The sequence below is a fragment of the Coptis chinensis genome, chromosome 2 (assembly GCF_015680905.1).
Source record: "Coptis chinensis isolate HL-2020 chromosome 2, ASM1568090v1, whole genome shotgun sequence".
NCBI lineage: Eukaryota > Viridiplantae > Streptophyta > Magnoliopsida > Ranunculales > Ranunculaceae > Coptis > Coptis chinensis.
In genome coordinates this window covers 26,832,570-26,904,658 of record NC_141457.1, presented here as the reverse complement: position 1 = coordinate 26,904,658, position 72,089 = coordinate 26,832,570, and the positions used below count along the sequence as shown (strand labels likewise).

Genomic DNA, 72,089 nt, shown 5'->3' with positions numbered 1-72,089 from the left:
TGTTTTTATCAAACCAACCTATTTCACACGATATTTCTCAAAATATTTCGGCATATCGTGGAATTTAGTATTAATACGTCCGGGTTGTGAATTTGCCTTGAGTGCCCAAAGTGAAAAGCCCAAAAAAAACAAAAAAAAAAACAGTTAAAAAAACAAATTTTACCCAATTATCATAAATTGCTATGAAATACGTGGGTCTATATGAATGCCCACCATTGAGCCCATATGGGGCACCTCCTCATATGTGTTCCATTCTTGTAATCTTTGCATTTTGGAAAGGAGGTTACCAAGTTACATATAAATGTAGCATTCTCCCATTCATGCACACTTCTATATATCAATAAGATTTCTCTCTCTCATTCTCCCTATTATTCATCTACTTTAGTTAGTGTAGTGTTCTCTTTAAGGCTATTTAATTCTAACAAAAACATTTTTTTTGGACCAATAAATGTTTTTTGGAAGAAAAACTATAGACAGTTAGACACCAAACGCATTTGTTTTTTCAAAAATTGATTTTTCACTAATAAACATTTATTGTCAATAAATAAATAGGATCCTAGAGCTCAATTTAGGATTTAGGAAATAACCCCTAAGTATAACTTTGCCATAAAGAAAAATGTCAACCAAGAATGACCAACAAGACGTACGTTCTCACATGACAATGTCTTCCTTAAAACATACTACTTAAGAAGTTAAATATTGACCTTTATTTTGATAATATATATACCATAAATTGTGCAGCTTAAAGTCAGGTATGTAGTCCCACCCACTCCCACGTGGCAATTACAAAACTTTACAACAAATTCACAATAAAATGTGCATGCCTGACTTGTACGTCCGGCAAAAAACACATGCATGGATTGTCATCATGCAAAAAAGATGTGGCTACTAGCAGACTATACATGTTGGGGTTAACCAATATTATCCCCCACTAGATGAGCCAATTAGGGTTTCCCCCCTAAATATACACAAAAAAAAAAGTCAAATTGGGTTGACCTAATTTTTTTGAGTGTATTTGGGGTGTGTAATTTCATCATCTAGTGGGGAGGGGGAGAATCCTGACTCATCTATTGGGGGGGTAATACTAGTTCACCCTACATGTTGCACTACACGTCTACATGTTTTAAAGGTAAAAGGTACCGAAGGGTGGTGGTGGCTTGATCATGCGGCCTTGTAGTGAGAGTTGTGGTATTGGCAACGACATCATTGTGCGGGTGTTCATAAATATGGAGTTGGTGTGGATATTGTGGGGCTCGGAAAATGAAATTGTTTTTTTGTATGGGGTTGGTACCTCTTCAAAGTTTGATCGGCAGGTCTCTTCTGCCACTTCCTGATACCAGTTTGCTGGGTGTATGTGAATACCGTACCGTGACCCTCACTATGTTTTGCTTACTTACGTTCTATAAAGTTGGTGAGTCGGTCTGTAGTAACCTTGAGTTGTGTTTGTCCAACCTTCTCGAAATAAATTACTATATCATGTAAGGGTATTTAATGATTTATGACTGGTTGATTGTGCAAGAAATAAAACATCAACCTACAAATTTTTTTAAAAAAAATCTCGTCTTTGAAACATATGTATCAAGGAGAGGGTTGATTGTCTGACGTTATTCCACGCAAGGGCCAGGGTAGGGGCACCCCAACTTTCCCAGAAGCAATTAAGGGGAAAAGGAAGAAGATCAGAACGTTCATTTTGACTTTTTTGGGGTTTGAGTTTGTTTAATAATAAAATAAATGTTAGTGTACTTCTTGTGTTCGTGGCAAATAACACTATTCACACATTTGCCACTATTTACAGCTGTTTGATATGAGTTTTTACCTGTGGGCGAATATTTTTGAGTTTTGTCACAACTAGTTATTTGCTATGATTTTGATTGCAAAATTTACTCAGGAGGCATCTATGTAAATTTTGCCACAACAAATTACACACAAATTTGTCACAAATTATTTGCTACCATGTAATCAAACAACAACAAATATAATCTAGATTCGCCACAAACTATTTGAAATTGCCATTTTGATTACCATGACAAATTTGTCACTAACAAATGGTGACAAAATTTGTCTTTGCCACAACTCCTATCAAACACAATCCTAGTTCTATAAGTTCTTAGTGTTGCTTGAATGGGCTTACACGCAAACAACTTTATTTAAAGTTTAAACATGGCATTTACACAGGGTCGGCTCTGGGCCAATGTTGCAAAGGGCCCCCAATATAAACCAAAACAAAATGCCCCATTAAGCTCGAAAAATCCCACTATAGTGTTAAAAGCCCCACACAAAAAGCCCATTATTTAAAAAAAAAACAAAAGAAATAAAGGCCTCATTTTGCTTACCTTGCATTGGGCCATTCAAACGTAGGGCTGGCCCTGCATTTACAGTACCTGATCAACCCTCTTTAACTTAGTAAAATTTAAATATAATAGGAAAATTTGGATAATCGGAAATTCAAAATTGCTTCCGATTCCGATCTAATTATTTTTCGACAAATTCAAAAATTGGAACTTTAATTCCTATATCTCCCAGAGTCCACACATAACAAAAGGATCATCATTCTACTAACAACAACTGTACAACAATAACAAAAGACACTCATGTTCTAGTGATTTTTAATGAAAAATCTATTATAATAAAACAAAATGGATAGACAAAGGGTGGTGGCGATTTCTTGGGGATTTGAGTTAGATTGGGTACACATGTATGGCTTAGATTGTTTTGAAACCCATTTTATGCTAATTCTTAATAACATTTATTAAGTGCTTTTAAGGGTTATATTAAAATCTTTTAATTAATTACCAACTTTTTTAGAAATTAAAAACTTTTGAAGTCTCTTCTTAAATGATATTTTAAATATTTGGTCATTTCCTTATGAAATCCATCAAAAGAGTAACGTATCAGGGTAAAAAAAAATGACGTGCAAAATGGGATAGGAAGGTTTCAGTTTTATAATGAAGTCAATTAAATTTGGTAATTAAGGTGTTTCCGAAAGAAAGCTAGCTAAAGAGATCCGCTACAGTTGTGAGCTTTAGTTAATAGTCCAAAATTGTTTAAGACTTTTCAAGAGTATGACGACTAACGTTACTAGACTCTCTCTCTCTCTCCCAATAGTGTAATTGCCATTTAGTGTTTTCATCTTCCGTTTTTTCATCTTCAAATAATCACAAATTTTCAATAACCTCTACTGATCTTCATTTCCATCATTTGAACTCCTCCAATCATATTCAATTTTCATTCAACAACATGGGATTCCTCTCCACTTTTCTCTGGCTTTTGTGCTATTCCCATCTCTATAAAATGTATCTCTTTTTGCTTCTTGGATAAAAGGATCAACAAGCAGGTTTCTCGCTACTCTCTCATCAATTTTATTTCATTTTTTAAGATGTTTGAGATTCATCATCTCTTAAAGTTAAATCATCGTCTAAATGCCAGTTAGTGCACAGTGAAATACTTTTATGTTCAACTTTCGTGTTTGACATCCGTCATAGTTTGATCCTTACATTGGATTGTTAGTAGTTTGATCCTCTATGCTCAATTCAGTTTTTTCTGATTAACAGTTTACTGTTTTTAAAATCTTCCATATCATCCCTTCTGAATTCTACGTGTTGCAGAAAATGTACGTTTTTGCTGATTAAAGTCTCAAGAAGGATTCTTTGGGAGAAAATCCTTATCAATCAAGGTTCGAGAGGTCCTTTTTTCCTCCTTGCTAATTTAATAATTAAGACAAGTACGCAACATGTAGTTGAACTTAGCGACTCCACACATTTGTTGTCTCCTTGGGTAATTGTGTTAGCGAACTCAACATTGATGAAACAGCTTTTTGCATTTTGTGCCTCTCACATGACTAATATATTATGTTTTTTTTTCCCCCAGATTACCTCTGGCCAATCTTGGTATGGTGTTGCATTCCCTGCTTTTGTGATTTTGGTTGTCTGCCTTTAATTGGCTTCAAAAGTTTCTACATGCTAATCTGAACTAGCTGTCACATTCTTGGCTACGTTGTGAGAGACTTTCATTATAGATTTCAGAGGTGAACTTCTGGCTTCATTTGGTTTGCATTATACTCGCGAGTTAATCTGCTCATGATAAACCTTTTGTTCCTTATAAATCCCATCTTTTCTAACCTTTTGTTCCTTGTAAATCCCATCTTTTCTAACCTGTTGCTCTCGCAAAACTTTTAATTTCTACATGCTAATCTAAACTTGCTGTCACATTCTTGGCTATGTTGTGAGAGACTTTCATCGTAGATTTTAGAGGTGAACTTCTTGCTTCATTTGGTTTGCATTATGCTCACGAGTTAACCTGCTCATGATAAACCTTTTGTTCCTTATAAATCCCATCATTTCTAACTTGGTGCTCTCGTAAAACTTTTAATTTACAATCTCTCTATCCATCGCCAGCTCTTAAAATTTTCATTGGCTTATAATTGAGGTAGAGCTCATCTTTTTAAAACGTGGTAATTAAATTTGAGGATTGGGCAATTTCAGGATTAATTTTGTTTTACTTGAATGTGTATAGGTTCAATTTACCGGGGATGTGAGGTTTTTGACTTGGTTGACTTAAACTCTATCTTTGTAACACATAAATGGGTCATTTTTCTTGATTGACAAAGAAGCAGAGAACAAATTGCGCAGTGGGGCATTCTTTTTGGGTCACCTAAGTAACCAATTTTAATTCTTTGCAAATATTAATGCCGCTTTTTAATTAATGCCACGACGTCACGTAGGTATCCAATTGCTTATTAGTTATTACAATGTAGAGTAACAACCAATTGCTTAGAAGTGTAAATGTAGTTATTTCATTATCTTTTTTTATTCCAGTTTAACATTTTATTCTTGCATTCAGTCATATATTTCAAGTGTTGTTGTCATTTGGCTTAATTAGCTTGCTTGAGCGTTGCACTTCTTTGTTAGAGCTCCCTTTAAAGTGTCGGTATCCTCATCCAAAGGTGTATGTATTAGAAAGTTAAGGAATATGCATGTAGTGAAGACTAATCACCTAAGTTACATTGACACGGACACGTGTGTCCATTTCCGACATGGATCGATACAAGTGTCTGACACGGAAAAATATAAAAAAATGAGGTATATTACATACAATGTGTCCATGTGTGTCCGACACACACATGAAAATGTATCCGACACAGATTATTTTTGAAATATGGTGTGTCCATATAACATAGCTAATTACTATTATTTATACGGGGAACAATTTAAACATTGATAAATTTTGCCAGTATTTAACTCTGAAGATAGAATGATTTGTTTGATTTTTCAAATGGCCATATTGCAGGTATTAGCTAGCAAATAAGCATTTGCAAATTAATTTTATGTATGCTCATTTGCAAATTAATTTTATGTAGGTTTATGTAGATTTTCAGCATTTCAAACCATCAACTATTTTTTATAAATTTGGAGTTAGTGTTTATCCATCCCATTCCTTTATACATTGAATCCTTTTAGAAATAGTTTTCATTTAGAAATGAAGTCTTTTGTACTAACCTTCGTGGATTTTTGTTTAAATTCTATACGATCTTCTTCTATTGAATTCAAAAGTAGTTGCTTATTGATATGGAATCTATGTAGTAATGCCTTTATTAGCAGGTTGCCTTCTACGGTGAATCACCCAATTCGTTCTGCCTTTCCAATCTCACTGGTTGCTGCTCTATCAATCTGAGTTGCCTTCAATCCAATCATTCAGGGGTATCATGTTTTAAGCTCTCTGATGCGCTATTACGAATTCTTATTCCAATCGTATTGAGAATATACCCAAGATTGAGTGCATAGTAGATTAAAGACAAGCTAACTATAAGGACACCATGACGACAATTTACGATGTGACTAAGGAACATATCTTTCTACTATAGAGAATGTGCCCAAGATTAAATGTATGGTAGATTAAATCTAATTAGAAGTCGGCAAGATGCAGTCACTAAGGAACAAATCTTACTATAGAGAATTTACCCAATATACTTTGTTGCTTTGTAAATAGGCATTGTGTTTCTTTTTCACATATATAGAAAAAAGTTATGAAAAGCAAATAGTTTTTACTTCTAACGCACATAACAACCATTTGCTTATGGATTCAACAACCAGTTTTTGTTTTCCAAGAAAAGGGTCATTTCCCATGGGTCTTTAAGTTGGAAGCCTTACCTGTGTTTGATGCCTATTTTTAAACTGGAAAAAACATGTGCTATACCCATATAACATGTATACTGACTCTTTTAATAAGTAATTATTGTTTCAGTTTTTCGTAGGAAGAAAATGATTGCTCGACTTTAAGAAGCACATTTTTTAGTATGTAATTTCAAACTCCAATGATCTGTTATGGCTGCTATAGTTTAGCCTTACACTTCTAACAATGTCAATTTACTAATCTACATAATTATTTTCCAGTGTGTTGTTATTGAAGATGCACTTGCTGGAGTTCAAGCTGCCAAAGCTACACAGATGAGGTAAGTGTGTTTTGACTTTTGGTATTCAGTGTTTGTTCTGTTTTTCGTGTTAAAATAATGGTGTGGGTGGCATGCCCATTCTATAAAGATTTTACCCAAAATGCAAGTTATGTCATACTATATGCCTATGTGTTCCCAATTTATTCTCAAGAAAGTGTCTTCTCCAAATTACAGGAATGTGTTGCGGCTACTATGCTGACTGAAAACCTTTTTGTTAGTGCTTCCCTATTATCTGATCCACACATTTGCTTTTACCACTCTACTTTGTGATGTGGATGCTTTTTGGGTAGAGTGTGAGGCCATGGTGCTAATAATTTAGCAGACCATGACTTCTCATGCAGAATGCATTCCCTAACTTCCTCACACACAAAGTTTATGTCCTATTATTGTTTTTTGTTTTCATTTGTGTATTTCTTTTTTTGTTGCTGTCTGGTTGTATCCTAATTCTCAACCAGATTATGGACATCCACAGTTAGGGATGTAATTTTAGTTTGCGAAATACGTACTTGCAGTGTTAATTGAAGACAGCAGACCCCTCAACTTTCGATGTACATGGAAACAATTGTCTTTATACCAGGTGCATACCCTTTCATTTTGATTATCACAATTCTTTTTAAAAAGCACTACTATTGTTTAATTATTATTACTTTTGTCAGGATTCCCTACAATAATCCAATGCACGAAAAAAGTGAGTTCCTTCGTCTGCAAGAACAACACAATCAATTACATCCCACACGGATGAATGTTTGCATAGACAATGGTTGGAACAAGTGGTGGAGGAGAGTATTGGTAGACTTAGAATACATGGCAACAGTAACAACCAATGATACTCCTACACTACTATACCACTTCAAGCAAAGATGGACTAAATACAAGGTGCACGACTAGCAGCTAAACAAGACATTCAATTAGATTACCTGAATAAAAAAATGTGATCAAGTTTGTAAGGAAAGTTTAAGAAGTTCACTGTTTTATACTTTTTTTGTTCTGCGACTAATTTGTTATTAAAAAAATTAAACTCCACTTATAAGATTTTATCCCATTCAAGAAATAAGTTGATATGTATTGTGAAAAGTGCATTCCAATGCAATTGTACTGTGGTGATTTGTGATACTATAACAAAGCAATTTGGGCTCCTATCGCCCCATACTACAGCTATCGAGTAATCCGATTTATGGGTTGTTGGTGTCAGGACAAACAATTCGTGAGTATATTAATTTACTTAGATTCATGGATTGTTAGTTGCATTTGCTTACATTCGTCTCATTGTGTGTAAAAACATTGCCACACTGAGGAATCATAACCAACTGTGCAGCAAACCTAAATTTTCTCGGATGAATAGGATGTTTGTGAGAAGATTTGCAATGAAGTGCGGGACCACATATAAGTCATGTTGAGATTTTCCGCAACTAAGAAATGGGTCTGTATTGCAGCTAGACCATTTAACAAAAAATGTCGAATATAGGGTAACATTAGCACCAATCCAACTTCAAGCGATTAGGCAAGCTTGACAAAAATGCCATCAGAAGATATCAAACAGGAACATCACCTTGCTAAGAAGGCTACAGGAAAATAGTGGGTATGCATTTCTCTGGAATTAAATTCAGAATAAATATAAAATAGAATCAATTGCCTAAGGTTTGATTCCTAAAGCGATACAGGGACCCTATAGCCCCCTATAGAGGCTACTATGCACTTTGACGCCCACTTCGTGATGATATGCTCGCAAGACCTTTCCCTTTTTTCAGCTAATGTTTAGATTTATTTCGTTTTTGAAGTCTAATTTGTTATGGTGGACACTGGAAATGTTGCTTTTACATTCTCCCTTTGATTTGGAGGATTGGTATGTGCGGAAGTTTCCAACAAATATTTAGGATTTTGGAAGCCCATATTTGACGTGTTCCTCGCTCCCTGAGTGTTTTTCCTATTATTATTACTATTACAGCAACGATATAGTTGTGTGCAGTTACAGTGATCTTCCTTTTCCGGGACAGTACTATATATTCCAAAATATGCGGGAACATACAATGGGCGGTCAAACATATCCCATAATTGGAAAGACTTAACTCAATCCCATGAGATCCGCCAACAAACTAACCATCATTCTAACTCGACCAATTAAAAAAAAAAAAACTCTTAAAAAAAACAGTTTCAAACCAATACATTTCTATTGAGCTTCAACCATAATGCAAGCAACATATTAGGAAGGTCACTTAAATACCAAGGTTCCGTTTGTAGCATTACAAATCTCTCTAAAACAACATTATATTGGGCAGTATACAATGCTCAATTATCTTATGTTGTATATTAACTCATTCTTTTATCTCCTGTGTCATTCTTCACTTGCTTTTCCAGTGTGTGTCAATAAAAAACCTAAGCTCTTTTCTCTCTTATGCTGAAGCATTTTAACATGTGAACTGGTTCATATGGACTGACAATCTAAATGAGGTATGGGCAGAACTTGATATCTCCAAAATAAAAAAGAATGAAATATTTTTGGGAAAACGTTCGCAACACAAAAAGATGTAGGAACAGGATGCTACAAAAAAAAAAGTAATTAGTTTTTTACAATAAGACTACGAGGATACGAAAAAATATTGTGTGCGCTATCAAAAAATAAAATATGGCTTTGATAAACTACTTGAAGAATATGAAGTTATATTCAAGAAAATTATCATAAACTCATTGAAGAAAATAAACTTCTAAAAGAACATCGTACTACTGAGAAGACAAAGAATGTTTAAAGTGATAGTGAATATCATAGCCAATACCTTCTTTTGGACATTGGATCACAATATTTACATGCCTTTAAAACATAATAAAAATCTCCGTTCAATATAATAAGTACGTCATAACCAACCGTGCCGTAGTCAATATATATTTTTAATAAAATTTTATGTACTAAAAATAGTTAGAAAATATATAGCATTAAACGAATACAATATTTTCATTTCAAAATTAGATGTAACAACATTATCCTCGATTACATTCGATTTCTCCTTTACTATAAAGACTAACTAATCATTTATACAATATTATTCACAGCCAACTCCTTCTACTCAAAAGTTTGTTATTTCTTTATACCAAATTTTCTTAGTTAAATAATGCATTCTTTCCTCTAATTAGCATATAATGCTCTATTTCAACAATGGGTAATCTTTGCAAAGTACCCGGTGAATCAAACAATAAAGTACTTACTTCAAGTGAAGCTAAATTTCAAGATTATAAGCACAAAACAACCCTCGGCAGGGATCATCAGGCCATCAAGCAGCCTTAACAATGTACCACTATATTTACAAAGCACACCTAAAGATGACTGTCAAGATTGGAATAAACAATTAAGAAAATGACTCAACTAACATAACCAGAATGTCTATGTGGTTTTCCTAACAATATAATTCACAAAACGCATGGAGAGCATCGAGTAATGCTATTTGAATTTCATAATATTAGTACGAGTTTAATAAAGATTTTTGGGTAAATTATGACTTCATGTAAAACACTAATTATTGACATTACTCATTACTCATTACTTCACAAATGCTTTCCATTAGTGAGAATATAATTAACATAATTGCCATCAACATGTAGCAGCACGGTAAATGAAAATATGTACAAATTCCTGTGTAGGACAACCATTAAATATAGTTAGATGTATAACACACAAACAACATCACAAGCGCCTCATCACCAACCGTGTCGTTGCACGGGTTATACCTAGTCTATTATAATAAAACGCAATGGCAAGACAAAGAGAGGTCTGGATCGCGTGGGGATCTGAGTTAGATTGGGACAGATGTACGATCTAGAATATTTTGAAACTCCTGTTCAATGCCATTTAAAAGTATTAATGACATTTATTAAGTGCTTTTAAGGATTGTATTAAAAAAAACTAATCAATTACTAAAAAAATACAGCTGTATTAATAGTTATATTTCAATTTCTACACCATTTAAGAAATTTTGAAACGTCCGTTTCCACCATAATACAATTGAATTTTTTTGGGTGGATGAATTGAATGGCTTTTGAAATCTAAAAGTTTTCTCTCAAACAATATATTTTGAACCCTCAATGCTCTCCATCTAATTACTATGGCCATTTGGTGAGGTCAAGTTTAAAGCCCCAAAATTGTTCATCTCTCCCACTGCCTTCTCCAAAAATGGGCGGCCAAGATTGTATTAGGATTTAGGACTAAGATATGATGGAGGATTCAAGTGAGATGAACGGCTTGGGCTTGGATAAGACTAAAACATGTATTTTGACGCCCAATATTAAAGACCCGTGAACTTCTTGGGCAATTAAACTCTCTTTGCCGTAACTCTCTCTCTAATCTCTATTCACTTCCTCTTTTTTTACTTGAAAACGCCTCTAATGGAGTCTCTTAACTCTCCCACTATAAATATAAGCCTCTACACAATCACTCTCATGTTTAGTGAGATATTCCATCTGTTCTTGATTTCCAAAAAGTTACTTGCTGTAACCATCTCATGAAAGGTCTTCAAAAGGTACGAATTGCGAAAGTATTCCCTAAATTTAAGTAGTTCAATATTATGGGATTTGATATAATTATTGTGATTTTGTTTTATTTTCGTCCAAATTTCAGAATTTCTTTGGTACATAGCTCCTGCTAAATTCTAATGAGTTTCAAGATAGTACATAACTATAAATGTGAAAACTATTTTTTGATGTACGCGTTTCCATGATCGGTCCTTTTTATATTTTTTGTTGTTCCATTTAAGTAGGAATTTCATTATTCCTTTTACCGAACAACTTCAGTTCTAATGGAGGAAAGGAGAGTTACATCAGGGAAGTCCTTGGATTGTACATCGAAGATTAAATCACTGTGGCAATTTGTCACCTCTGTCCATTGCTTTTGGTATGCGTAGTGATGTTCTGGAAGAAACATAAGACTTTATGTTTGCACACGATTTTCTGGGGAATCTGGTGTACAGACATATTTGGGTATTTTTGTTCCTACATTGCACATAACTTTTGGGCTGACATTTCAATAGATTTTTTTTGGGTGCGTATTGGTTGTGATTCATGTGATTTTTATTATTTTTGTGGTTTGTGGGCCGAATGCCGAATATTTTTTCTTCCACCCTGCCATAATTTGATGTAGCACTACGTGAGAAAGAAATATGCTAAGTGAAGTTATCTAAATAGCTAGACAGGGGGAAAGATAAGAACGACAAGAAGTAAAAGAGACATAAATGTATGTTTAATTGGGAACAAAATTGGTAGAAAAAACACAAGAAATCAGTGGCCTTTTAGTGAGGTTTGGTTGGAACTAGAAACTAAAGGAAAGAAAGAGTAAGGTAGAGAGAAATGAGAGATGGGCTAATTAGTTTGTGTTGAATACTAGCACTTGTGCTTTCTCTCATCTTGATTTGCGATCATTGTGGGTTAGCACTATGGTGTCTTTGAGTCCTTCCTTTGCTTTGATTAGTATCTATTTGATGAAATTGATCTTCAATTCTTTATACAGACTTTGTGCAATCAGGACTATGATTCAACATTTTATTACATGTCTTTCTAAAATGGTACATAGGGACAATTTTTCAAGCAACGACTCAGATGAATTATGCATCAATTTAGTTGCCTAGCTAACTACTCTAACCCATTCTCTCTTTTTTTTTTATATATAAAAGTGTGCACTTTACTAATTGTATTTTTTCCATTTTTTTTGTCGTTGTATTCTGCTATTTATTTTAGTACAAGTGCTACATTGTGTAGAAACTATTGATAAGCTTAAGAGGTCATCCATTGTTGGTCAACTTATACTCTGGCAGAACCATGCATTTGTGGACTGGATCTTAACACGTTGGGATTGAGTACAGCCAACATGTGTAGAAGGTGGACCATCTGAGGTCACACTAGAAACTTCCATGGGTCCATTAACTATCGAGTTGTACTACAAACATGCTCCAAGAACTTTTAGAAACTTCATTGAGCTATCTCGAAGAGGTTATTACGACAATGTCAAATTCCACCGCATTATTGAGGATTTTGTTGTGCAAGGTGGAGATCCTACTGGTACAGGTCGTGGTGGCGAATCAATATATGGTTCGAAATTTGAAGATGAGATAAAACCCGAGTTGAAACATACTGGTGCTGGTATTCTCTCCATGGCAAATGCGGGTCCGAATACAAATGGAAGTTAGTTCTTTATCACCCTTGCACCAACTCAGAATCTTGATAGGAAACATACAATTTTTGGGAGGGTTTTTAGAGGGATGGAAATCATCAAAAGACTTGGCAAAGTCCAAACTGATAGTAATGATATACCCATCCATGATGTGACTGAAGACTAGTGTCAAGGATTGATGGTGCAGAAAAGTTGCATGTGAAGGATTGATATTATTGCTCCAATACTAGGCAACAAAGAACCTTTCGCTGGTAGCTAGCTTCTGTAGTACAAGATATGTCATTTTCTTTATATGGGTTCTTCCCTTTGTGGGGAGATTCTGTGACGGCATTAACAGGAGATGTGTTGGATTATTATGTATATTAGATAGCTAATTTCTATTTACTGGTGCATGTTGGCAAGCTATTTTTTGGCTTTTGAACTTTAGTTCTTTAAGTTGCAGTTGGGACTTCTATTTAAAAAAAACATGCGTCTAAGCCTTCAAGTTGGCCAACCCACTAGGTAAGCTGCTACATGCTCCATTTCTTGGTTCTTCCTATTGTTATTCATTTTAAAGTTGGTATTTAGGAACTCAAGTAAGAAACTATACATTACTATTAGCGTGTTTAGTTACTTTGAGTTATACACACACTAGAGGCTCCACCTTAGGTACACATTTGTGTGAAAATTTCACATGAGGTGAAACACCGTGGCAAGACTACCTGCTTTGGAGTCATATAACTAAGAGAAACTCTCCACGACAGATCGGGAAAAAAAAACTCTCAAGGACACTTTTTTTTTAATCACTCACAAGGACCGGGTAGATGAAATATCATTTATACCCTTGACACGAAATTAAAAACATCTCGGGTAGATGAAATGTCAAGTATACCCCTAACGCGAAATAATAAACGGCCCGGTCCAACCGAAACGACCCAGTGCCTCCCTAATAGCCCACATTTAATCAAACATTAAATCACTTTAGCTTCAGTCACCATTTAGGCATCCACCAAATTTACAATATTGAAATTTGAAATGGTAGAGTAACTGAAAATTTACATAATAATCCTCCACATAAATGTTTCCAATTAGTAACTAAAGAAATAACTCAAATGCCAAATTAAAAAGTGATTTGAAGAGTCTTTTGCCATTGAAAATGTGCTCACTCCCAACATATGGATAGTCAAGACTGGTTTATACACATTTTAAGGGCAGCCATTTAATTTTGAAAACTCTTGAACTTCCAAATAGGCAAATAGCCCACATTTTACATTTAATCCATTAAATGATGGTCGAAGGCTTATTTTTCTGTAACCGAAGGCCAAAGGTCTTAATAACCATCAAAAACTTGCTTGGGATTGGGATTCTAACACTGAAGACTCTCAAGTCTGAATCGCACAAAACCGCAACTCAACTCCACAAAAGAGAACCGACGTATGGTTTCAATTTGCTTCTATTTATTCATCAAATGTAGTGGAATAAACCCATTCATTTCTTTTGTCAATAATGGTTATTCTCACTTAAAGTTGCCTTCACTCAGTTGCTCTGCTGACAGACAGACTTTTTGGGTGCTAAGATCCAAAGTCGAGTTCCCAATTTCTCATATCTTTTACTATTTTAGATAGCTCAAAATGTTGAATGTATGTATGATTTGGATGCAAACATCAGGTTATGATCGCCCAAGCTTCTTTACAGGAACATTGTTTCTTTTTGAAACCCTATAATTGAAAACTGAATCGGATAGGGTTGGTGGATTTTTTGGTACGACTCCCCTCTTCATCATTTATGAATGTATAGTTATCATCTGGATGAGAACTTAAGTTTATTATTTGAATGTGCTTTTGTTCCTTTATGGATATTCGAATAGGGGATTGTAATATTTTTATTTACTGTTTTAGGCTGTACTTTAAGTACTGCATATCATGGCTAGCTTCAAATTCGATAAGAGTTGGGCATGTATTTATACTTTGTAGTTATTCACGCTTATTTTAAGTTTAGAATGCCATCTGAGGCCTTGGTTCGACAATGCCATAAGTTAGTTGTTTCATTATGAATGCCATATGAGGGTGTACCTGATGTTGCATATTTCTTATATCTCTTTCTTATATCTAACAGATTTTGGATTATAATATGCAGACACAATTACGTAGTTTGTGTAAACAACCTTCCAAATATTGACTACCAAATTGATGACATCAACTGAGCAATGAAAGCGTTGCTAGACTATGGTATATCTCTCTCACTTCTCATGTTTTGTTATTTATTCAGTGGAGAGTTTGCAAAGGACATTTGTTATGTGGTGGTTGTCTAATGTTGAATTTGTTATTGATGTAAAAACTATGTCTGATGGTCATATATTTTTAAGTTACTATTAGACACTAATTTAGATAAAATACAACACGAAGATATCTTTCTAGGAAATAGTCTATGATCATATAGGATTTTAGGCTTTCAACCTCACAGAGCATGTCTAAACAATGTCGTAACCTTTAATTTGTACCAGTGATAGATACGGAAACTCTGTAAGTAACATTTAACCTTTATTTTCCATTTGCAGTTTCATGTTTTCAATTGATGCCTACTTTTTTTTTAAAGTAGTCTTATCTATCAAGTTACTTCTTTTTTAATCTCTTCATATTGAGACGTGAAAGAGTAGATACTGGGGTATTGGCATTCAACCGATTCAAAGCCGATATTAAATTACGTTCAAACACGTGAAAGGCATTAGATCTTTGCATGAAAAAGTGGTTGTAGTGGATAATTCACCAAAGTGGCTGGTTAGGAAGTTGTTCAAACAGTGTGCAACAACTGATCTTGGCATGGAAAGGAGAGATTCAGAATAGCGTGTAGATTCTACTACACAATGTGAGGGGCGTAGCCTAAACATTAAAAATCTTCGGGTAGCTGCAACATTTTCTGGATGGTATTACTTTCAAAATGTAGAAATGGGACAGCGTTAGTTGGCAAGGATCTAGAGGCAATTTTTTGCATAAAGGAAATCGGAAGGCAAGTGCATAATTTTTTCTGGCTCTCGAGGCTGTATGTTCAACAGCACAGCCAACCCTATGATATTAAGAAGTGGCGATTGCAAGACAGACATGGTGCTGCAGTCAAAGTCAAAGAGATTAAATGGAAATCATCGGACCATGAGATAATCAAATAAATCAGTGTAGATGGGTCATCAAATGCCAATATAGGCTTAGTAGGTTTTGGAGTATATATAGAGATCATATCTGTGCAAGAAATGTGAATCAGATTGTTGCAAGTTTTTCTGCCATTGTTTAAAGGCTTTCTATAGCGGGTGGCAGTAATGAAACGTTATACGAAAAGGCTGTCTATGAATGATGATCTACTTTGTTTCATTTCATCGCTAGTAATTTGTCTAATGGTGAATGCATGTGTTTTTGTACATATTCTAGAATGTGCATATGGTTTTATGTTTGGGAGTTTCTTTATTTTTAAGTTTGACAGATCCTCATCATTCACCTGTTCCATGTTTTTCCATAGATGAAAGAAAACGGTGTCGTCATAGTGTACAGGTTTGACCCGATGAGGCATGCAATAAAGTTCTTATTTCCAATGAAGACAAATTCCCAGTTTATAAGCCCATACGCACCCTCGGCCCCTCAGGTCAACAAGCCATTTAACAATAGACGCCTACATTTACAAAACTCACCTAAAGACGACAGTGCTATTGGAAAACACAATAAAGAAAATGTGTCAACATAACCAAAATGCCTATGTGGTTTTGGCAAACCAAACTAATTTGAGTCTTCTAACGATTCACAATTGATAGTGAGCATTGATTAAGTGTTATTTTAAATTTAGAAGATTAGTAAGACAATAATAAAATGTGTTATCGACAATTCCTAGCTTGATGTTACACAAATAATGATTAACATTAATCTTATTGTCAATTGCGTTCAATTCATGATTTCAAATTGGGTTTTTGCATTCATTACCACATACTGTCATCTACAAAATAAACAACAATTGGGAAGTATTCATTACCACATAGGCTCCTTGTTGCACATATGAAAATATTATGGTTTACCAAGATAATGCCACAAACAATGTAATAAATAACTCATAACCAACCGTGCCATAGGCACGGGTAATACCTAGTAAGTAAATAGAACTTAATTATACTCTAAAAACACCTTATGCTTATGAATTGAAACCCTAGATTTCGAAACCAATTAAACTATTAGACAAGAACAAATTTAAATGTAATCAAAATAGTTATACTCATCTTCCAAAAAATAACAATTAATCAAAACCCTAAATACTTCAAAAACAACAATACAATCAATGCAAATTCTATAAAAAGAAAACATAATCTTCTCTAAAACAATTCATATACTCTTCGTATAATTTCAAACACTAGTTCACCCTACATGTTGCACTACACGTTTACATGTTTTAAAGGTTAAAGGTACTAAAGGGTGGTGGTGGCTTGATCATGCGGCCTTGTAGTGAGAGTTGTGGTATTGGCAACGACATCATTGTGCGGGTGTTCGTAAATATGGAGTTGGTGTGGATATTGTGGGGCTCGGAAAATGAAATTGTTTTTTTGTATGGGGTTGGTACCTTTTCAAAGTTTGATCGGCAGGTCTCTTATGCCACTTCCTGATACCAGCTTGCTTGGTGTATGTGAATACCGTACCGCGACCCTCACTATGTTTTGCTTACTTACGTTCTATAAAGTTGGTGAGTCGGTCTGTAGTAACCTTGAGTTGTGTTTGTCCAACCTTCTCGAAATAAATTACTATATCATGTAAGGGTATTTAATGATTTATGCCGGGTTGATTGTGCAAGAAATAAAACATCAAGCTACAAATTTAAAAAAAAAATCTCGTCTTTGAAACATATGTATTAAGGAGAGGGTTGATTGTCTAACGTTGTTCCACGCAAGGGCCAGGGTAGGGGCACCCCAACTTTCCCAGAAGCAATTAAGGGGAAAAGGAAGAAGATCGGAACGTTCCTTTTGACTTTTTTGGGGTTTGAGTTTGTTTAATAATAAAATAAATGTTAGCGTACTTCTTGTGTTTGTGGCAAATAACACTATTCACACGTTTGCCACTATTTACAGCTGTTTGATATGAGTTTTTACCTGTGGACGAATATTTTTGAGTTTTGTCACAACTAGTTATTTGCCATGATTTTGATTGCAAAATTTACTCAGGGGGCAGCTATGTAAATTTTGCCACAACAAATTACACACAAATTTGTCACAAATTATTTGCTACCATGTAATCAAACAACAACAAATATAATCTAGATTCGCCACAAACTATTTGCAATTGCCATTTTGATTACCATGACAAATTTGTCACTGGGAAATGGTGACAAAATTTATCTTTGCCACAACTCCTATCAAACACAATCCTAGTTCTATAAGTTCTTAGTGTTTCTTGAATGGGCTTACACGCAGACAACTTTATTTAAAGTTTAAACATGGAATTTACACAGGGCCCGCCTAGGGACAATGTTGTCTAAGGCCTTGCAAAGGGCCCCCAATATAAACCAAAACAAAATGCCCCATTAAGCTCGAAAAATCCCACGGTAGTGTTAAAATCCCCACACAAAAAGCCCATTATCTAAAAAAGAAAAAGAAATAAAGGCCTCATTTTGCTTACCTTGCATTGGGCCCATTCAAAGGTAGGATCGGCCCTACATTTACAGTACCTGATCAACCCTCTTTAACTTAGTAAAATCTAAATATAATAGGAAAATTTGGATAATCGGAAATTCAAAACTACTTCCGATTCCGATTTAATAATTTTTCGACAAATTCGAAAATCGGAACTTTAATTCCTATATCTCCTAGAGTCCCAGACACATAACAAAAGGATTATCATTCTACTAACAACAACAACAACAATAACAACAACAACAACTGTGCAACAATAACAAAAGACACTCATGTTCTAGTGATTTTTAATGAAAAATAAGTAAATAGAACTTAATTATACTCTAAAAACACCTTATGCTTATGAATTGAAACCCTAGATTTCGAAACCAATTAAACTATTAGACACGAACAAATTTAAATGTAATCAAAATAGTTATACTCATCTTCCAAAAAATAACAATTAATCAAAACCCTATATACTTCAAAAACAACAATACAATCAATGCAAATTCTATAAAAAGAAAGCATAATCTTCTCTAAAACAATTCATATATTCTTCGTATAATTTCAAACAAACCAAGATCAAATATGTACTCCTTATAAACTAAAATCATTCTTCAAATAATCATACTAATCATTCAATCATATTCTTTCACTAAAACTGATCATTCTGCAAAAAAAAAAAAAAAAAAAAAAAAAAAAAAACTTCAATTAAAACACAATTGATTATTCTTACTACAACCTCCAATCTATGATCAGAACGATCATCACTGTTTTTATGAGGTGGTGATGGTACGTAATCACCTTCTCCATTCCCCTCATATTCTCCAATCTCTCTCTCTTTCGCCCTCCTTATTTTCGAGTTTGTGTTTCTAACTGCGTGTTTCTTGCTTGAAATGCTATTTATATCTATATATATTATGCCAAATTCTAGAGTACACAGGTTGTACCTGCGCTATCACATCTGGGCCCTCCATTAGGCAAGGGGTGAGGGTGTATTGCATGGCAGAATCTATAATCAAGGGTGTATTGTACCAGCGCACCCATAAGAGGGTGTACTCTAGAACTGCTAATATATTATTACTAGTTTGGTGCATGTTTTATTATAAGACCCACCATTCATAAATGGTGACAACTTACTTGATTAACTTACAATTTTACCCCTATTCTGAATTTTACTGCCATCATTTGCATAGATTAGAAGGGGAATTTAAGATTTTAATAGGGTCAAAATCGTCCTCACAGTAGAGGAAAAACCGTGACACCATCTGTAATCTTTACAAGTAGTATATATATATATATTTATCAGTCCAATTATATATTTTGATAAATAAAAATATTTCTAAAATATCGTAACAGCCTATTTATTTTGCATTAAAATATTATACGAATTATTACAACTTTTGGTTATTGGTTATCTTAATCCAATCAGAGCACTGGTCCCACAAGTCATTTCCCCAGTTAGTGAGATTTTGTTTCCTACTTGCTGACTCCAAATCAACAACATCATCCCAACATTGTCTTGTATTTGAAATAACTATTTCTTGGCAAGAAACCATACCAACTGCTTGGATATCCTCGGTATCCAATGTTTTTTCTATCTCTCGTGCAGTTTCTATGGTTATGAAACATTTTGTTTTGTTGTCAGCATCCACGTATTCGAATTTTTCATTAGTTGGTGCTTGGGCAGTGGTTGCAATTACAATTGCTACTGAAACAAATAACAAGCCTAGGACAATCTGCAGAGTCTGTGATTTATCCATAATGTTTATTCTTTCTATATATTTTTTGGTGTTTGTTAGTTTTTATGTATGTATTGGTGGTGGTGTGGTGAGAAGAGTTTGTGGAATTTATAGGGAAGAAAATGTGCAATTAAGAAAGAGAGAGAGAGAAACGTTTTGTACATTATTAGTTGTTTAAACTTAATTTATTAACTTATAAATATGTCGATAATCAATTTGTAACACCACTTTCATGGCAAAGAGTATCTTCGATGTGCGTGATATCCACATTTTGTAACCATGTACAGCTAGTTGGAGTGTTATTCTAATATGTTTAATAACTATATCAAAATTCCCCAATTATGTGGGTGCATTTGTACTATAAGAAAAGATATATAATATATATAGAAAGCAAAAATTAGGCTAAATGAAAATACACTAGTTGGAGCTCAATTTAGGATTGGGAAATTATAATGCCACCATAGTTCGTAATTTCGACGGAATTCTCGGAATTCTGCGTAATATTTTGATTTTTAAGAAATTTGAAATTCCAGATCGAAATATAGTGGAATAAGGGCCGAAAATTCCGGTTTTTAGATTTGTCAGAATTCCGGAGATTCCGAAATCTTGAACTATGAATGTCACACAAGGTGTTACCGTGTTACACTTGCAATATAACACATCCCAATTAACAGGGAGTGACTCTCCAGGACAGATCCGGGGAAAAAGTAACTCTAGAGGACACCTTTTTTTTTAATCACTCACAAGGACTGGGTAAAAGAAATGTCAAGTATACCCTTGACACGAAATTAAAAGCGACTCGGGTAGATGAAAGGTAAAGTATACCCTTAGTACGACATAATAAATGGTCCGGCCCAACCGAAACGACCCGGTGTATATAGTATGAACAATGATTGTTTATACCTATTTGGGGTATGAACAGTGATTGTTCATACCTTAACATGAGCTATGGACACTCATTGTTCAAATGAACAATCATTATTGATTGTTCATACCTCAACATAATGTATGATCAGTAAAAACACATATTGGAGTATGAACAATCACTGTTTATACCTCAATGACATGAGCTATATATGAACAATCATTGACAATTATTGTTCATACCTATTTGGGGTATGAACAATCAATGTTCATGATAAGCACCCAAAACTGTATTATAAACCTCGTAGAGACGTAATATTTCGGTTAATTATGTGCTTAATAATCATGAAATAATCATATTTTCGTGCTTTTTGCAGGTTTGTGCAACCAACATAAAAATGATGATAAAGCCAGTATTTAAGCACAGAATAGGGAGTATACATAAAGCTTTCTGATTAAGCCATGTGAAGCCCAACAAATCTGGACTAAAAACCAAAGACTCAAATAGGACAGAATCAAGTCAGAAACGAGATTACATGCACAGAAGCATCAAGCTTCTGAAGCTCATATCTTTTAAACCAAGACTCCAAATTCGGTAAGTGAGATGCTCAGACGATCAGTGCGACGAACTCTACGCAAAAGAGGGAAGTTGTAAAAATGCCAAAAGACCGGCCCGCCATTGGACACAGCACGTGGACCCACTTTGCGGGCCCACAAGATTGGATGAGTCATCATGTACCAAGTCAAGCTCACAAGTTAAATAAATAAATGGCACCACATGACACCTTGCATCTCATTAATTAGCAAGACTTGACCTTAAATTCTTGTAATAGTGATTATTTTGTCTTGATTTAGTTTTAGATAGGATAGAATTTAATGTGGGAGGTGGCTTCACGTGGGATGGAAGAGAGAATGCTCTCATATGTAGTAAATTGGAAAATGAGAGCATGGAGTCTTTGTCTTGTATTTTTTCTTTTGCTTGTTTTATGTTAATCTTTTGTAATAGTTTTAATGGTGACAACATTGATGTTCATCTAAATTAAATTTGCATTTCCTTAAGGCAAAGTTAGTTTATTCTCTTATTCTTCTTCTTGCTCTTTCATAATAGCATAACACATAACACATGAGCTAAAACCTTCCTTTGTGGAAGGTTAATGAAGCTCATGTGAGGAATAACTTTTGTTATTGAATTCTAGTTATTTGTTTAGGACAAATAAACTAGACTTTATATTCTACCCGAAAATGGTAGTTGGTGTAGAGTCTAGTTAGGAATTGAGGTGATTTCTTAGAGATAAGTCATTGCTTTTGTTTCTCATGCTAGCAATATGATCTTAGAGATGAGTTATATTGTTAGGGATCAAAACTCTAATCTTTATTAAGATTTGTCTATGAATTCTAAGAAAGATTAAAGATGCAATAAACTAGATTCAATCAATAGAGGTTTGTCTTCACATGAGTGGATTTAACTCTCCACCCCTTTCTATCTATCCATTTCTCTTTTTTAGTAGTGCATGTTTACGTAACCTTAATTTAAAAATCTAAAAGTAAGCTAAGTAGTTTTAGTATAACTCAATCATAAAAAAATCCTTCTCATTAGTTTTCCTTGAACAATTCTAGTTGTAATGCCATCCTTGTCTTAAGTTGTAATGAACCCTTACTCAAACAATACACACGAATAACGTTAGTAAGGAACTTGAGTGTTGGTATGAAAACGGATAAAGAAACTTCAAATCTTTACCCCGCAAAAGTACTAACATCAAATGGCGCCGCTGCTGTTCTAAAGAACAAAGGACCATTGATTACAAACTGGAATTGCTCCAAGGGGAAACCCCCTAATATTATTCCTTTCCTTCATTTCATTTTCTTATGTTTTTCTTTGTTTTTTTTAACTTTCCCACGTTTTGGTATTGATCCGAAATTTGTTTTTTGGTGGCACTTACAGGAAACAAAAGTTAGGACCTGGAGCATAATCTACACATTGACCTAAGACTCCTGTAAAAATGTGAGCTTACTGCAGACGATTACTGCGCATGCATGATACCTGACTCGCGTCCGCCAGCACTATCTCGTGCGCACTGGTTGATGTTATTAATTCATGCTCGTTTTTCAACACCAGCACCTACTAGTCTTTCTCATTCAAGGAAAGGGCTTAAGTTTTTGAAACTACAACAGCTACTTTACAATTCCTTTTGGTGTTCGGTACGTCAACGGGTTGAAACGACTGTTTCATTTCTTAGACGGACTTGCGGGACACTAACATGTTCTAATATTAAATTATTATTGTATGATTCACATGTGTTATCTAATATGTCGTAGTTATTGGATTATTCTTTGCATATTAGGTTAGAAATATGTATGAATCATGTGAATACGCTTGTTAATATATATATATATATATATATATGTGTGTGTGTGGTTAAGTGATTATGAATTGCATATTAATGTATATATACATGCCCGTAGTACTGTTTTGCATGGTTATATCTATATATACGTATAAGTGGTTGTTGTTGCATGTTTAGTATCTATATATGTATGAGTAGTTACAATTTGCATGTTAGCATAGATATACGTATACGTAATATATTTTTGCCTCTTAGTCTACATATACATAATATTGATGTGTATTTGCCTGTACGTATCGAAGTATTTATTGATGTTACAACTTTGCCTATTAGTATTTCTATACGTATGAGTAGAGTATCTTCACATGCTACTGTATCTAGTAATGTATAAGTGAGTTGTATTTGCATAATTGCATGATTGTACTTTATATGCACAAATTTTAATTATAAAAAATTAAAATTAAAAAAAAAAGTTGTGCCTTTATCCGTTGCATAAATTTTAAATATAAATATATATATATATATATATATATATATATATATATATATATATATATATATAACAAATCCCATAAATCTTAACCATATTCCAACGGTGTCTAGGAAACTTAAAAGATTGAGGTTACTTAATTAGAACCGTGCTTGCAAGAAAAATCTCCAACATATCTTTTTTTTGTGACCTGGCTGTTGGTTTATGCACACGTATTCCTAGCTTCACTGCTACTTTAGCAACAGCTTAGGCATATGTTGTTCACTTTTAATGCTTCAGAAAATAATAAAATTCAAGTAATAATAAATTCCTTTTGTGCATCAGATCTAATTTTATGCTTGCATGAGATTAAGGTCTGGTAATAATAAAGAATTTGAACATACTTATCGTAAGAGAAAATACGATCAGCAATTGCGTAATTTCTCACCTCAACATAGTTCTTCATCTGTTAATAAAAATCATCATGATCCTTTGTCGCCATTAACTTCATTCGTTATGGCTGACGAAACTCCACCAGCTGAGAAGCCCCTTTCGGACTTCTACACTACCTTACAGGAAGGACCTTCTTCCTACATCAAACTCGAGGATATTGCCGGCGATTTTCGAATCCCGCCTAACGTTTTTGGCTTGTTACCTGTTTATCATGGTCTAAACCATGAGAAACCTTACAATCACCTCCATAGGATTCAGCAAGTAGCCACCACATTTCACCATCCATCAATCTCTACCGAACAAGTCTAGCTTAGGTTGTTTCCTTTCACTTTAGCTGATAAAGCGTCAGTTTGGCTAGCAGGATAGCAGCCACAATCCATAGAAACATGGAATAAACTTGTGCAAGCTTTCATGTTATAATTTTATACTCAGAAGAAAACTACTGAAATGCTTCAGAAAATCCAATTCTTTCGTCAAAATCCTCATGAATCCTTTACAGAAGCTTGGAGTCGATTTACTGATGTTCTTTTAGAATGTCCTCATCATCAGCTCGATACTGCTGTCCTTGTTCATCCATTCTTTAATGGACTTTCCGATCATCAAAAAGAAACACTTGATATAATGAACGGCGGTTGCTTTATGGAAAAAGGAGCTACTGAAGCATATAATTTTCTTGAAAAACAAGCAACAAGAGGTACACATTGGGGTAACACTGATTCTTCTAGGTCAGCTAAGGACACTGTTACAAAAGCTACATCTATTTTTTATATGAGCAATGAACAATGAGTGTTCATAGTCCATACTGTACTATGAATAATAAATGTTCATAATCCAATTGTGATATGAACAATCAATGGTCATAGGTCATGACTATGAACAATCACTGTTCATAGCTCATGACTATGAACATTGATTGTTCATAGTACAGTATGGACTTTGAACACTCATTGTCCATTGCTCATAGCTATGAACAATGAGTGTTCATAGCTACCGAACTATGAACAATCAATGTTCATAGTCCAATTGTGAGTCGCTCTCTGTATATAATGAACCGATTTGTCCTTGAGAGTCGCTCTCTGTATATATGAATCAATTACAATTGTTTGAAAAACTCGATTGCCCTCCACCTTTTGTCTAAGCTCTGTAGTATTAATTATAATATTTATTTTTATTTGCTTTAATCTGCTCTAAGCCAATGTGAAAGTGGAGAAGAATAAGAGACTAGTTTACTGAATCCTCACAGAATAATAGAAGTGAAGATAATGGAGGAGAAGGTAAAAGAGGAAATAAATAATAAAAAAAAAGGGTCCTATATTACTACATGACATCATCATTAGAGAAAGCAATAATGGTTTATTTGTCCCTAATTTAAACCATTAGATGGACTCAATCTCACAGACAAGAAATTGAGTAAAACTTGAGTAAAAAAAGCCTGAGTCCGAGGAACCGGACCCTATTTTATATATGGGCATCTGTAAAAATTGACGATATATCACAATATACTGTAAAATGTCAATGATATCAGAAGTATCGTTACTACATTGAACTAAAATATCACCCTCAATTACTTATCAACATGATTATCAGCAAGGAGCAATATGGATTCCTTCCGAATAGAAACTCACAGCAAGCTATTGGTTTAGCGTCGGAACTAATCAATGAACTTCAAACTCCCAGACACAGAGGAAGTATAGCCATAAAGATTGATATCTCTCAAACCTTTGACACAATGGATTGGGAATTCTTAAGAGCAGTACTCCAGCAATTGGGATTCTGTGAGACATGGATACAATGGCTTAAAGGTGCATTTGCAACCAATTCTTTAACTATCATGCTCAATGGAGGCCCCCCAAGGTCATTTTACTGCACAAAGAGGTCTTAAGTAGGGTCACCCCCTCTCTCCCATGTTATTTGCTCTGGCCGAGGATTGTTTAAGCAGAAATATCAGCCAACTGGTTCATGAGAAGAAGCTACTTCCAATGGTAGTGAATGCGAAATATTGTAGCCCTTCACATCTTATGTTTGCGGATGATGTGTTCTTATTCAGCAATGCTCACTTGAAATGCATCAAGCATCTGGTTAAGACTCTGAACAGGTATCAAGACTCCTCTGGTCAGCTCATCAACAAGGACAAATGCAAGCTCTTTCTAAATCCTATGAGCAATATAAGAAATGCCCTTATTCAAGGGACTCTGAACATCAATGAAGGTACCCTACCAGAAAAATATCTTGGGGTGCCTCTCATCAAAGGGAAAGTAACTAAGGCGGCTCTAACTACTTTGGTGGATAAAATTAGAAAAAAAGCCTTAGGGTGGGCTGGGAAACTGCTATCATTCCAAGAAAGGGTGGTGCTGGCAAGACAGGTTCTCAACAGTATCCCGGTTCATAACATGGCCATTTACAAATGGCCAATCTCAGTGATAAAGGAATGTGAAAATATTATTAGGAACTTTATATGGAGTGGCAATCTAGCAAAAAGGAAGGCAATCACGGTCTCTTGGGAGAAATCATGCAAACCAATTGAAGAAGGAGGCTTAGGGATCAAACGACTCAAAGATATTAACCTCTCTATGCTTATGAAACAAGCTTGGTGCTTGCTCATAGAGGAAGGGGATTGGTCAATGTTCATGAGAGGTAAATATATAAATAGAGCTGGTGGGTGCACTACAACAGAAGAGGTCTGTTGCAACGCACTCTTTTGCAACGCCTAATTTTTGTTGGTAAAGCATAACATTTGCAACACCTAATGGGGCTGCTAAAATGTTTCTATCTTATTAGTACCACCTTATTGGGATTTAACTGTTGCCACGCTATCTGGCATCGCAAAAGCTTTCATTTGAAATTTTCTTTTACGAAGAATTTCATTTTTATTGAAAAAATTGAGCACTAGCTACGCTACAATGGTTGCAAAAAGGTATTTTGGATTTAGCAACGCCTTTGGCGTCTTTAATAAATTTTATATTTTTTCGCCTAATTAAAATTTTTTCTGTACCATAGTAATTGCAGCGTCCATTGGTGTCATGTAAGGCCAGTAAGTGTTTAATATTGGGCGGGATCATTTTCGTTGGAAATAGTTTTCGCGGCCCACTAAAATTCGAAGCGATAAAAATTTGGGAAACCAAAAGAAACCCTAAAAAAAAACTACCACTGCTCCAAAAAAAAAAAAAAAACATTCTTCACCGACTGACACTGACGAAACCGAGCGTACCACAAAATATGTAAGGATATTTTTATTTAATCTCTTCTTCTTCTTCTTCAAACTAGTTTTTCATTGTAATGTTTTTTTTTTTTTTTTTTTGATTTCCTCCATTCTTAATTAGACCATTGGTCTTGTTTTAGCTTAAACCAGGTGAATCGGCAACGTCAAAGCATCCTTGATTACTGATTGTCGACTAGTACGTCCTTTAAATTGAGATAATCTCCTCACTTATATACTTTAAGTTCCGATTTTTGGTTTTGAATCCTAGAATTAAAGTTACAATCTTTAATTACCAAAGCTCGAATATTTTGCAATGGTTTATTCTATTTCATACTCCATTCTCTCTTAACCCCTTATCGTAATTTATTTACCTTTTTATTGTTTATCTATAGGAATTAAGGTTCTCGCCATTGTTTCTGTGCACAATCCCTGCAATGTTTCAGGTTTTAATAAACTTCTTAGTGATGTTCTCGTTAATTTATGAGTATGAATTATTTCTGGTAATGGTTTTGGTGTATTATTGGTTCCTTGGTTGACCTTTGGATGTTTGGTAGTTCATTACTGAATTTTCTGTATGATTCTCCTTGTTTCATATTTGTTTAATTTATTTTGTTTAAATGTGTTATATATGTGTCAAGTTAAGTTATTGGTATAGAAAAGTTTTCTTTGGTTTTTGTTGTTACGTGCCATGTAACTGAAGTGGTTTGAATTGGTATTGGTTTCCATTTAAGGATGATTAAATTAAAAAAAAGTGAAGTAGGTGCTTGTTGGTTTCCAACTTTCCATCATGTGCGTGCTTTATGAGATGACTTATGTATGAGACCGAGTTGTCGTTATCTTTCTCTGATTTTGGTTGGTTGTAAACTTTTTATCATGTGTATAGATTTGACATTGGGTCTTGATCCATTTGATACCTACTGATGTCCCATTCTTTACCTTTTGTGCTCCCACCATGGCTGCTGCTTTGGCCTTGTCCATTTTCTTCGTGCTGCTACTATTATTTTTTTCGTCTTTCTTCTCCTTGCACACGATAAGTACGTTCTGTGATGAGATCTTGTTTTCAGTGAAAGAATGAGACTAGAATTTGGCTAACGTTGTGATGCTCGTATCAAATTTTTGGTTTTGTAGATTGTTCCAACTGTATTAGGATTTTATATAATGCATGTAAGTAACGATGTAAACCTGTCTAGTTTGTGCAAAGTTGATGAAGTTTAGTGATTTGAAAGCCAACAGTTAGTAACTTTTTCTTGTCTAGTTTATACCTGCGCTATTACACAGCTCTGTTTTTGCTTTAAGCGCGCTCCTTCCCCTAATAAGGCGTCATTGAAAAGGGGGTAGTCAGATTTGAGAAAATCGGTTGTTGAAACCTCGGATTGGTTCTCGATCGATAAAGTTGATGATTCCAACTACTGTCGGTCCCTTTTGTCGTGGGACATACACTAAGACAGTCTTTTATCTATAAGGGCTGGTGCAATCCACTTCTTTGATAGGTGTCAAAGCCAATTTACGAGAGATGTGCTTTCGCCGAGTGTTCATTAGCGGTTCAGGTGAAGGAGCCATGTTTTCGTAGTCTTGGTAGTTTGAAGATTCATTCCGTAGTCTAGCGTAACATTTCTTTGTTGTTTAGTTGGTTTATTGAATGAAGGTTTATTTATCGTGTATATGAACTGTAGGATGGTGATGGTGTGTACCGACCCCCCAAGATTGCTCCTACTGAAGAGATGTCTAAATTGGAAAAAATAGCACTGAGAAAGGATAAAATGCTTCATCAGAAAGCTAAACAAAGTGATTTTATGAGAGGGCTCATGGATGACCTTGAAGGGAAGCCTGAGGAGGTTGGTTTTAGACTATTGTTATGTGTTTAACAGAATAATGTTGCGGTTCACATTATGACTTTCTTATTTGTTACAATTGGATACAGGTGAAAGAAACTTTTGGGGCTGAGAGTAGAGACCTTAAAAGATACAGGGCAAGGATGGATGAGCGTGCGCGACAAGAAGAGGAGCTTTTACTCGTGTGCTCCACTTACAAAGAAGGAAAAGAGGAGAGAAAAGCACTTGAAAATCGAAAGCAATGGGTAAGTCTTATACCAACCTTCTTTTGCAAGTCAATACTGATTAATTATGACATGTCCAACTGATATGTTGTTTGCTCTAATTTGTCATGCACTTTTGATACTAGATTGTGCCTTTGGACGGATTGTTTTGACGATGAGATCAAAACCTTTGGGTTTGAGAGGGTGATGAGAGTACGCGAACACCGGCTTTAATAATCCTAGTAGCGAGGGGGCAAAAAGTTTAATAAGCACAAGGTATGCTTCAAGGAGTAACTTGTACATTATTAAATTTTGTCTTAAAGGCTCATCCATGACATGATAAAAATGCATTTTTCTATGAAGTTTCTCTCTGTGGATCATATTATCCGACATAATATGTTCTTAAATTCATATCTTTTATGTTTCTTTGAGTGCAATTACTTGTGCTAAAACCTAGAGCTATAGATTTTATGGGTTAGCATTTACCTATGAAAGCTATATTAGGAACCCGGTTTTTTGCATACGAGAAAATACTTATACTGATGCATTTGACGCCTTATCTTACATCATCTGGCCGGTTACATGGGAATTTTACATATAGTTTTTTTTTTAAAAGTGATATTTAGTGGGAAGAGGTGCAGATGCACAAAATGTACATTACTTTGAGTGAGGGCCTCACAAGCCATACTAAGGGGCTTGCAATTTACACAAACAACACCACTTAAGGAGGATCCCCTAATAACCTGAGGCCGGTTTAGCACCATGTCTTTGAAGTAGTAATTTCTTCTATGTTGTACAACCATACGTCATTCAAGTCAAAGTCTTGACATAAAGGAACCTATACTTAGTCGTGTCTATCAAATCATACTCTGTCAGTCAAGTGGCCTGTTAGGGCGCCTTGGAAGCCATGGCAGTGCCTTTGGGAATGACATGGTACTTTTTTATGTTAGAAGTTTGTGCGTTGAGTGCCTGACGGATCTTAGAAAACCATTGGCTCACGGGGGCCTGCACGAAGTGGCACCTCCGACAACGTAGCAATCAATTTTCCCAGGATCAGTGAAGTACTCTTAGAATGTGTCAATCAGTTCAAGAAAAACCTGCTTCTATACAAGAGTTGACGGCGTCTTTGAAAACATAGCAATCAATGTCCCCTGGACCAGTAAAATACTCTTAGAAGTTAAAATGTATCAATCGGGTTAAGAAAAACCAATTCCTATACGAGAGATTCTGGTATCTGATTCTTTTGCAGATATTAAGGCAAAAAAGACAATGAAATTCTAATTAAGATTTTGAGATTAGCAAGGAGATAAAGATTGGTACATCACATTGATGAGATGCATTATGAAATTGTGAATGTCATTAATGGCATAGAGACGTGAAAAATAAATAATCGAGTGAGCGGAGCGAATGTTTATGGGCTTCGCGTGGGGTGGGCGGGGTCCAAAATGTCACTTGACTTGACTGCCTTTCGTCTGCTCTTCTCTTCGACCAAACTGCTCTCTCTCTCTCTCTCCACTGCTATGCAGTTAATCTAGTATCTGAGAGCCGGATGGTTGTAAATTGTAACTTTGTAAATCTATTTGATCAACGATTGAGTATTGAGACAATCTTCTTAATTTTACCGGCGATGAATACCTTTGAAGAAAATTGGATGGACTGCACGATTCTCATGGACTTAAGAAATGGTGTATTGATAGGAATAATATGATGGATTAAGATAACACGAATATAGTGTTTTCTTTTCATTGATCAGGAGATGCAGCTAGTTCTAGTATGAGAACAAATGAGGAGCATGTATATGTTTCTAAATTTGACTACAGTAGTTCTACACAAGGTGTTAACTGGAGATTGGAGTTTGTTTAGCTTTGTAATCGGTGACTTGACTGCTAACATAGAGTGAGGCCCTTGCTCAATGATATTTTACAGATCGAATTTGGGTTTGTACATATTCCCTCTCGTGTGAAAAAAAAAAGGTGGAGACATTTATGGTTGTTGACATTCTAACCCATAGTTGCGACTGTCATTATCTTCATGACTATTGTTTCCATTTACTCGACATGATTTAGTGATACATAAACAAACAAACACACACACAGAGTGTGACGATTACACCGAGCTTGTTCATCTTCGTTAAGTGATGGGTGACTTGACCGATAGTAGCAAAAGGGGGGGGGGAGTTTAATCATCCAACGAGGTATGTTTTAAGGAGTAAATGGCACATTATTAAATTTTGCCTAAAAGATTCATTCATAAAATGACTGATTTGATAAGTTTTGTTTTTCTCTACAAATCTTTCCCAAAGTCATTATCTTTTATATTTTTTGTGTGCAATTACTTGTGCTAAAAGTTAGAGCTATAGTTTATTTTAATGGTTTATTTGATGAATTTTTACTTTGGTTTTCTAATTTGATATTTACCGAAGTGATATTAGGAACATTTTTGTCTTGAATACTGAAAAATTCTTATATAGTTGAGATGCCCTTTATCTTTGGTTATATTGGAAACTTTTCTATAATTGTGCAACCTATTCTTTTGATGTGTGTAGTATAGCAATACATGTCGAGGAAGAATAGTGTTTAAATCATTATATGGTCACCCCGCTTGTGCATAGTCAAGTTACTTAGTCATCTTTGTCAATCAAGTGGCTTATTGGGGAGCCTCTATATCACCACATCAGTACCTTTGAACGACCTGCAACGTTTTTTCCATTAAGGTAAGGCCTTGGGTGCCTGGTGGGTCCTGGAAAACCATTGGCTCCTGGGGGCACCTTGACGCACCTTTGACAACATAGCGATTAGTCCCCGTGACCGATAAAAAGTACTCTTTAAATGTATCAATGGGTTAAGGAACACCTTTTTCTTTACAAGAGATCGTGGTATTCCAATTCTTTTGTAGATATTTAAGGCAAGGAAGACAGATAAATTCTGATTCAGATCTTGAGGTATTAGCAAGAATATAAAGGTTTATCATCATTTGGATGAGTCACATTATTAAAATGTGTGTGTGATTGATGGCATAGAGATGAGGGAAATAAGTAGTGAATTTGAGAATCATTGAGCTTTATGAGAAATAGACAATATTCTGAATTTGGTTTTCTAATTCAGTATTTACCTATGTAAGTGATGTTAGGAACCTGTTTGTCTTGCATACAGCAAGAACTTTTCCTATAGTCGTACAACCATATAACAATCTAGTCGAGGTCTTGACATAAAGGAACCTTAATCGTGACTATCAACAGATCAGATGCTTTGTCTCTGTGCGATGTGTCTTTATTTATTTATATATTTTTTTTTGGTGTGTGTGTGTGTGTGTTTATGCAAGTTAAATTCTTTTGATATGTATTTTAACAAGTACATGTCGAGGGAGGGCAGTGTTCCATAATATGGTCACCCCTACGAATTATCTTTAAAAATCAAGTGGCACGCTTGGGCGTGTTAACACTTTCAAAGGTGCCTTTGAAAACGACACTGCAATTGTTATTTCACTAAAAGTCTGCCTTGGGTGCCCGTCGGTCTTGGAAAACTGTAGTAGTTCGCACAAGTACTCAAGGTGTTAACGAGGATTGAAATTTGTTTTGTCTTTGTGATAGGTGGCTTGACTGCTCACATTGAGTAAGGCCCTTGCCGTATGCTATTTTTACAGATTAGGTTTTGGTCCGCCTATTTTACTTATGAAAAAACAGTTAATATTTGGTAGCTGAAAGAGTGGATGGCGTTTATGGTTGTGGACATACCGACCCATAGTTGCATCTGTCATCTTCAAGACTTGTTTACCTTTACTCGACTTGTTTTAGAGATGCACGATCTATTTTTACTTGTTTACGTCCGGTGTATATAACTATGTATTGTTTCTTTCCTTCGTCACATTTTGACATCCGATAAGTTGGGTGATGATTGCCTATATGCAGAAAAGCTAATGGCAAAAGATCGTCTTGTGGTGTCTTTGTCGCGGCGGTTTTCAAGTGTTTAAAGAACAAAGATGCCCCCTTCTTTGCTTGATGGATCCAAAGGACGATTTCCTTTATTAATATTAATATAAATTCTCCGTCTAGAGCTTGGCTAGACACGGACTAGACTTAGCTCTTGCTTGTGATGTACCTTGAATACCTAGGGAGCCCGTATCCAAGCTCGGTGGCTAAAATTGTTTCTAGGAGTAGGGGAGACCACACCGGACATGATGTTCGGTAAAACTTCCAAAGTAGAATTCCGTCCCATGTCAAGTATGTCGACGGGGGCGGGAATTCTACTGAAAAGAGGGACCGGAAAGAATGTGAGTGACGCTTCATGTTCGTGCTTACCTCTTTGGGCTAATCTACCCGACCTTGCCTCGAGGCCGGAGCAGGTCTTCTGTTTGATACGCTCATACGGGAGAAACGGACTATCATGATTGGGTTCGACCAGGCCGGATCATGACATTGGGGACCATTATGGGCGGGGGAGTAGGGTACTTTCTACTCGGGTGGAAAGAAAGATGGAGGGCTTCTTTGCCCGTGGTGCTTTGCTAGTCTTGACGTGGATCGTTCCGAAAGTGGTGAATTAGGTAGTGCATATGGAGGATATGGTGGTAGCAGTTTTGGAGGTTACAATAGGGGAGACTTCTCTAGGATACTCAAGTCGCTATGGCGGAAGCTATGGTAGAGGTTACGATTTAGGGAGTGCTTATGGTGGAGGAGGAGAAGGTTATGGAGGATATGGTAGTGGTGCTGCTGGTGGTTATGGTAGCAGCTATGACACCGGTCTTGGCGAAGGCTATGGTGGCGCACCGAAGCTCATTTTATGGCAATAGAGGGGGCTATGGAGGTGGTGGTAGTGGTCGATATCATCCCTATGGAAGATAGGGCCACAGTGTTCTTAGTTATGAGGTGCAACTGCAACAAGCAAGGCTTAATGTCATTTGAGTTGTAGCTTGAAACAGTTTCACTCATGTATTCTAGCCTGGGAAGGTTTTCCATGTTTACCATTTTTCTCCCAGTTACTTTAGAGAATGGTTTTGCAGTGGCTGCTTTCCTTTGAAGCTTATATTTTTCTTCGATGGAAAATTCACTAAACCATTTTTTTCCTATCTTTTCGTTTTCTTTTACTGTTCAAGACCATAATGCAATGCCTTGCCATCTGTTTCCATTGCAGTAGGTGTATTGGATATTTTTACTAGATTCTGTGGGACTTATTCTTTTTAGGTTATGAGGATGTTGGGTTAACTTTTTTTAAGTGTAATGCACTGTTTTGTGGACCATATTATATTCAACTTGGGTTTCTGCCAAGAGATATTACAAAGTGGGTAGCTCCATTATGTGATGCTTGGTTTTTGTTTCTCTGCGTATATATATATCTAAAAGTAGTACTTGCAGCTGCTTTGGAAGGAAGCAACAACAAAGTACAACTGATAATGTATGTCTCACAAGCATGTCCTATATCCAATGGGACCCCAGGTTTGACCACATAAAAATATTTCCCATGCATTGATTACTTGCATTTTTGCTTCAATCTTCTTTTAATTTGGATAATTATACTTACTAATGTCTCTTTTCTTTTCCAATTTGTTGTTTTTATCAGATTGGCAGATTGGTTGGCGGTATATTGATAAAGAAAACTTGGGTGGATGTTGTTCGAATCGGCAGATTATGGGAATTTGGCCAAAATCTTATTTTTTGAAGAACTAATATTATTTAGTTGATGGCTTTGAAAATTTTGTAATTCAGTATATTGGAAGAGACTAATTGTATGGATGCTCAAATAATGATTTTGGATGATCTTAATTAATAAAATATATTTTGCTATAATTTATTGTGAATGAATACATCTGATCGGTGTTTTTAGTTTAATCATAAATTGTATTGGGCAGGTTTATATAAATTGAAATGATTCAAAATAATGCGTAATACCTATTATATATATGAGTAAACCCATTTGCAATGCCGAGCTTCGTTGTAAAAGAATTAGGGTGCTGCAAATGTGTTTAAAACAATTACCAACACATACATTTGGTGCGGCTAAAACCACTAACGGGGTAGCTAAAAACACACTTTTGGCAACGCCTTGGCGCAAAATGACTAATGGTTTAAACCTTTTGCGACAAAGACCTAGGGGCAGCTAAAAACACACTTTTGGCAACGCCCTTGGCGCAGCTAATGGTTTAAACCTTTTGTGACAAAGACCTGTAGCTAATGCTTTGCTTCTTTTGTGGCCTTGAGGGTGCAACTAAAAGTAACCCTTTTGCAACGCTTAGCGGTCGCGACTAAAAAGAACATTTTGCAACGCCAATCGCTACAAATAGTTTAAATATTTTAAAAATCATTTTAGTTTGGCAAAATACTTTAGCAACGCTAATAAAGTAATAGCAATGGGACAAGGCGTTGCAATAACCTTCAAGCTTTTGCGACGCCAATTGTTGCGTCTTCGTTTAGCTTTTGTGACCCAATTTTTTGCAGCGCCTTTGTGACGCCCACATTGGCGTTGCCATTGATCATTGGCAGCGCTTTTTCGTACTTGTAGCGACACCAGATGGCGTTGCAATTGAGCCTTTCTGTTGTAGTGGTGGTCCAGTTACAAAACCTCAACAGTCTGGAAAGGAATCAAATTGGTCCTTATCGAAATGTCCCCTTTACATGGATAGGATGGGTGGTTGGTAATGGAGAATCTATTAATCTTTGAAGGGAGAATTGGTTAATGCAGAAGCCAATTTGTGAGTATTTCCAAGAGAAAAGAAAGGAAATCATGAAATTTCAATCAAGACTCTGTGAATATATTCAAGATGATAGATAGCAGTTCTCTCCTGAAATGACTCAATTATTACAACAGCTTAGAATTGAAATCTCTTCAATACCACAGCCGGATAGCTCTAAAGAAGATTCCCGAATCTGGATAGCTTCTACCACAAGGCAATTCACAGTGTCAGCGGCGCATGAAGCAATCAGGAAAAAAGATGCCAAATCACCATGGTGTCAATTCATTTGGAATAGTAAAGTCATTCCCATAACACAAGGTATCGCATGGAAGCACTACAACAGAAAGGGTTTTCTGCAGCGCCATATACCGTCGCTAAAAGTCTTAAAAAGCGTTGCAATAGACCAATTGCAATGCCAAATAGGGCGTCGCAAAGGCGCTGCTAAAAAGTGGGTCACAAAAGATAAATTGCGACGCAATGTATGGCGTTGCAAAAGCTCCCAGTCTTTTGCGACGCCATTGGTCATTGCTACTATTATATCCTCGTTGCTACTTCTATTTTTCAAATTTAATTGATATTAAAAATATTTTAACTTTTTAGCAACGCCTGGCGTTGCAAAAGATAACTTGTAACAATACCATCAAGCGTGGCAAAATGTGTATCTTTACCTACGCTTTGAGGCGTCGCAAATAGCAACCTTTTAGCTACACTTTGTTCGTTGCAAAAGGTTTAAGTCACCAGTTACATCTAGAGCGTTGCAAAAAGGGTGTTTATAGCTTTTAGCCACACCAAAACTATTACTAACGATATTAAATCCTAATTAAAGCACCTCTTCATTGGCGACACATTTAGCATGGCAAATTGTGTCATTCATATACCTGTACAATCTTAACCAATACAATTTATAGAGAAAACAATAATCCCATAACAAATTCGATCACTAGAAATCGTAACAAAATGTATTTCATTAACTAAAATCATTCATTACAAAAGATCTTAAAAAATCCACTTAATTATGTTTTGCAAAAACATCACTCACATAATCTTAACAACGATCAATTAAATTTAGACAAATTGCTCTATAATATGACGATTTGAGCAGCATCCCCTCAAAGTTTCTTCATCAATCTACTACTTTCGAGTTTCGACCAATCTGGTACAATGAATGAAAAAAAGTCACATAAATATATTTAATTGAAACATCATTAATTAATAAACCTAATACACACTCAAGTTAGCAATGCATGTGAATCCCTTTTTACCAACTCAAACCTATGCACCTATAATATGCAAGTTATATCTAAACTGGACCACCCAATTCTTGCTTATAGATTACAAGTCTTATTTACTATGTCAATTCATCTCGTCATTACGCCTCATCAAATTCAACTGTTACAAGCAGGGGAAGTTGATAAAATCACATGGAGAAGTACAAACAATCCACTTGATATTGATTACCAATACAGAAATATTAAATTCATTCAGAAAAACAATCTTACTAATTAAATTCATGCAATTAATTAAATACTTGACCCCTCCTTAAAGATAAAGCATTTGTTGTCTACTCCCATATCTCGACGACATAAACAATGATTACATAAAATCGGTGCATAAAAAGAAAACCTTATAGTAACTTGACGAGTTGAAAATTGAGAAAATGGAGAGTGGGGTTTAAGTTTTTACCTTGACGAGGAGCTTTAGGTGAGCATGACTCATCAAATTGGGAAGCAATTCTTTTGGCTTTCTTGTTTTTCTTTTCATAAAATCGATACCTTACACAATACACCGAACGACAACAAAATGATCTATCAAGATAAAAAAGAACTTGCCGAACGTGAAAAGATTAATTAATCGAGCTATATTCTAGAAGACTTCAAAATACTTTAGAAACAAAAACACCACTTTTACAAATCTAGGACTGTCCAAAATTTTCTTGATAACTTCATACAGTCATTCATCTCTCATGGACTTGGTGTTGCAGCAAATAGATGAACTATATCAGATTATAGGATTATAGAAAAGGCACCCATGCGTTTATATGTATAAGAATTCCACTTACCTCTAGTTGAAGTTCTCTTTTCCTCTATGTAAACTTGACGATCCCCGAAAGTGATAGGTAAGGCCTTCATAATCACATGATCAATTAATCAGATGAGTGAGCAAGTAAGAATAGCACATATGAGCAAGAACAAAACCATACATATCAAGTTTATGAGCTTTTTAATAAACAACAAGCATAGTCATTTAGTTGGCTTTTTTAATAGAAGTTGTAAATTCTTATGAACAAAACCAAAACAAAGAATTCAGCTTCCTTAAATACGAGTATAAAAAAACTATGGGACCTGAATCAAAAGAAACCAAAAAGGTTGAGGGCCACTAATCCTCATTCCAGTAGTTTTATTGCAAAAGGGTTCACATCATCCGACTGAATCTCCATATAGATATAGTAATAAACACATGCTAATCCCTATGAAATGTTTCATAAGTACAATTAACACCAACAGCCTTTTGCATTTTAATAAAGCAATTTATCTGGTAATATATCTAATTGTTCTAGTATAATAATGGTGGCTCAAAAGAAAGGTGGTTGTCATATTTAACCTATATAGGACGAGATGCTAGCTGTTTTCCCTTGCTGTGTCTCTAGTTTCTCTTCCACCTGCATAAATAATAAAATGCGGTTCATAAGCACTAGATCATCTCCAAAGAACCTTAAGTATTATGTATCTTCAATTAATGTAGCTAATAGAATTATTGAGTAATATAGGTAGATAAAAGGTATTATAACCTAGAGTATCAGTATAATATGTTACTTGATTAGAGTAGCAGACTATCCATTATAATTTGACATCCAAGGGCTAAGAGGTGAATTTTGTCCTTCAAAACCTTAACAGTTACCAGTTGCAACCTTAGGGGATAAGACTATCAAGAATCTTAACTTCCTCAGCTAAATATTAAGAAGTTCCTACCATCTTACTATTAAAGTCATGAGTAAAAAACACAGACAAGAAGAGAGAGATACTTGTTTAAGCTTGTCAGAAGCAGAAGTACAAGTACATCCGAATACATGAAAGTGCAAAAGAAAGAAAAATAAAGGAAAACTTACTTCTTCCATTTCCTTTTTCTGTGATGCCTTTGAATCTGATCTCCATACAATATAAAGCAGCCTCAACCCAAAGAATGCATAAAGAATTGTAGTGTAAACCAAGGTAAAATAAATAAGTAAATAACAGATAATATATTCAGTGAAGATGGGTACACATGCCAACAGCCATAGGCTACCCATCCTGTCTCAAGAAATACTTACACCAAAGGACTAAGGCAATTATTTGAGCATTATAGTTACATTGATGTACTTGCACTGTTAGAAACATGTAAATCTAAAGTACTCAACTTGGGAAGGTTTCCCATAAAATAAGAGTGGGGTGTGGATGATCAGGCATACCATTTCCTTAAAACTGATGGGTATTACACACACAGACCAGAAGCTGAACTAAACTTGTCCAGTGTCATTACATACTAGAGTGGAGTTTCACTCGTGTTTTATAGAAACACATTGCATACATTTACATCCCATACACAATTATGTAGTAAGAGCACGCATGTACGTGGTACAGAGTAAACACATATACTAGTTGATTTACAGCCGGAATCGACTAACATAAGTTTACAAGATGCTAATCTCAATTAGTTTACATAATATACAGCAGAAGCATTACCCAATACAAGTACTAAAACACGTCTACTGAATGAGAAATTTGTGAACCAATGAGTAAAAGAAACTCCAACAACAAGAAGCTTAAAATGACATGGAATTTTAATAAGAGTAAGCCTATAGAGAAAAATTATTTTTAGTATAAAGATAAATTGTTACCTGTAGCAGCACTATTTGTGTGTTTCCTTGATATCAAATTTGGCACAATTCTACCAAGTCCAGTGGATAGTACCTTTTTCATAAGAACAAAAAGTCTAAACGTGAAATTCTTTCAAATCAGTGGAAGGAATCCTAGACCACAAAAATCTTACCATCATCACAACTAATGCGGAAAGGGCACCAGATAGTACGATTGACTTGGGATGGCGCATTGCCATCAGTGCTGCAATTATAAATGTCTCATCTCCTATCTAGCATTAAATAAAATATATATCAGGGCAAGCTATAAAACAGCCTAAATGTGCTGGAGGCTTGTCATCTCCCCTAAATCTTTTCCACAACTGTGAATTAAAACATAGTGAAAAAAGAAAGTAATGAGGGCAGAATTGTGAGTAAAAGAAATGGGAACTGAATGAGATTGAAGTTGACTCTCCTCCCGTAATATTCATTTCTATCCATGTACGGGGACCTGATTTATTATGAAATACAAGAGAGTAGGCATTACAGAGATGGAAATATATTTTACAACATAAGAAGAAGCGATATAGGGATCTATAGCTTTCAGTTCTGCATGATCACTGATCGCGACCCTCCATTTGATCTCTATATGGATCTCGAGCATCCACAACATAAATGAATCGGTACTCCATGTATGCGTGCAATGAAGAATATCACCACCTATAATTTTACTATAAGGATTAGGAGCTCGTCCACTAAAAAGCAAAACACACTAGAACTAATAAGACAAACCTACCTCATCGGGTTTGGAGAAACTCTGCAGATTCTTCCTCACCAAGTCAAGTCAACAAAAAAAAAAGAGGTCAAATCAGAAAATGTAACTGGGACTAGGGCTTATACTCACCTAGCTATAAGTTTAACACTAGTTTCTACCATCAGAAAATGAAGATTGGACTACTCACATATAAGTTTAGTTTTTACCAGAACTATTTACTGACATAAACATGGGGAAAGAAATCAGAAAACCAAAAGTCCACAGCAACACAACATGGGAACCACCAAAACACGAATAGTCTAAATTAAAGTTTTTTAGTGCATGCTGACTCAGATAATCTCCACCATCCATCTCAAATGTTTATTAATCTCAATGTTTGATATCTTTCTTCCTCTTTTTTATAACAAAGGGGAACCAGCTCACTTTCATTGGAACATGATTACATAGGCTCAACAACAACAGCATCTTCATGTTCAACTCTTACAAGTGGTGAAGAAGATGAAAAGAAGAAGACTGCTAACACTGAACTAAGACTTGGTTTACTTGGTTCTGAATCACCACCAGACAGAAAAACTACTACTACTAATTTTTCACTTTCAGTGAAAGGGGTTGAAGATATGAGTGGTTTATCACTTGGGGTGGCCAAGAATTTTGGAACAAAGAGAGGTTTTTCTGATGCTATTGATGGTAATGGAAAATGGAGTGGTTTAGATGGAGATTTGAGTAAAGGTGGTGTTTTGTTCTCACCTAGAGCTGGAAATAATCTTTGGCGGAAATCTCTTGGGGTGTTGGAAAATAATAATAATAATAATAATAATATTACCCAAGTGACTAGTTCAGATGTTGTTGTTGTTTCAGCTAATGTTCAAGAAAAGAAATCTCAGCTTGTTTCTGCTCGTGATCGTTCCCCTCCTTCAAAGGCTCAGGTTGTAGGATGGCCACCGATTCGGTCCTTCCGAAAGAACACTATGGCTACTAATCCAAATAAGAATAGCGGTGATCTTTGAGGGTAAATCGGGTCGTGGTGTTTGTATGTGAAAGTTAGCATGGACGGTGCTCCATACCTAAGGAAGGTTGATCTGAAAACATATTCCAACTATGTGGAACTTTCAACTGCACTTGAGAAGATGTTCAGTTGTTTTACCATTGGGCAGTGCGGTTCTCATGCCGTCACAGGCAGAGATGGGCTAACTGAGAGTAGACTGATGGATCTTCTCCATGGTTCTGAGTGCATGCTCACTTATGAAGACAAGGACGGTGATTGGATGCTTGTTGGTGACGTTCCATGGGACATGTTCACCGACTCCTGTAGGAGGCTAAGAATCATGAAAGGTTCCGAGGCAATTGGCTTAGCCCCGAGGGCCATGGAGAAATGCAAGAGCCGGAACTAGCAGCACCACCAATGCCACCAACAGATGGATCGGATCAACATTATGTGAAGTGAAAGGCGGTCTAAGGTGACCGTTAACCCAATAGTAATATCGTTTATAGGAGTCTAAAAGTAGAAAGACTATTTCTTATCCCATATATTATTTAAGATATCAAAAGAAGGTTTGCTGCTGCATGAACTGGATAAGTAGACTTAAGCTATCCTTGGAGACAGTTTCAAGTTTAAAAAAAAAAATGTTGAGGCAAGTTCTAAGACTAGCCAAAATAAGATCTAGAGTAGTGTTGGCTTTGGCTGTGTTAGCATTTAAAATGAAGCAAACATCATTTGTGTGTTTAAAACATTCCAGGTTACAACTACTGTACGTACATAGAACTTTAGTATAAAAGCAACCTACCCCATGTCAAGTATAAACTAACCTACGTACAATTTAGAACTTTAACACCAATCCAACCACTACATCCACGTAACAAAATGAACTACCGATAAGGCAATGTAACTATCAACCCAAACATTTACCCAGTAGAATATCTCATAATGTAACTATCAACCCATAACTTATAGTACAGCCACACAAAAATTTAAGGAGCAACGAAACTGAATTTTATCTATTCTAAAGATTAAAAAGTACACTCAAAGGTCTAGACACAATCTAGTGATATTTTTCCTATTCTAAAGATTAACAAGTACACACTCAAAGGTTTGGACACAGTCTAGTGATATTTTTCATAGTTCATAGAAGTGAGGGAACACTTGATTACAACTACAACAAGGTGAAACAAATTCCACCAAACAAATGGCACAAACATTCCATTAATGTATTTATTAACTTAAAGGTTTGTATACAATACATGGTAAAGAAAAAAAATTCAAATCCTACTTCTGTGCAAAAATGGTAAAGAAAAGAGGTTGAGCTGTATAAGTCGGGAGCAAATTTAGTAGCAACTATGGAACATAGAACTTTGGAAGTAAGATCTAATTACTTTAATTGACAACACTTAATCAAGGAAAATTTTCCACTAAAATGGCCCATAACAACAAATTTTCCACTAACAAAAGCTATGTTTTACTAAAGGGGGGAAACAAAGGAACATCATAACAGAGGGGAAAAACAAAGGAACATCAAAACAACACCATTTGGGAAAGAATCAAAACCATCTATAATCAAACAATTACAAATGAGAAGAATACGAACCTGAAAAATTAAAACATCAAACTTTTTTCCTCTAATAGAAATTTCAGCATCTAACCTGATAAATTAATTAAGAGCCAAAATGAGAAAAAGCTTGTTTTGAGAGGAGAAAAAAAAAAACAATGAAGGTGGTCGCCACATATTTGCTTGCATTGTTGGGTGGAAACAACAAACCTTCACGATCACATCAAGACTATTCTTGCCTTCGTTGGGGCTGATCCTGATGATGATAAGATTGAGCTTCTCCTATCGCAAGTCAAGGGCAAGGACATAACAGAGGTGATTGCATCTGGAAGGGAAAAGTTGGCTTCAGTTCCTTCTAGTGGTGGTGGCTGCCGTTGTTGTGAATTACTCTCGGTGGTGGTGGTGCCACAAAGACTGCTTCTTCTTGAATCAAAGAAAGAAGAGAAGGTTGTAGAGGCAGAGGTGTCTGACGATGACATGGGATTTGGTCTCTTTGATTGAGGGGTTTGTGACCACACATCCTTTGTAGAAGTCGGAGATGCTGGTGAAATGTTGGTGTTCACTGTCTGCTGGGTAGATCTGCTTTTCATGTTTTGAGGAAGTTATTGAGTTTTAAACTTTTTTGTAGAAAGGAGTTTGATGGGATGAATTTGAAATATCCTTGGTGTACTCAAAGTATGTTGACTTATTCAAATTAAGAGCCAAAGATAATTAAGGCAACCTGAAATTTTTTGAAGCTCAACCCAAAAGTCGAAGCTTTGAAGGAAACCTAAAACCAAAATTAGGCTTTGCAATACACCCACAATTTGAAGCTTCTCAAGCGAAAAAAGAGATAGAAAAAAAAAACTTACTCACTGCAAAAAGAGAGAGAGAAATAAAGTGTGGTCAATTTTGTTGCTTTGGTGGTTGGAGCAAAAGTTTGAGAAAAGAAAGTGTTTATGGTTTTTCAATTTTTAGTTTTTTGTTTTTTGTTCGAGCGCCAAAAAAATGAAAATACCCTGCTCTTAAGAATGCCCAAGAGCAACACCATTCTCGTCATAATAAAGGATATACCAAATACCCCTTTTAGATTGGTACAACCTTGTAACAACGAAGAAGGCGCGGTAAATTATAAGTTGTAACATTAGCAGCGAAAGTGGCGTCCTAATTGATAAAGTCCCAATAAAAAAATTTGCATTTATTTTTTTCTAAAAATTTAATTACACTAGTTGTCATGCACGAGGTGTTGCAATTGATAAATTCAAACTCATAACACGGTGAAATTTTAGCAGCCCCTAGAGGCGTTGCAATTGGTGACTTGTAGCAACAATTTTTTGGCGTTGCAAAAGAGTGCGCTGCAAAAAACCCCTTTTGTTGTAGTGAAGCTTGCACATGGGGCAGCTCGAACTGATGATCTGTTACAACGAAGGAAAATTCAGCTCGCCTCATGATGTTGCATTTGTCTAAACCAAGTGGAATCTCTGGCTCATGTCCTATTCCAATGCTCTTTCGCTCAAAGAGTATGGAAATATGCAAAGGGAATCTTCAACATGCAGAATGAGTTGGAATCTTTTAATGATGTGCAATAACAGAGTAAGTACTACAGTTCACTAATATTGGATATGTGGAAAGCATGCTCTTTGACACCCATGGTAAGCCTCTGGAAGAATAGAAACAAGGTGTTGTATGACGATAAGGAGTCAAGCTTCAAGCAAGTGACCTTTTTTTATCAGGAGAGCAACAATAAGAGCCCACCACAAGTCATTAGGTCACATGGAGAATTCAATACACGATCTCAAGGTACTTAAATGCTTTAATCTTCAACACAAACTCTGTAAATCCCCCAAAATCTTTGAATGTTATTGGCTCTTACCTCCTCCGGGAATTCTTAAGATTAACATTGATGGATGCTCAAGGGGAAATCCAGGAACGTCGGGATGGGGTTTGGTCCTCAGAAATTATAAGGGGGATTTTTTGGGGGCAGTAGCAGGTGGAATGGGCATAACGACTAATTACTTGGCTGAAACAATGGCAATTGTGCAAGCCATTAAAAAAGCTTTGGAAATGGGTTGGAGATATATATGGGTGGAATGTGATTCCTCCTCGGTGGTTAAAGCTTTACAAAATAATATTGTGCATTGGAGATTCAAGCATATGTGGCGAAGGATGAAGGATGCAGCTGTATGGATCAATGTCACTCCAATATGGAGAGAGACTAACTTGGGAGCTGATAGTTGTGCGCAACATGGAGCTGCTTGATAAACGTAAAAACTATGGTTTTACCTACTCTTAACTAATTATGCTAAGAATAAGTAAAAGCTTGAATTTAATCCATGATCAAAATTTTACTCTCGTTTATCGTGCAATATGTGGAGTAGAGAATTTGTTCCACTCCTAGTTATTTTAGACGTAAGTTTCACTAATTTAATCAATTCTAACAAAATTAATGAGAGTAATAGATTGTAATTATACTAATATAGTGATTGAACTAATTAAGATGTTTTAACTTATACTATAGCAATTAAATACTAAGAAGTGAATATGGACAAGGGATTAGGGGGATTTTATTCCACTTTCATTAATTTTTAATATATTAGTGTAGATTTTGTTGCAACCCTAATATTTATGTTTTCACATAAAGGTTAGGTATTTTTAATCCCTAATTATTCATGGCAATCTCTACCAACTAATAATTAGCACGTGAGGCAATTGAAACTCATTCTCATAGTGAATTAACTACCTTTTTGAGTGGAATATTGTACTATAACTATTCTAACTAACATATCAAAGCTTCATCAAACCCCTGTAATGGAGGTTTAGCTCAGATTCTTCAGACTATCATTAATAGAGAAATAAGAAGAAGACATAATGAAGAACAATAACTTGACTTTATTAATCTAATGGAAGAGAGTCTAAGAATTGAAAACTATATTAAAAACTAAGTACTGAATAATTAACTAAGTCTATGAATTTCATAACTAAGTAAAATCTAGGAGCTATATCTAAGTCTAAGTCTAAGTACCTAAGAGTTATGCCTTAGTCCTCTTTATATAGGAGAGGGCTAGGTCTACAATTTCGTGTATGGGCTTTGGAGCCATGTTTTGGGCCATGAAATCAAGCCCCAAAACCTAATTACATATGTCCAAAATGGGATTCTCTGTTAGAAATTACTGCAATAGCCTTTTCGTCCACTTCTTCTCCTCAGGTTTGGTCAAGGCCTGGACCATTAAAAAGCTTTTTTTGAGCCAGTTGTTTTGACAGATAATAGGCCCAATTCCGAGGTCTGAGTCTAAAGATACGGCCTACGGAAGTTCTATTGACTTTTCTGCTCTATTTCTGCCCGCGTTGACTTTGACTTTTCAGCTTTGACTGGGCTTTAAAAATGTTTTTTCCCCTTGAATCTTGGCCTTTAATCACAGAACTTCTTAGCAACCAACCTTTGCTCCTTTATCTCGCAAAAGTGACATATTTCTTCTCATATTCGACCCCAATGCCTGAAATATACAAAAACACGTAAACAGTACTAACTCTTATTTAATAATCACATAATTGGTCTAAATGTAATATTATTAAGGGGTTAAAACTACAGTTTTGGGCTCTTATCAAACCACCCCCAAACAGCATTTTACTTGTCCTCAAGTAAATATTAGAAATTAATATAAGTGACCAAAAATAGAGTTCTAACTAGTCCTGTTTCGCCGAATGCGATTGCATTGACCATATGCAATAAAGCCTTAAACCACTAAGAATTCCCTAGTGGACGAGTTATAGCCTCGTGAGAGTTTTCCAGAGAGGGTACTCACAAACTTCATCTATACTACAACGACTAAGAAATAAAATTATTTTTTCCTAATTTATTCTCAGATATCTATACATCTCACTAGCAATGAATACATAATGATCAATTCGAAACCTAAGCTAATACGTGCATAATAGTCAATCATTTATGGATAAACATATATATAATGAAATATGCTATGAAATGCAATAACAGTTCTATTTCTGAAACTTTGGAATAGCGTCCTTAAGTAGGTCCTCACATATATGTCAAGACAAAAACACTCTGATTTTTTCACTCAAGTTTCGCTTACTCTAGTGCACAGTAGGCACACTTTACCTTACAATCTTAATGACACACAAGGAAACCGAAGTCGATCAAACACATCTACCACTTACTACCACACTAACCTATTCCTAATTGATCTAGAGGTCTTTATTAGGTGTTGCGGGGATTAGGAGATGGTTTAAGAATGAAGGAAATGGATATTCGAAAGGACAAGTCTGAGATAATAGAGTTTTCATATTATGTAACTAGAGAAAAATATTGTTCTTACTTTGCTTTTACACTTTGTTTCCATCCTTAGCCATTTTTTTTCTTTTTCTTTTGGCTTTTGACTCCTTTGATTCTATTTTTGGAGTTCTAACATTTTTTTTTCTTTGGATGTAAACTTTCTTTTCTTATTTGAAGCAACTAGCAAATTATTGGTTTCACAGGTCTTTCTCTTTTCATCTATTCTTCATTTCATCTCTATTATCAGACTCATTCAAAAATGGGTTGGCTGATTTTTATTTTGTTTTGTTTTTGTAAAAGGGTAAAGGATTTGCAGTTTATGAAAATGCTAAAGAAAGGCTCAAAGGGGCGACTAGCGGAAAATAATTTCATATAGGTTTGAATTTCTGGCTATATCGATCCAAAAAGGGCCTAAATTCTCATGCAATATATTTATGGAAAGATGGAATGATTATTACCTACATATTAACCTAAATTTCTAAAAACTATTCTAATTTAAAAGCTAATGTGAAACTTCTAGATTAATATCATCATGGAGAAAGAAACAGTACCAATATTCCTAAGTGCATAGTATAAATACTTATTATTTATATTTTTTAATTTTTTTTAATTTTTTTATTAGAAAACAAGTGCATATTAAATATATATATATCCTAATAGGTGCCTTAAATTTCGCTTGTTTCTATGCCACCCCTAAACAAAAACATGCTTTGTCATCAAAGTATAGAAATAAGAAGGGTAGGAAATACCATGGAAACGCATGAAAATTTTAGAGCACCTGCAAAACAAATTTAGAAGATACTAATATAGATAAAATAAAAACAGACACAACTCTATATGAGTTCCACCTATTATGGGGATAACAAAAATTAAATTGCTTGGGACATATGCAGACACGAACAAAAAGTAAAACGTATCTCATATCCAGCATTTAAGCATTGTCTTCCTCTTCAATAAAGATTTGAGGTTCCTTGGCATCCTGCCACATCATGATAATTTGTCAGGCCTCACGCCATTTATCATCTATAATTGCTAACCTGTTAAGCATCACTTGGTCAGATGGGGTGTAAGGGGTAACCCAATTAGGTTGTAGCCTCCACCCCGGCTAAGTCATTGCACGGAATGAGCGTATTATGCAATTGGTGGGTCTCATAATGTCAACCCCAACCTAATCCATGAAGCGAGCACAAAACTCAGGAAAGAAACATAGCATTATTCGACAAACTAAGACAGGCATAAGAAGATACTTATGCCTCATATTATAGGCTCATGCTAAACTAGAAACTAAGGTGTGGGGAAGGTCATAGAGCATATGTCCCGTAGCTAGAGCAAAGAAGAAGTTACAAGTGGGTTATTCGCAGAATAAAAATGTCATTCCCCTAAGATATCTAGCATGATAAAAAAATATAACAGTGCCCTCGTTAAGGGACAAGCTACCAAGGGCTACGTTATATTGCCCTTGGTCCTCTACACAGAAAATTCCTGCCCCATAGGTCTCATGCAAAAACTCATAGTTGTAGATGTACATATTATCTACCCAATAGCCGCATGAGTTTTGGATTTCAGCAGGCATAAACAGTCTAAGAGCAAAAGCCAATAAGAACTTGGTTAAGTCCATTATGTCATCCTCAATGATGACAAAGAACACTTGTTCTCCATCCGGTCTTTCAAAGAACTTACAATGATCATAAAAATAAGTTGTAAGTGCAGGAGAGTATAGTTAATCAGAGCTTATCATTAGAGGTTGCCATCCTGCCTATATAATCAAGTCACAGAACCAAGATCCATACATGTCACTTGCGAACAAATCTTTGAAGGACTGCTCCGGAATGATTCTAGGTGATTTCATATCAAACAAACACACTCTAGAACTCCTGGAAGTAACCTTAGAAAACCCAAAAAAAAATTATAACTTGCTTTGTGATGAGGTGAAGGCGTTAAGCCTCGGCTTGACAAGAATTCCAAGATATCAGGCGCATGGCCTTCGAGTATAGGCAAAATAAAATAAAGCGACTCCGTGTATAAGAAGTGCTCTGAAGTGAAAGTGAAACTAAAAGTGAGAGTTACAAAGTTGAGAGGTGTGGTCTTAAGTTGAGAGTGAACCCTGTATTTATAGAGGACTAGTTTCTAAGTTCCACAAGTTGCCCAAATAGTTAAGGCAACAAGTTGGAAAAAAAAAATTCTAAATCCAAAATAGAAATAGACTAAATGCATACTCCAAAACCAAACCAATAGCTTTTTGGCTGGAATTAAAATAGCAATCATCTAATTACTACTCCTTGAGGTTGCACCAAACAACACTAGCTAATTCTAGCTACACCAATTTAGCAACATACTCACACAAACCGATCATTATCAAGCAGGCAATAAGATTTCAAAATAAAAACGTGGATATGATTAGAGACATTGCTAAATAAATAAGTCCACCCACCCCCAAACAAGTTGGAAGGGTGGAATTCACGATACAAAACATAGCATATGCCTGAATGTAAAACAACTTCAAATTTAAAATAACAAATACATAATTCAATATTAACTACTAAACTAAATAATTCGGAATCAAAATCTACTAAAAGTAGGGAAAAAAATCTTAACACAATAATAATACAATAAAACTAGCCACGAGACGAGGATGGGCCAGAGTCATCCGTTCTGCGCCGACGACACTCATGCCTCCCAGATTCATCAGAAGAAGAACTCTCATGAGGTGGCAATCGTCGTAGAACTTCTACTTGAAATCTGCGTTGTTGCTCCATAAATGCATTCATGGTTTCCCCACGCTCATTATCACGCTGGACGAGAATCTCCATGTTAGCGTGGAGATCCTTATTACTATCGGTTAGCAGCTGAAAATTGTTCTGAAGCTCGGTTTGGTTATGGATAATGTTATCCTGCCTCGTCTAAATCACCGCATACTAAGTATGGAGAGTTTGCAGGCCACGATGTAGTAAGGAGACACGGGCTACATCCGTAGTAGCCCTTTCCAAAGCTCTTGCATCAAATTATGACGTGTCATCCTCATCCTCCTCATCCAATTCCCTTTCAGCAGCCAAAATCTCAGGCACATTCCACTTCTTCTGAATACATTCCTTATAAATCCGTGCATTCTCATGCAAATTCAAATTAATCCTATCAGCCTTCGGAACACAGCCCCATAGCATCATAATCTTAGTAATCAATGTAGGTAAAGGGGCGGTATATACACCAACTAATCTAATCTCACTTAGCAAAAAGTTGAGGATACAAAACTCATACCTCTTCTTTTGAAGGATCTAGAGAATGTGCAGGCAATTCGTATTGATGTCACTCACTTTTGTGGAGCTAGTAATATTCCAACCAACCCACTGCGCGACAGCCAACTGGTTCTTTCTCAAAGACGTTTGTCGAACACAATGCGAGCCAGCATTGTACTGTCCTTCCAAAATAGTCTCCTTCATCAAGGGACCGATCCCACCAAACTGAGATTCCTGCATTGTGAGTACGAGTGGCCTTTGCTCAATGCCAAGAATCTCAGACAACACAGTTGTATCCAACTCCCTCCTACTTCCACTCACCTTCACAAAAATCGATGACCCTCAGTCTCCTTCTTCTTATAAGAATTATACACCAAATCGGTGTGATAAAAATCATCTGTCAAATACCACAAACTTTGCCACTTCCTACTAATCATCTCATTACCGTAAAAGGGTGAGAATTGTGCCCAAGCAAAAACTTGTTCTGGAAGAATCTTTGGGTGTGTAGGAGCCATTGAGTTTGGATTTCGAAAATTGGGGTTAATACAAAGAGGGGTTTAGTGAATGAATCACTCAATCGAGATTTGAATAGGGGTTGTGTGGAGGTTAGGGTGTGGGCGCGCTTTTGTTGGTTGAGGCACGAGGGCGTGCACATTTAATCTTTTCTAGGTCGGTTTGTTCTTGAGTTTTGGTTTGATGGAGGCATGGAGAAAAAGAACAAAACGTGTGGGGTTTTAAAAGGGTGTCACGTGCGGGGCACGTGACCGTGTAAGGTTTAATTTGTTAGGCCTAAGCCCAAAATAATACAGATAATACCCACCCTGTCCCATGCCTCGTATATCTTAAAACTGAAATACCCGATTCGTTAACGGTTCGATTTTTGCGAATGAGTTACGAAAATGATCAGCAAAGAGAGTACAATCCAATTATCTATAATAAAAAAAATCAAATCTAACCATGTATGACATATAAGAAAATGGAAAATGTCTTGAAGTACGTAAATGACATAAGTTATGTGATCAAAAGAAATCTAAATTCATAGATAGTGTCAACCCGAATCAAAATACGACTAAACATCATAAACAACAAGAATAGGAAGTTGAGCGATCAAGAATGGAAAAACCAACACTCCACCCCCAAACAAATTTTTGAAAACATGGTTAGAAAATTTGTTTAAACACGTGGGTCTTTTAAAGTCAAATTCCCGAGACTTGCTAGATTACTATTTTTATAGTTTTAATATTTTTTATTTTTTTTATGAATAAATATAATATAAGGAAAATAATAAAATAATAAAGACATAAATCACTCCATAGATAAACATGACTCAAAAACCGAAAAAACATGCAAGAGTGGAAAGCGTGATTTATGTTAAACGTGGACTTAGGATCCGGTACTTATAGCCACACACTCAAAAGGAGGGCCCAATTACCCGAATGGTGCACTCCCATAATATAAGATTGGAATGGAGTATACCGAAGAATAAAATGAGTCTTTTATAGTCAGATACTCGAGTCTTTATCTAAAACATCTAGTAACTTGCAGTTTACCATATGTCAACAATCTAAAAAGTTGCAGGTCTGTCCATACATAATTAACACGTAACTCACCACCCACCAGAATCAAGCACCAAGATGTCCTATGACGTGGTGTAGCAGAATGAGAGTGAATACTGGTAGATCTAGAACCTAACCTAGCAGGTAATTTCACCTTTTTTCCCCAATGAAAATTTGGCCAAGTGAATGATTGTGAAAAAATGGATGGTTGTGGAAGATATGTGGGATATGGAAAAGCTAGGTTCAAAAGGAAGGAATGGAAAAAATGAGAATGTGGGTTGAGCACAAAACTCATTGGTGGCGTGGGTTGGTATAATCGCACAGCTGAAAATAAAAATGTCAGGTGGCTCTTTCTTGGGTATTATGTCCTTACCAGAGGAGTTTAAGGAGTCATGAAGCACAGGAGAAGCAAAAAGGTTAAGTGTAGACTCAAGGTTCCTTCAAAAAGGTGGAGGGTGGGGAATCGAGGTGGTGGTAAATGATTGGAATATTTTAGGGATTGGCTCAGGTGGGTGATGGTCGGGTGGTATGTGAGGTAGTTCTTGAGAGGGTGGATCATCACAGGCTTGAAGAAACTCGTCAAATTCCTCATCTAGCTTGGTCGCATCCACATGATTATGGTATTCCTCCGCATCTTTGAGATAGTCATCAATCTCGTCCAAGGAGTCAAAATTATGATCTTCGTCTTCGTCCATAAGAGGGGTATCTACTAGTGTGGGGATGAAAGCGTCGGAGTCGGAACTTCCAAAGGAAAGGAATTTGCGCATCTGATTATCAGGAAATATGTTATCGAAATAATCTTGAGCTAAGCTCTCGATCATGTGAACTTCTCCATCTATAGACATATCGGGTAACTGTTTCATCATTTTGAAAACATTTACCTTAACAAAAAGATGGCCAAAAGACATGGACATCGAACCATCGCGGTAGTTAATGAGCCCGTTGGCAGTTGCCAAGAAAGGACACTCTAAAATGATAGGAACAGACTCGTTAGCAACTTCTGTGTCTAGGATAACAGAGTCTGCTGGGTAGTAAAAAATTTTAACTTTAACAAGCACGTTTTCAACAACACCCTTAGGATACTTAATAGAACGGTCAGCTAATTACAATGTCATTTTAGTTGGTTGCATCTCTTGTACACTTATTTGTTTATATAGATAATAAAGGAGTAAGTTAACACTCGCCCCCAGGTCTAATAACGCAGTCGTCGTGTGGGTATCCCCTAAGGTGCATTGTACAGTAGGACGACTAAGGTCCTTGTACTTAACGATTCCATTATGTTCAGATAGAGTTGGAAACTGTTCAGTTAAAAAGGCGTCTTTTAGTATATTTATTTTCCACCTAGTAGTGCACAACTCTTTTAGAAACTTAGCATGTTGTGGTAGTTTCTTAATAGCTTCAAGAAAAGGTAGGTTTATCATTAGACTTTTAAAAACTTCCCTAATCTCATCAAAATTCATATCCTTAGTTAACATGGCTAGTCTCTGGGAAAACGGTGGTTTCTCTCTATACTTAGCATAATGATCAATAGGAGATTTAACCTTGGATGCTTTCCTCTTGGGTTGCGGTTTAACTGGTTCCTCTACATGAGTAGGATCTTCAGGTTTTACTTCGGTATCTAGTAAATTTTCAGTTGTAATGACCACTGGTGGGGTAACAACGGGCATAGTTACGGCATTATCAACCACCCTGCCAGAATGGAGAGTGGTGATGGCATTTAACTCACCTATGTTTATAATTTCATTACTAGAATTACCAGTTACTTCAAAGGCTGTGTTTGACGTTTTCAGATTTGGTATAGCTTGACCTGGAAACACACCTTTTTGTTGGGCTTTATCTTGGTTTAACTGTTGTATGGATTGTTGTATGGCAAGTAAAATCTATTGGTTAGTTTGCATGTAGGCTTCGAAACAATCCAGTTGTGAAGGTGTTGTGGCCACAGGTGGTGTGACAAGAACTATCTCACATTGATTATTAACAGGTGGGTTACAATAGTTGTTATTAATCGGAATGATACCTCTATTATTATTATAATTATTATAATTACTTTGTCCTTGTCCTTGTCTCGGTGGAGCTTGGTTGTAGTTGTTCGCTGGCCTAACATTTTGATTATTAAACCCTGGAGGTGTAACTTGTTGATTATTTCTCCAACTAAAGTTGGGATTTTGTATCCAAGGTACGTTAGGTTTGCTATTAATGGAACAAACATTGTCCGGGTGTGTGGATGGTTGTTCATAGTCTAGAGGCTAATAGGAGTCTCGGTGCTCAGGACTCAAACATAAATTACATGGAATAAAGTTGACGTTCATGACAGGAGTAGGCTTTTGTTAGACAGAAATAGCTTCTACCTTTTTAGTGAAAGATTATTCGATTAAAGTTTTAAGCTCTGGATCAGATTTAACCTCAAACATACTGGCAGCCTTAACTGTGGAAGAAGAATTATTGGATCGGGGGATATCATTACCCCCCCCCCCTGTTATTTTGACACTTAGATTGATCTTCTAAAAACCTCTAAGCCTCTGAAGCACCTTTACTAAGGAAACTACCCCTAGTTATTATATCAAGAACCTCTTAATGGTGATGTAAAATCTCTTTGAAAAAGGCATGAACAAGTGTGTCTTTCGCAAGGTTATGATGTGGACACTCGATGAGAATCTCTATGAAACAATTCCAGACCTCTGAAAAGGTTTCATGAGGATTCTGGCGGAAGAAATGAATCTTTTGAAGTATTTTATATGTCTTCAGCGATGGGTAAAACTGTTCCATGAAAAATTGAACGAGGTTGGCCCATGAGTCCACAGAATTAGGCGATTGGACAGTTAACCAAGATGTTGCCTTATCGGCTAGGGTGAAAGGAAACACCCTAAGTTTAATTTGTTCTGAACCTACGGTAGGATGATGAAATGTGGTAAGAACTTGTTCAATCCTACGCATATGCTGATAAGGCTTCTCGTGGTCTAACCCATGAAAACCGGTAACAAATTAAATATATTTGCGGGAATTCAAAAATCCCCCACTAGGTCTGCAAGAACGATGCATGACTTAGGGCTATTGTTCAAGGCTTTGTAAAAATCAGAGAGAGGAGTCTATGTTTCTTCAGCCATTGATGCAGGTGTAGTGTGTGGTATTCTAGATAGGCGTGTGCGTTGACGTTTACGATAGATCACGTTAGATGGTTTTTTTTCTGCCAGACCTTAATCTCATGCAAGGCTAAGTCCGATATTAAAGAAACACGAACAACAGTCAAAACAACCCTGATATGCTAGAATTAAAAACTCCTCTGACAAAAGAGGCGAGGAGTGGAAGAAGGAGTACCTGAATGCCTCCTTGGCACGCATTTGAATAACGTCTTGTATACGCAATCTGAGTGCATTTAAGAAGTTGGAAACACTGAATAACTTGAACGAAGAGAGTTGGAAACTAACCTGTGAAAATCGGGCTTTCGTCAGAATGGGCGCGGGTGCGCTTGGAAACAGGCTTATAAAGGCACGGGCGCACTCTTGCTTTACACGAATTCCAGTAACATTAGGGCGAGCACGCTCCCGAAATAAAGTACCTAGGGCGCGGGCACGCTCAAGGTAGTATTTCGAAAAAAAATTAATTTATGAACTAAACAAACACAGTTAGAACCAAACAAAGGTAGGTGGGTTTAATGGGGTTTTGGTAGGATAAAAAATACTAAAGGAAATGAATCTAAACAAAACTAAGATGGCAGCGGCACCATTTGATAAACGTAAAAACTATGGTTTTACCTACTCTTAACTAATTATGCTAAGAATAAGTAAAAGCTTGAATTTACTCTATGATCAAAATTCTACCCTCGTTTATCGTGCAATATGTGAAGTAGAGAATTCGTTCTACTCTTAGTTGTTTTAGACGTAAGTTTCACTAGTTTAATTAATTCTAACAAAATTAATGAGAGTAATGGATTGTAATTATACTAATATGGTGATAGAACTAATTAAGATCTTTTAACTTATAATATAGCAATTAAATACTAAGAAGTGACTATGGAGAAAGGATTAGGGGGATTTTATTCCACTTTGATTAATTCTTAATATGCTAGTGTAGATTTTGTTGCAACCCTAATCTTTATGTTTTCACATAAAGGTTAGGTCTTTTTAATCCCTAATTATTCATGGCAATCTCTACCAACTAAGAATTAGCTTGTGAGGCAATTGAAACTCATTCTCATGGTAAATTAACTACCTTCTAGAGTGGAATATTGTACTACAACTATTTTAACTAACACATCAAGTCTTCATCAAAGCTTCATCAAACCTCTCTAATAGAGGTTTAGCTCAGATTCATTAGACTATCATTAATAGAGAAATAAGAATAAGACATAATGAAGAACAATAACTTGGCTTTATTAATCTAATGGAAGAGAGTCTAAGAATTGAAAACTATATTAAAAACTAAGTACTGAATAATTAACTAAGTCTATGAATTAATAAATAAGTAAAATCTAGGAGCTATATCTAAGTCTAAGTCTAAGTACCTAAGAGTTATGCCTTAGTCCTCTTTATATAGGCGAGGGCTAGGTCTACAATTTCATGCATGGGCTTTGGAGCCATGTTTTGGGCTATGAAATCAAGCCCAAAACCTAACTACATATGTCCAAAAAGGGATTCTCTGCTGAAAATTACTGCAATAGCCTTTTCGTCCACTTTGTCTCCTCTAATTGGGTCAATGCTTAGACCATTAGAAAGCTCTTTCCGAGCCGGTCATTTTGACAAATAATAAGCTCAATTCCGAGGTCTGAGTCCAAAGATACGGCCTACAGAAGTTCTATTGACTTTTCTGCTCTATTTCTGCCCATGTTGACTTTGACTTTTCAGCTTTGACTAGGCTTTAAAAAGGTTTTTTCTCCTTGAATCTTGGCCTTTAATCACAGAACTTCTTAACAACCAACCTTTGCTCCTTTATCTCGCAAAAGTGACATATTTCTTCTCATATTCAACCCCAATGCCTGAAAAGCACGTAAACAGTACTAACTCTTATTTAATAATCACATAATTGGTCTAAATATGATATTATTAAAGGGTTAAAACTACAGTTTTGGGCTCTTATCACTGCTCTTCTTCAGGGAGAAAGTATGTGGTGGGACTCCAGACCTCCTTTCATGAGGAATTTAGAGAACCACTATACTACGTATTTCACATTTGTCAACTAGAGTCTCTTGTACTAGGAAAGATACACATTTGCTGTTGTTACCTTTCCTTAGCTACTCTTTTCTAATTGTTTTTCAGTTCCATGTAACTCTTATTCTCTATTATTAATCAATTACCTTTTAGCAAAAAAATGTAAACCCAATAAAAAAAATAATTAGATCTATATGGAAACTAGAAAACTGAAATTATTTGAATTCCTTTAGAAGGATTTATATGGAAATTAACAAAAAGATCTATTATAAGAAAGTTATTGATTTACAAAACAGTTATCAAAAAAATAAGATTGATTCACAAAAGGAAATTGAGATTAAGAAAAGGTAAAACCTAAAATATTGAAAACAAAGTTTTAAAAGATTAACATATATGTGATTGATCCAAATTTAAAAAAATAAATAAAAATAAATAAATAAATAAATAAAAAAGGAAAAAAGAATTGAATTTATTCAAGTGTATTAAATCTTGTAATCTCATATCAAGATCGATTTAAAGAAAAATGAAAATAAAATAAAATATGAGAATGAGAAAATGGTTTCCATGAAATACTCTAAAGCACGGACAAGTATGACAAAAATTTTACTGTGTTGGTGTCGGACGCAGACGCAGCTTGAACGCGTGTCCGATGTTGCACATGCGCGTCCCATGTGACACAACAGTTTGGACGCGGCATGGACACATCATGGACACATATTAGGACTAGAATGGAATAGAAATAAATAAAAACGCCCAAAAGAACAATTCTAATTTGGACGACCTAATAATTGTTGGGTCCTGTCGAAACAACTAAACAGACTTCATAATTAAATCGCCTCCAAAAGTCTCTCGTCCCTAACAACCACTCTTTTTATTGTTCTTGTGGTTTTGAATCTTGATAAATTATGATATATGACCCTAAACCTAATGCTACATAAATACAAATATATTTTAAAATTTTATTTAATATTCGCATCCTTGTTGTGTCCGCGTCCTACTTTTTTAAGATATGCATGTGTCAGTGTCCGCGTCCGTGGCCATGCTTCATAGATGAAATATTATCTCTTCGTCTACAAACCTTAATTTTTATCTTTAACCAACAAACTCCAATTTTCTTAAAAGATAGAGAAAATTTGACTTATTGAGGTTAAATGGAGAAGATAATTAATTGAGTCTATGAGTTAAGAGTTTTTAACCTAGGTGAAAATGTTGATGAAGAATAGAATTTGAAGAGTGCTAACGCAATTGTAATGATACGATGAAAGGTCTAGAAATATCGTGATATTTTTAAAATATCAAGATATTGTGATTATATAGCAATATTAATTTGTGGATATTTCGACAGTAATTACACTTGAGGCATTTATAATGTATCAAATTGAAAAATTGATACATACTGCGATATTTTGTACTATGGTCCTTCTCACAATTTCATCTTAAGCCCAATGCTTGAACAACAAACCACTAGCCATCTTAAGTTTCTAATGGTCGAGAGTGCATTTTGCTAAAGTATAACATAAATCTAGATTACAAGTTTTCCGATATAAGGTGTTGCTTGCTATTAACGTCGAAGTAGTATTGCATGTACATATTTCCTCTAACTAACCAGCCAGCAGTCTGCACTATATATATAACTCGCGCATTTTCTCTCTCCTCACCATATTCTTTTATTTTCCAAACCATGCAATATTAGAGACTCCAAAAAAAGAAGGAGGTGCTGAAAATTAGAAACCTCTCCCCACATTTGTTTAATTCTCCTTCTTTTATTTTCAAATTATAATCACATCCCCAAACCTGTAAATGTCGTCCAATTTTGAAAAAATCAGAAGAAATATCAAATATTTTCATCTTTTTATATCACCGAAATGTTTTGGAAGTAACAAAAAAGGGTAAATTAGTTATTGCCCCCAGTTTTGAAGATTGGCTTGGTGATACCCCCCACATAATAATTTAATTCGGATTACCCCCCATATTCTAATTTTCTGTCAGTTAAATAGCTAGTTGACTTTGTTTGACCGACTTGTGAAAATGCATGACGAAAATGACCCTTACCTAAATATGACCATTGATCAAAAAGGCCATTATCGGATCTGAGATTACGACCGTTATAGCGCTTCTTCTTCAATCACATAAATAAATCAAACCTACTTTCATGGTAACTCCAAATTACAACTCTCACCTTCTTCTTCAATCAGGTACATAAATAAACTAGATACAACTACCAACTTCTACTTCAACTAGGAATTCCCCATTTTAAGTATTAAGAACACCTTCTACCATCATTATTGGTCAGTTCTAATGAGAGCGAACAACGACGACGCCCAAGTACAAAGCAAGACACGTTTTAGGCAAAATAAAGGTATGTAGTATCATGTATCTAAATTAACCGTGGTTATACTTTCAAAGCAAGAACTTGAGTAATTGGTTTCCCCCAGTCTTTGTCATTAGGTATAGGAAGAACAACCCTACTATATGTTTTCATGTATGCTCTCACTATTAAGTATTCATTACAATAGCTGCACATCAAAAATTAAAGTATTGATTACACTAAGACAATCGAAGACCATATAATAATAAAAGTAAGTAAGAACATGCAGGAAAAACTAATCTAGCATAGTTCAACCTCTTATGTTTAATGATATACAAACAACATGCATACAAGCTAGGTATTCCAGTTAGTTGCCACACCTTACACTCACATTCATGTGCATCTAGGTTCACTAACCATCTGCTTCCATGTGATCCAAGAACAGTAAACATGTGGTCTGCAACAGATCTGTAAGTGTACTCTTTAATATATATTTTTTTTGTTCCTTATGTATCGCCTTCACCCACCCTAGGAACAACATCATTAATATGCATCTCCATTGCCTTGATTCTTCTTTTTCTCATAAGAGTCATCAACATCAAATTCAATTCCTCACCAAAAGTGCATACTGGCTTGTCCTTTAAATTCATTATCCACTGATTTTGTATGAGTCCAAAAATGTGATCTACAACATGTGGTACCATCCCTCTTCTTCAACCAATGGACTGCTTTCTTGTCAACCTTCTCCAAGTCATCAAGAAATTTACTACAGTCACTAAGCCTAAATGCCATAGCTGCTCCCCAACACAACTCCGATCCTCAAATAGTTTACCTCCCTTGTAATCCTTCTTGAAGTTTTTATACATGTGCCTGAAGCAAAATCTATATTATGACTTGCACGAGGAAAGATAACAGGAAGCACTTCTTAAGTCCCTTTTGCATATCTGACATGAAGGTAACATACCATCTTTTGCCACGGCCAAATGCATTCCCAAAACTGAATAGAACCTGAAAGTAAGTCAATTTCCTACTACGCCTACAAGCGTTGCAGATGCAATACTATCTGCAACGCATGAAAAGTGTGGTCAATGTCCCCATTTGCTACGCTTATGTCGTGGCTGATGTTTTTTTTTAAATAATTATATGTATTATGAAAGAGAACTCGAAAATATTTTTTGCTACGTTTTTACAACTTTCAGCATTGTTTGTGGTAAAAAGTAAGAGTATTAGCAACGCTTTTAGCGTTGCCTATTGTCTTTTGTTTCGCCATTATCTATAACGCCCTAACAACGCTACTGAAAGCATGGCCAAAGAGCATTTGCTACGGTTTGGCTAGTTTTTGCTACACTCTGAAATGTTGCTAAAAGCCTGATCTCTTGAAAAAAAAAAGATTGTATCTCAAAAGCTTTAAGAACTTTTAATGGTGGATCGATGAAACCTTAAGGATGTTTTTGCTTCGAGCCTCTGATACCATAATAATAGAATGAAAATAGAGAGAGAGAGAGAGAGAGAGAGAGAGTGAATGAAGAAAACAAACTTTTCTCATTATAAGCTCAGAACTCTTGTGATGTTTATGTATACAAAGTTCATAGTCTATTAGAGTTTATAGCTGGACTGATAATGACAGCTGGACAGTTAGTTACAAAACTAATCATAGTTAGTTTATTCATAACAAAAATACTAACTAATTATAGTTAGTGTCAGCATTCCTAATATAAAGCTAAACCTTTAAACAGGCATATGGATGTCATAGGGGACCTTGTGGAATGTTTGTTGTGCACAAACGCGAAAGCTAATAACAACAACAAGATCAACCACAAAGGTGTGATCTTTCACACAATACAAGGTTCCAACAAATACTCAAGCAACAACCCAATCACCACACAAGCATAAATAAGTATAAACTAGTGTAGAGAATCTATAATACAAAACAGCTCAGTTTTTAAGCAAGTTATAAAGACTTAAGTGGTGGTCTTGATTTCCTCAGGATCTATGTTAATGCTTGAAGAGTCCTATTTACCTAATAATAAAGTGTCTGCTTGAAGAGTCCTATTTACCTAATACTATAAAATAGACAAAAACCTCCAAAACATACTAAACCTCCAAAACCCCGACCAAAAACCTCCAAAACCCCTTTTCTTCATGCAAACTCCCCTTTTCTTCACGTAAACATGTGTAGTTATTTCACATATTAAATTATATAATTGTTTCATTGTTTAAATATCTCTATAGCTTCTCCTGCTGTTTGAGAAATGTGTATAAATTGAATATGGATTACACAAGGAATGAACAGTTAAAGTTGTCTACGTACACTCCTCTTCTGGATGAACAAATTGTTCTCAATACATATACTCGGCTAAGATGATTTTCTAAGGCATATTCAGTTAAGGGTATCACAATGACACTAATAAGTTCAACTTAAATGTCAAAGAAAAAAAAATGGTAATTCTACTATAAAAGTTAAATTTACGTGTATTCATTTAAGTATGAATCGAGTGGCGTAGCCACGAGTTAAATTCTAGTATGTAAACAAGACGAGGATTTATCGTGGTTCGGCAATGTGCCTACGTCCACACGGCGAGATCAATGATTTACTAGATGAACAAGACAGAGGATTACAAGAGGAGCTCTCACTTCACTCACTAAGAATGATTTCTCACTGTACACTTACAAAGAATGTTCTCTCTCAAATCTCTCTTTGTATTCTAGGTTAAGTTCTCTCAACTTTCTCACAAAGAAAAAGTTAGTTAGGTCAAAACCCAAACTCTTCTTTTTATAGTGGTCCAAAATTTCACTGTATAAACACAATCTCAATTTACTGGAGAAAAAAATCGGAACTTGGTGTGTAAAGGCTAGAGGGCGTGCCCCACTTGGGCCAGGCTTAGGAGGGCGCGTGAGCCCCTTCTTCTTGAGCAACTTTCAGTAATTTCGCTTCAAAAAAAGAGAGAGAGAGAGAGAGAGAGAGAGAGAGAGAGAGAGAGAACTAACTAACTTCTTTTCTTAGGCAAGGGGCCGCCCAAAAGGGCATGCACCCCTTCTTCTCTTCAAACGAACAATACAAAAAAAAAAAAACGGTCAAAACAACATTTCCCTTTAACTACCCATTGGGCTTGGGCCAACACATGGCCATGGGTGTAAGGTTTTATGTGAAAAGGCCTTGGTATTAGTTATGATAGATCCCACTTTATTAACCCGTGATAAATTTGGCTCTTCTCCCATGTGGGACTATTATATTTCAGGTTCACAATACCCAACAATCTCCACCTTGAACCGAAATCCAAAGATCTTCACTTGTTTATCACCATCGCACGATATCATGCCAGACTTTGTAGGTGTCGAGAGGACAAGCTCCACCTCGAAGATCACTCCATGTCATTGAATTCCACCGGGGGTACACTCTCTCTCGCGCATCCACAACCTCTAAGAGTGTCATAGTGTACAGGAACACTTCGTTAAGCAACTCCACCTAACTTGCGCCATCGTTGGCGGCTCTACCTTGAATGACTTCATCGATCTTCAAATTTTACATGATCTGTGCCGTTAGTCCCAGGCAAATATCGGCTCTGATACCATTTGATAAGGTCTGACACACAACCTGACCTCGGGCCCATAAGCTTTACAAATCTAACTAGTACCAGTATTATCCCCAACTTAACCACCCATTGGGCTTGGGGCAACACATGGCCATGGGTGTGGGGTTTTATGTGAAAAGGCATTGGTATTAGTTGTGATAGATCTCAGTTTATTAACCCATAATAAACTTGTCTCTTCTCCCATGCGGGACTATTAGATTTCAGGTTCCCAATACCCAATAATGTTGGTTGCACCTTTTGATTGGGAGATCGAGAACAGATGTCTTGTGAATCATAGATGGACTTGTGTAGCTTTAAGCACGATTTTATCTTTGAGTTTTTGGAGCTTATTGAGGACCTCTCTCAAGCTGCATAGACTTTCACCCCAAGCCGTAAAGAGGTCGCCAGGTCTTGACCCATATGATAGCTCGGATCGTCCGCCCAAGCTTTGCATGGCCCGACCGATAGTGGGGCGATGGGGAGTGGAGGACCTAGGGGAGGGGCAGTCGAATCATTGCTAATCCGTCTATCTTGTACTCTGTTTATGTATCATGACTATGAGTACATATTAATGAAACATTTTTACCTTCATAAACACAAAAAAAATTTAAAAAAAAAAATAAATAAATAAATAAATATATATATATATATATATATATATATATATATATATATCGGGCTGGCTACGTTGACATACGGAATTGACATACGCAATCCAAAAGCGGATTTGCACATTGCTTTAAGGGCTGATTTTTGGTAGATATTATCTCCCTAGCTACCATGGATAGTATCTCCACAAAAAATCAGCTCAATCGGATGTGTCTAGTCTTGTCAAAAGAGTGTTAAAATTCTAGACCGTCAAATAAATTTATAATTTGAACTCAATTTTTGGTAGGGTTAGACATATTCAAATGTGCTAATTTTTGTGGAAATGATCTCCATGTTGTGGAGATCACATCCCCATAAAATCAGCTTTCAGTTCATTATGTAGATAGGTAGGATTGCGTATGTCAATTCCGTATGTCATTTCTGTATGTCGACGTAGCCAGCCTGTATATATATATATATATCGCACAAATGAAGTTGACACAATAGCATTTATTAATTAATTTCTTGAGCAAGCTAGAGAGCTTGTGCAGGGAGAATACACCCCAGATGATCTTCATTACAGATATATAGAATGCTAAGGAAAGCACGGAGACTATCACCAACCATTCTCTTGAATTGGCTGGTTGTAAGAACCAAGCTTACTTATTCATAAATATATATATATTATATTGCTAAGAAGCAATCTTCTCAAGTAATTAGCTTGAACCCAAGAGGAAGGAGGTCGGCGATAGTCACAAGCCCTTGTACAGTATTCCTTATGTACTGTAAGGATGAAGAAAGTAGTCCGGTACCCAGTGAAACGTTGCATGTAGCGAGTGTAGTGTTGGCCAAAAGTCTGCAGTTATTCAGCACCGACGAGACAGGAAATACGGATGTATCCAACAAGATGGTAAACCGTCCAGTGGAATTATTAGTTATCGAACTAGCTACAACAGTATTTCCACTCCCACATTGCAGTAGTACAGCAGCATCTGCAAGAAATTAAAAAGATGTATACTAGTATTAGAAGTGTGACATATATATATGAATAGCAGAATGCCGCCATTTAGATTCCATCCACGCCATGCTCAGATACAAATAATGTTTGGTTCTACAATATATGCAAACTCACGGATACTTAACAGACGTTAAATGCCGTCAACACTTGTTTATGTACAAGATATGACATGTTTGGAAATACTGCCTTCCAGGATAACTTACTAGGAAAAACAGGAGTTGCTGTGCCATTTACGCTTATATTGCCATTGATGGTACAAAATAAAGTGCCTTCGATGCGGATCAACCCAGCAAGGGTTTCTCCAAGTTGGGCTTTAGCAAGCGGGGTTGCCAAGCCAACAACTAAGAGGGAAACAAAGAAGAGCCATGAGTTGTTGATTTTTTGTAACGATAAAACAATTGTTTAGTTACAAACTGATGTGTTAACATGCAAAACAGAGCGAATATTTATAGGGGAGAATAACTACCGATGTTGCTGCAGTTAATTTTGAGTTGAACCACTTTCAATTCTTGTACTAAAACAAAAGCATTGAAGTAAAATGTCATTTTGTAGCCAATACCTATAGCTGGCTAGCAAGCCAAGGTCCATTTATTCCTTGTCTTTGCTTGAAAAGGTGAGTAGAGGCCAGACTTAGGAATATCTCTGAACAGAGGAGACTAAAAGGTGGGTTCTTGTTTTTACCTTTCCATCCCTGTCCAGCTTGCATCACAACCTCCCTCATCACCATTCAAATATGCAATGCCATTTTAGGTTTGGGGGGGGGGGGGGGCCTATGAAAGTACAATTTAACTCTCACTATTTGGTGCCCAAGCTTTACAAAATGTCTTGCCTCCTATGTAAAAGCTTTCTCAAGCATCTTCTTCCATGAGCTGGGATGGCTAATTGCTACTAGTGTGATAGTATGCACGCTCGCGTGCATAATATGTACTAGAAATCGAAAGTCTCTGTTGTTGAAAGTTCTACTCAGATTTTGGGTGGAATAAAATGTTATTTTTGTATCGAAACTCATAAAAAATGTTATTTTTGAGGAATGCTCTCGGCCAGATGGTTTTAACACAGTGCCAAATTTTCCGGATCGGTGATAATATACTACCTACATACTATCCGTAGTTTTTGTCTGAAGGCATGACAATAATTAGACAAACCAAAGTCCTGCTACATACATGGTTTTCTCCCATTAAAATAGTAAGTATATATGAAATTATCACTAGTTCGAATTTCAAAATGATGCGCTAGTTCCTTGGACTGCATATGAGCTTATGCGTTCCACTTATGTGCCTCGACACTTATTGCCTGGAAATATTGTTAGAGAGAATAGAAAAGGTGCAACTAAAATGTACTGTGACTAGACCCATAGCATGCGCGTGCAACATTTGATTTAAAACACACAGGTATCGAGGCACACACACATCTCGGATTCGGATCAACGGCAAGATAATACGGTTACAGAGATGATCTCTGTACTCGGTTGTAGAGATCTCGAGTCCTTGATTTAATATAGGAGACCCATAAGCGCACATATTCATCAGAAGATCTTTTGCACTTCTAGTAAAATTGAATTGATAAACTATACGAATTTAAAGCAGCCAAGAAAGATGCAAAAGTAAATAAGCTGAAAAATTGGATTTCCATGTGTTTACCAAGAGCTAGGATATGATCTAGCTGTTGGTAAACTAACTAAACAAATTGTAAGATTGATATTTTATGTATGGGCATCTGTAAAAATTGACGATATATATACTGTAAAATGTCGATGATATCAGAAATATCGTTGCTAAATTGAACTAAAATATCACCCTCAATTACTTATCAACATGTAAACCCAAGAAAAAAAACAATTAGATCTATATGGATCTAGAAAACAGAAATTATTCGAATTCCGAAAGTTTTAATATCGAAAAAAAATATTATTCGAATTCCTTTAGAAGGATTTATATGGAAATTAACAAAAAGATCTATTATAAGAAAGTTATTAATTCACAAAAGGGTAATTGAAAAAATAAGATTGAATCGCAAAGGGAAATTGAGATTAAGAAAAGGTAAAACCTAAAATATTGAAAAGAAAGTTTTAAAAGATTAACATATATGTGATTGATCCAAATTTTTGAAAGAAAGATAAAAAAAAAAGGAAAAAAAATTGAATTTATTCAAGTGTATTGAAACTCATAATCTCATATCTAGATCGATTTAAAGAAAAACGGAAATAAAATAAAATATGAGAATAAGAAAATGGATTCAATGAAATACTCTAAAGCACGGACACGTATGGCAAAATTTTCATTGTGTTGGTGTCGGACGCGGACACGGCTTGGACGTGTGTTCGATGTGGCACATGCGCGTCCCACGTGATACAATAGTTTGGACGCGGCATGGACACTGATTAGGACTAGAATGGAATAGAAATAAATAAAAATGCCCAAAAGAACAATTATAAATTGGACGGCCTAATAATAGTCGGGTCTTGTCTAAACAACTAAATAGGCTTCATAAATCACCTCCAAAAGTCTCTCGCCCCTAACAACCACTCCTTTTATTGTTCTTGTGGTTTTGAATCTTGATAAATTATGATATATGACCCTAAACCTAATGCTACAGAAATACAAATATATTTTAAAATTTTATTTAATATCCGCATCCTTGTTGTGTCCGCGTTCTACTTTTTTAAAATATACATGTTGATAAGAGCCCAAAACTGTAGTTTTAACCCCTTAACAATAATACTTTTAGACCAATTATGCGAGTAATAAATAAAAGTTAATGCTGTTACGTGCTTTTATGTATTTCAGGCATTGGAGTCAATTATGTGCAGAAATATGTCACTTTTGCGAGATAAAGGAGCAAGGGTTGGTTGCTAAGAAGTTCTGTGATTAAAGGCCAAGATTCAAGGAGAAAAAGCCTATTTAAAGCCCGGTCAAAGCTGAAAATTCAAAGTCAATCTTGGTAAAACAAGATAAAAAAAGTCAATGTAACTTCCGGGTCATATCTTTGGACTCATACCTCAGAATTGAGCCTACCTTATGTCAAAACGACAGGCTTGGAAAGAGAAGCAAAAGTGGACGAAAAGTATATTGAAGTCAAATCCAGCTGAAAAGGCCTCTGTTGACTGAAGAAATTGGGTTTTGGGCTCGATTTTCCGGCCCAAAACATGGCACCTCAGCCCATGCACGAGACTTAGCTTTTAAGCATCTAGTTTTTTAGAGAGCCTGGAATCCAATAACTTAGTTGAGATCTAGTTTTTTTTAACATTGAATAGAATTAGTAGCTTAGAAAATAAATTCGTTGGACTCCATTAATTAGTTTTATTTACTTGTTTTTAATTCAGTTGTTGAATCAATACTCTTTATTGAATTAGATCAATAAAGTTAGTTTGTTACTCAAAATCTAGTTTTAATTATTAAATCACTTAGATCTAATTTCAATCATTTAGTTATTAATCATTTCTTAGTTGTTAATTTAGTTTTGAATTTTTGATTAGATCAATATAGTAAATTTATAATCTTTATATCATGTCTTGCTTAAATTCATATAGAAATGATAGTTTAATGACTCAAGGCTAAAACCTCCATTAGAGGGGTTTGATGAAGCCTTAATGAAAACTTGATTTTGTTAGCTTAGAAATCGTCGTGATAATCTATTCAATTCTAGAAAGTAATTAGTTTACCATGAGAATGTGTTTGATTGCTTTACATGCTAGTTATTATTTGGTAGAGATTGCCATGAATAATTAGGGATTAGAAATACCAGTTTGTTATGCAAAAGCATTGAAATTTGGATTACGATATTTCTTTGTTAATTGATTAAGTCGAATCAAGGTGGAATCAAATTCCCCTAATTCATTCTCTATTGTCAAGTTAGTATTTGAATTCTGTCATTTCGTTATTCGCATATTGATTAGTAGTTTTCCATCGTAATATATTTCTGTCGTTACTCTCATTGACCTTGATAGACTGATAACCGTAGTTAACTTAGAATTCTAAAAAACTAGGAGTGGAACAAATCTTCTATTCCAACTATATTGTAATAGCATCGAGAGTAGAAAACTTTGATAATATTAAGTAGAAAAATAGCTTTAGTTTTACTTACGTTTGAGTTTTGTTGCTTATTCGTAGGTAAAGCTATTATTTTACATTTTATCACATGTGTCGCTGTGTCAGTGTCCGCATCCGTGGCCATGCTTCATAGATGAAATATTATCTCTTCGTCTACAAACCTTAAATCTTATCTTTAACCAACAAACTCCAACTTTCTTAAAAGATAGAGAAAATTTGACTTATTAATTAAGGTTTAATGGAGAAGATAATTAATTAATTGAGTCTATGAGTTAAGAGCTTTTAACCTAAGTGAAAATGTTGATGAAGAAGAGAATTTGAGGAGTACTAATTGACATTTTGAGAAAGTGGGAGTTGAAGTTCATCTTAGATTCTTTTGTTTGGAGGATGGTTTTGATGGGAAAAACTCACTTTCTAACTCTTCTCTCTTTTCTCTTTTGGATGGAAAACGCTAGTTGAATGTATGGGGGTTTTAAAACATGAAATGAAAACAAGATTAAAGTATGAATGAAAGGCAATGAAGACAAGAACTTGTAGTAAAAGAAACTTGGTTGAAAGGAACTTGATTAAACTTGAAATAAGAACTTGAAAGACAACAATGGAAATTAAGAATAAAGTAAATAAAATAAAATAAAAAGACTTGAAATTAAAATTAGGTTACACTACTCCTACAAACCAAATAGTTTGGACCCTAAAATATTTGATAAAATTTTCTCTACATCTCTTTGGTTTATATAGGACACCATTTACAATTATACCCTTCCTTCTAGAAACAAACTCATAGGCTTTTGACCTAAGCCCATATACTAGAAGTCTTGAAATTGGCTTTAGGTCCCTGCAGGGTCAGTAGCTTTCAGTCTTGATTCCTTTACTTTGACAGTTGACTTGACTTTTGACTTTGACTTTTTGGCACTATTGCTCCTAATCTGGAATCTTCCCAAGCAGCGTAAATAGCCATCCTTTTTGTGCCAAATTGCACGTATTAGGAATATGCGTCATAAATGGCCTGTATATTGCAAACGGTAGCAAAAGCTATAAGTTATCTGCTCATTAAGCATAAGAATGATATATTTAAAGTATTGTAAAGGTAATAAAACGCACATTTGGGGATTGATCAACTACCCCCAAATAGTATTTTGGTTGTCCTCAAGCAAAAGATGAGAGAAAAAACTAAGATCACAAATGTGTGATTTATTATACTAGTCTCGTTTCGCAGAATGCGATTGCATAGACCATATGCAACAAGGCCTTAAACCACTAGGAATTCCCTAGTTGACGAGCTTAAGCCTTGTGAGAGTTTTCCAGAGAAGGTACTCACAAACTTCCTCTATTTAGTATAAAGGGTCTTGTTTCCTTATTTATTCTCAGAGGTTTATACATCTCATTAGCGGGGGAATAAAGAAAAGCTCCTTTGAACTCAGAATAATATATATACAGTAGTTTAATCACCTAAAGATAAACGTGCAAAACATGAGAGGTGAAATGCAAAAGCAGAGTCATTTCTGAAACTTTTGGAGAGCGTCCTTAAGGTGGGTCCTCACAGGGATGCATTAACACACAGACTCATTGATAGATTTATTCAAGTTTCGTTCTCTCAAGTGCAGAGGGCACTTATATTCCTCACATACTCGAATGACGTCCAAAGAAACCGGGGTTGGTTGATCACAATATCCACTTGCTATCACACCATCCTATTCCTAGTTGAGCTAGAGGTCTTTTATTAGGAATTACAAGGCTAAGGTAGTGGTTTAGAAATGAAGGGAAAGGAAAACAAACTCTGATAAGTTGAGAAATTGGGTCTTCATAATATTTGTAACTAGAGAAGAGCCTCGTTTTGTTCTTTGCTTTCGAAATTGTGATTCATTTTTTTAGCTCTTTGGCTTTGTAACTCCATATAACTTTGAATTTTGGGAGTTCTAACTTTGCTTTTGTTTCTTTTGAATTCGAATCCTTTTGATTTTAAACTTTTGCGAAATTTTGATCTTTGAATCTTTTCTTTTCTTTTCTTTATTTTGTTTTTGAAGCTTCTAACTATTCTGTTTTTCTACAAGGCCTTCTTTTCTCTTTTTACTGTTCATCCAATTCTCAACTTGTCAGCTAGGTAAGCTTTTTATTGTGTGTAGTAACGGTTTAGGGATTGATGGCAAAGAAATAAAAAAGCTTTTAGAAATTAGTGAAGGCTCAAGGGGGGTAATTGGAGGAAAAGTTATCTTTTTGGGGTTTTTAACGTTTATTTGGCTATATCGATCCAAAAATGGCCTAATTCTCTTCTAGGATATGGCGTGGTGATCAAGCAAGTGGACGTGTTATCTTTCTATCCGGACATCCTTGTGTCATCACTCAATAATCATTCAGATGAGGCTTTTGGCTAGATTCTCACAGGATATGGAACTTAACTGTTCTAACCTTAGTCTCGGAAACTCACTGCTATATACAATCAAATGCTAATGCATGCTATTTATGAAAAAATGCAGAAACTATTGTATGTGTATTAGTCTGAGTTCGAAGAACGATTATTTACTCTATTGCTATAATGAGACTTCTAAACCATTTATTCATTATAGAAAAAAAAAAAAAACAAGACTTTTAGTACTAAATAGAAAAATATTTTTGGTATTTTCGAAATATTTTCAGAAAGAAATATATAAATATATTAAATCTATATAATATAAGAAATGTTATATAATAAATGCCTAGTTTTTACAGAATGTTACTATACCACCCCCAAATAGAAATATGTTTTGTCCTCAAAGTATGAAGAAACGGAAAGAGATTACCATAGGAACATGAGCAAAAACGGCAGTAACCTGTACTTTGTTTTTCGTGATGAGAATATACCACCCCCAAACAAGTTTGGAGTGTGGGTTGCTGGATATAGAACAAGAAATACATGGTTTGTTATACTAGGGATTTACGTAATTATTCTACTATGAAATACTTAACATGCATGCATGATTATTATTACACTACGATTGAAGAAATAAAAAGTATGTAAACAACTATCTATATTAAATGTGTGTGTGTGTGTGTGTGTGTGTGTGTGTGTGTTTTAAAGGTTGTTTTTCTCAAAAGGTATCTCTAACCATATAGAGGGTTCTACAAGAGAATAAAATCATACGTTTATCCAGTGTCATTTTGGTTACTCTAGGACATAAGATTTTTATTTTTATATCCTCAGGTTTTGAAAACTATGTAGAGATATTATAAAGAGACTCGTACTC

General features: G+C 35.6%; 3 long non-coding RNA genes and 3 pseudogenes across 3 annotated transcripts; all 6 read left to right on the top strand.

Moving 5' to 3' along the window:
- Nucleotides 1–3,094: 3,094 nt before the first annotated feature.
- On the top strand, nucleotides 3,095–5,696 carry LOC147515583 (uncharacterized). The gene is made up of 4 exons (XR_015213469.1): nucleotides 3,095–3,334; nucleotides 3,606–3,673; nucleotides 3,868–4,024; nucleotides 5,598–5,696. It is a non-coding gene; the product is annotated as an uncharacterized LOC147515583 (long non-coding RNA).
- A 690-nt stretch (nucleotides 5,697–6,386) lies between these two features.
- LOC147515582 (uncharacterized) lies at nucleotides 6,387–7,464 on the top strand. The gene is made up of 3 exons (XR_015213468.1): nucleotides 6,387–6,448; nucleotides 6,961–7,025; nucleotides 7,105–7,464. It is a non-coding gene; the product is annotated as an uncharacterized LOC147515582 (long non-coding RNA).
- Nucleotides 7,465–10,188: 2,724 nt separating this feature from the next.
- On the top strand, nucleotides 10,189–12,775 carry LOC147515581 (peptidyl-prolyl cis-trans isomerase CYP18-2 pseudogene; annotated as a pseudogene).
- Nucleotides 12,776–34,649: 21,874 nt separating this feature from the next.
- On the top strand, nucleotides 34,650–35,096 carry LOC147515580 (uncharacterized). The gene is made up of 2 exons (XR_015213467.1): nucleotides 34,650–34,704; nucleotides 34,870–35,096. It is a non-coding gene; the product is annotated as an uncharacterized LOC147515580 (long non-coding RNA).
- A 5,132-nt stretch (nucleotides 35,097–40,228) lies between these two features.
- LOC147515579 (auxin-responsive protein IAA14 pseudogene) lies at nucleotides 40,229–42,193 on the top strand (annotated as a pseudogene).
- A 1,095-nt stretch (nucleotides 42,194–43,288) lies between these two features.
- Nucleotides 43,289–43,888, top strand: LOC147515578 (large ribosomal subunit protein P2B pseudogene; annotated as a pseudogene).
- The last annotated feature ends 28,201 nt before the right edge of the window (nucleotides 43,889–72,089 follow it).